The 72,089-nt window shown below is 42.0% G+C and overlaps 2 protein-coding genes across 2 annotated transcripts; both read left to right on the forward strand.

The window, feature by feature from the left end:
* Positions 1 to 4,298: 4,298 nt before the first annotated feature.
* Positions 4,299 to 26,072, forward strand: LOC311110388 (uncharacterized protein). The gene is made up of 6 exons (XM_084188934.1): positions 4,299 to 4,819; positions 5,211 to 5,347; positions 5,541 to 5,702; positions 14,965 to 15,129; positions 23,983 to 24,094; positions 24,238 to 26,072. The coding sequence occupies exons 1-6, from the start codon at positions 4,540 to 4,542 to the stop codon at positions 25,149 to 25,151; spliced, it is 1,770 nt and encodes a 589-aa protein (XP_084045060.1). The 5' UTR covers positions 4,299 to 4,539; the 3' UTR covers positions 25,152 to 26,072.
* A 20,494-nt stretch (positions 26,073 to 46,566) lies between these two features.
* Positions 46,567 to 56,117, forward strand: LOC311110392 (uncharacterized protein). The gene is made up of 3 exons (XM_084188938.1): positions 46,567 to 47,026; positions 54,076 to 54,206; positions 54,396 to 56,117. The coding sequence occupies exons 1-3, from the start codon at positions 46,780 to 46,782 to the stop codon at positions 55,662 to 55,664; spliced, it is 1,647 nt and encodes a 548-aa protein (XP_084045064.1). The 5' UTR covers positions 46,567 to 46,779; the 3' UTR covers positions 55,665 to 56,117.
* Positions 56,118 to 72,089: the final 15,972 nt, after the last annotated feature.

Below are 72,089 nucleotides of genomic sequence, written 5' to 3' on the forward strand. Positions count from 1 at the left end.
TATTCACGATTAATTCAGGATTATCCGTAATCATGGTAGCATCCACATTAATGTAGAAGTGTTTAGAAACATATTATATTCTTATTTACAATAAAAGTGACTCCAAAATGACACAATACATTATTTACCATTCATTGACTTCCAAATCATCTCTTTTATGAGTATATGAGATTAACCACTAAATTGATGTTCATGAACAGTAACCCCTAATTCTTCATTTTGTATGGAATTGTTTCACTGACTCTCTGTCTCTGCATTATCCAATTTGGAGTGTCAAAGCAAAGGGGTGTGAATATTTATGTAAATAAGATACAGTATTTCTGTTTTTCATTTTCAATACATTTGCAAACATTTCTAAAAACATGTTTTCACTTTGTCATTATGGGGTATTGTGTGTAGATGGTTGAGAAACAAAATCAATTTAATCCATTTCGAAAGCTTTTCGGCATGTTTTGTTATTTCTGTATATAAAAACAAATTATGACAAAGTTGGCTCTTTTACAATGGGGGTCAATGGGAAATAATTATTGTTTTCCCCAATGTGGAATGGTCGACTGGAATTCCTTCTTATGACATGAATACCGACACGGAGTATACAGTTGACATGTAACCAGGTCAAAAATTCCCGACCTACGGTTCGCAATGCTCCCATGTACGGAATTAGAGCATGCGAGAAGAGCCCTGTGGCTTGAGGGTAGGCCTGCAATAGTTGTAGCTTGTGTCCAGTCGCATAGTCAAAGAAAGTCATAGCTATGGTCCCACTGTTGTTGTAGAAGACGGAAGCGGGGAACTATGTCGGACGGAATGGAAATGCTAGCTAGCTACAACGAGAGGACTAGAAGGATAAGGATAAAGCGCTGCTCTGCATTTTTAACAACACTATCAACAAGGCAGGTCTTACAGGCTCTAGTTCTGTCTCACCTGGACTACTGTTCAGTCGTGTGGTCAGGTGCCACGAAGAGGGACCTCGGAAAATTACTATTGGCTCAGAACAGGGCAGCCCTTAAATGTACACGGGGAGCTCTCATGGCTCAAAGTGGAGGAGAGATTGACTACATCACAACTTGTTTTTGTAAGAAGTGTTGACATGCTGAATGCACCGAGGTGTCTGTTTTAAACTACTAGCACACAGCTCGGACACCCATGCATACCCCACAAGACATGCCACCAAAGGTCTCTTCACAATCCCCAAGTCAAGAACAGACTATGGGAGGCGCACGGTACTACATAGAGCCATGGCTACATGGTACTCAATTCCACATCAGGTAACTGATGCAAGCAGTAGAATCAGATTTTAAAAAACAGATAAAAATACATCTTATGGAACAGCAGGGACTGTGAAGAGACACACACACACAGGCACAGACTAACACATGATACACATGATAAGACACACTACACACAAGTACACATCGATTTTGTATTTTACATATGTGATAATTGAGTAGTGGCTTGAGGGAACACAATGTGTTGTGAAAAGTGTTATGAAATGTAATCTCATGTAATATTTTAAATTGTATATAACTGCCTTAATGTTGCTGGACCCGAAGAGTAGCTGCTGCCTTGGCAGATCCTTAATAAATACAAATACTCAATTTGAGCCCTGGTTTTAACCAAACACACTAAGCCCTTCCCAGACACGGAGGTATTATTAAGGAGTATTGGAGGATTTGGCTATACTGACAAATCTATGGATAGCATAATTGCGTCGTTCAAACAGGTAGGCCTACCTCTTTTTTTTATAGGAAGAAATGGGTCCTCTTGTAGTTAGTGAAGTCGAATTAAAATGAAGACAATTGTTGAAATGAATTACTTTCAGCACCATTTGTTGTCCACCTCTTCTTCATTATGCTGCAGCCGTTCCAAAGCTGTTTGCCCGCGTGCCTTTTTAGTTGACTTTCTCCTGCACTCTCTCTTTGTTAATAAGTTAATGATTTAAAAGTGTCTGTCTTATGACATTGTAATACAGTTGGTCTCCATTCTATAGGCTACAGAAAAACCACATAGGCTACTACTCTTTCAACCGTAAGCTACATAATTTATGTTAAATGATTTGATGGAGCGCCGAAGCGCTGCGTCTCTCCAACATCACCTTGGAGAGGCGTGCTGGGCATGGACAAGGTAAATAATATTTTGCACCCCTGCCTTTGACAAAGTGGGCAATGCTTATCATGGGGCGGCATCAGCGCTCACCTAAATAGGCCTCATGCCACTGGTTGAGAGAAGTTATCATTGTTTTGGGGCAGAATAATATGAGGTGTTATGTGTTGTTGGAGGTGCGTCTTAGTCAGTTTAGCACGGAAAATGGCGCCCTTAAACTGCCGCTCTAGATGGTAGCCTAATGGGCGGGCCAGCGTAAGGCCTAATCATATCATTATATTTAGAATCCCTATTAATTCAATAGCATCTCTGTGGGCCTAGTCATAAATATTTGTCATTTGACTTTTAAAATGTATTACCTTTTATTGTGGCATAAACACAACCAGTAATGACTCATGGTGTTTTCATCTGATTGTCATTCAATCACTTCAAAGGTCTCCTTTACTAGGCTACCAGCGCACATTCATCCACTTAAAACATATTTCCAGCCTTCAAACAGTGGAAAATGGAAAGAGATATCTGTTACACAAAACACCAAAACGTGGAATGACATTTGGCGATTGTCATTAGGCCAATATTTATGCCTCCACCGCTGTCCGTACGCATCTCGGTGTCTGTGTAGGCCACTAATCTCTGCCTTGGTAAAATTTCACATCGCATTTTGGAGCATTTCAAGTCCATTTTCTAATTTTTCATGCCTCTGATATAAGGTAATGATACATAATGGTGTAATAGCCTACAGTCTTCTTGACATTTTGTTTTCATTATTGTTATAGGCTCATGTTTTATCGGTAAGGCGTACCCCCACTATTTATTTTGGTGGGAGGCTGTACTCCTTTAATGTTAATGTTCTGATTGGTAACTAGCTAGCACGCACGTGGCTAACGTTAGCACCGTCATGGAAAGGGGCATGCGGGAAGAACAATATTACGTTTTTCTAAATAGTGAGAATGCTTAGGAGCAGGCAATGTAATTGTAGCCGGCTCGGTCTGCTCGTTGCCGACTACTGCGTTGTGTTCCGGTGCACTGAAGACAACACACTGGCGTACTTGAAGGCACTTTATTGTGTACAACTCTCTCAATCTGTTCAACATCAAAGAGAGAAAATGTTCAAAACTCTACCCTCGACCAGAATCCACCTCTCCCAGCCGAGTACAATGCAGACTCAGTATAATCACATTCAAAAATACAAGGAATAAAATACAACATCATTGGAAAATAAACATTGCATCTGGTGTATATCTTATGTATGTGTCATATTCATGTTATCTCTGCCAAAAACTCTGAGCTTTTAGCCTTTACATAATACTGTGCAACATGACATAAACCATCTTTCAAATAGGTAATACATACAGTAATATGCACGAAGCAACATGTAATCCTTCACATTTGAGCTTTTCAGTGCCATTAAACACTAATCAATACATGAAAACATTTTAAATGAACACATATTTTTAACCTGATATAGGGAATACATACCTGTTCAACATCAAAGAGAGAAAATGTTCAAAACTCTACCCTCGACCAGAATCCGCCTAACATAAAAAGAACAACGTGAGCTTCATACAAGAGGATAGAATGATGATTGCTAACTTACAGCTAAACAGAACACGAGGTTAGCTAAGTTAGCAATTTCTCAACTCTCAAAAATGGCTAAATTCACGACACAGCTTGATTAAATGTACGTACACTCATCATATAATATACATACAAGTTACTATGTGCACTGAAACGTTTTAGTTTTAACAGGTATATCAAGTTTATGTCACGCCGAAGTGAATACATACCTCTCCCAGCCGAGTACAATGCAGACTGAGAAAAGCATGACCTCCCTCCGCATATAACCAAACCAACTCTAGAGGGCGCACTTACACAACTAACTCTCCCAATATCTGTAGACTACACGAAATGCTGAACAATACAATATTTTGGTGAAATCAACTCACAAAATAAAATAAAAAATAGAAAATGAACGGTTGCAAAAATCTGTAATTCTTTGACCTGTTACATTATCTTTAGACATGTTGTAATTTTCTTGAATGTAGTTTTGTAATTGACTAAAACAAGCAGACAACTACAAAATTGCGTTTGAAAAAGGTCAAGTTTTTGCTGTGAGACAATTAGGTGACCACAGGTTGTTTTCACCACAGGCGGGCTGTGCCCACATCGTTCTATTTAATACCGACTGGCACTATACCAGAGAAGAAGAAGAAGTCAACGGAAGTGAACAGTAACCAAGAACCATTTCCACGTTAGCGTTTTTATTGTTGTTATTTATACGTTTATTAACACCATGGAACTCATAATATGACTAATTTAACTGCACAGCATCACATACTTACCCCATGTAGTGTTTAATTTGCGTTGAAGACAGGACCTGGTTGATAAATGTTATCTTGGTAACGCTAACTAACTGCTAGTAAGTAACGTTAGCTAACAATGGCTAACTGTATGGTTTTTCACACTCAAATAGCCTCCATTATGGAGGTGCTAGCGAACGCAGCTGTGGTAGAGATCTGTAAACTCGTAGACGACGACTATGCAGTGTTTCGTTTGGAAATGACTCAAAGCCAGAAAGAAAACAGGGCATTGCAAAGGAAACTACAGCTACTGGAACTGAAGGTGGCACGGGAGCGCGCAGAGAGGACAATGCGAGAGCGCATCGTTGGCAGTCCCAGTAGTGTCAAGATCCTTGACCGACACAGAAGAATGGCAAGAGGTACATTTTGCAGAATGCCGAGGCTGCACGGCCTGTCGCAGTTCATATATAGCTCAGTGACTGTCGCCCCATTCCGCTCTGTGTGCAGATGTGTTACCCAGAATTGGGTCTTGGTCAGTTGTTGGATAGTGTGCAATAATTCCCCTGATTAGTAAGCTATCTTGCGCAAAGACAGTCATATTCTAACCAGATTCTTGATTTACTGCATTTCCTATTTACTCAATGAAAACAATGTTATGCATGGAATATAATACATAGATGAATAAATATTATGTCAAGAAGTTATGAGAAGTGTTACCTTACATCCTTGCCAATTCTAGACAGTGTCAATAGTGTACAATATAGCATTGACGGTACCTAAACCACCTCTTTTCCCCAATCATTCTCTCAGGTGAAAGACATCTCACTGGAGGCCACAGGAGCTTTGTGAAGCCAGCAGGACACAATACATGGAGCGATGACCAACCAATCACTGTTGATGAGGGGAGTGGAACCTCAACCCAGCACGTTATCGAATTAGAAGATAGTGTAATAGTGTTACATTCAATTACAGTGCATCAAATGTGACCAGCTTATTTCAGAAAGGCTCCCCTCAGCTGTTCACTTGCTTACATGTACATCCTAATTTATCTGCCATAGGGGAGCTTGTGAGACTTCCCTATGACATTGTTATCCAATTCAACTCTTGTACCGTTAATAACCTCCGCTCTTCTTGTGTCAGTCTACAGAGGCTGCAGGTCCTGGGGTCAAGCACGAGAGGTCTGAAGGAAAGGAGGACCCACGGAACAGCAGAGACATCCAGAATGGAGCGGCTGGAGCGCCCCCTGTAGCCACGGAGGACCCCACCACCGTGCAGCTCAGGACCCGACGCAGCATCACGGAGGTCAGTGGAACGCCGAACGCCGTCCTCAAGTCAGAGACAGACACAGAGACTTTAACTGTAACACAAATGCAATTACACACAGGATCTGACCACAGATCAGACCCAGAGAGACTGGGCCTGGGGAGACTGGACTGTCCTCCTGCTTCTGGCTCAGATTATTTACCGGTATTTCACCAGAGCCAGAGAATGGTTCATACCTGTGGTGATGGTGACGCGTTAGACACTGGAGGTGATGATCCATCTTGTTCTTATGCTACAGAGATGGACCCTGGGAACATGCCCTTGGCTTTAGAGACACAGACTGATCTGTCTAGAGGGGACTGGAACCAGTACAGTAGTAGTGTATACTCTGAAGGGTGCCTAGATGAGAAAGGGGAGGGTCTGGTCGTAGATAAAGTGACTGTGAAAGTGGAGGGCAACGTTCCTCCCACATGGAATGCAGATAGTCACCTAGGAGATGGACTCTCACAGGGCAGAGATTTCTTAGATTACAGGGAAAGCTTAGAGACAAATCCAAATGTCGCGGCCCACTCCCCTTTACACATGTTCAGGAATCGCGACCCAGTGTCCAGGTCGATGGGGCCTTCCGATTCACACGGCCGCGTCCTTTTCGATCAGGGATTGAACTCAAATGACACGGCTAGAGCCCAGGCTCGGGGTGGGGGAGCAACATCAGGCAAAAGTAAAGAGAAACGGTTCCTCTGCATTTTCTGTAACAAAGGCTTCAGCTGCCCCCAGAAGGTGGAGATCCACCAGAGGGTCCACACAGGGGTGAAACCCTTCAGCTGTACCCAGTGTCCCATGGCCTTCGCTCAGGCTGGTGACCTGAAGAGGCACCAGAGGGTCCACACAGGGGAGAAACCCTTCAGCTGTTCCCAGTGTCCCATGGCCTTCGCCCAGGCTGGTCACCTGAAGAGACACCAGAGGGTCCACAAGGGGAGAAATAATACAGCTGACCCCATTGTCAGAAGAGATTTTACCGGCAGCACCAGATGAAGATGCACCTAAAGGTCCACATGGGAGAGAGGCCATTTGCCAGTACGTACTGCAGGAAGAGGTGCTCAGAGAGGAGCTACCGCAGGATACACCAGCAGAAAAACCGTTCCACTCTATAACATAGAAAGTAACCATTTCACTCGATAGCTTCTGACTGTTAGATCAAACCATGCATTAAATACATCATCCAGAAGGTGAGGTCAGTACAGGTGCATCAAAGCTGGGACAGAGAGACTGAAACACAGATTCTATCTCAAGGCCATCAGACCAGCTTCCACCCGGTGCAACCCTGCACCTTAGAGGCTGCTGCCCTATATACATAGACATGGAATCACTGGCCACTTTAAAAATGGAACGCTAGTCACTTTAAAAATGTTTACATATTGCTTTACTCATCTCATATGTATATTAGGATATTCTATTGTACTATATTTTAGTCAATGCAACTCCGACATTGCTCGATCTAAAACTTATATATTTCTTAATTCCATTCTTATACTTTTAGATTTGTGTGTATTGTTGTGAAATTGTTAGATACTACTGCACTGTTGGAGCTAGGAACACAAGCATTTCGCTACACCTGCAATATCGTGCTAAATATGTGTATGTGACCAATACAATTTGATTTGAAAGATGAATTGTCATTGTTGTTAGCACGAAAAAGATCCACAGACGCATTTGGAATTACGAGAGTTACAAATTTCAGTGTTGAATATTCCTGGGTAGAATATTGCATCCAGACATTGTGTGAATTATATGGCATATATAGGGCTGGGTGATATATCAAATTAATGTTTTAGCGAGATGTTTCAAATGCCTGTATCGCAAGAATTGAGTTTTTATTTGTATATATTTTTTGCGTTCTACGGTGCCTTCAGAAAGTATTCATACCCCTCGACCTCTTCCACATTTTGTTACAGCCTGAATTCAAAATTGATTAAATAATTGTTTTTTCTCGCCCATCTACACACAATACCCCATAATGAAAAAGTGAAAACATGTTTTTATAAATTGTTGCAAATGTATTGAAAATGAAATACAGAAATATCTAATTTACATAAGTATTCACACCCCTAAGTCAATACATGTTAGAGTCACCATTGGCAGCGATTACAGCGGTGAGTCTTTCTGGGTAAGTCTCTAAGAGCTTTCCACACCTGGATTGTACAATATTTGCACATTATTCTTAAAAAATTATTCAAGCTCTGCCAAGTTGGTTGTTGATAATTGCTAGACAGCCATTTTCAAGGTTTGCAATAGATTTTCAAGTAGATTTAAGTCAACTGTAACTCGGCCCCTCAGGAACATTCAACGTCGTCTTGGTAAGCAACTCCAGTATATAAACTCAGCAAAAAAAGAAACGTCCTCTCACTGTCAACTGCGTTTATTTTCAGCAAACTTAACATGTGTAAATATTTGTATGAACATAACAAGATTCAACAACTGACACACAAACTGAACAAGTTCCACAGACATGTGACTGTTATGAGGTTTTCATAGTGTTGTGGGAACCAGGTTAGAGTTAGTAGATAAGTGGCTTGGTGCCACTGAGTCTGCATTCCATTATGTCATGGGAGATTACTGATCTTTATGGTAGAATGATTGATGGATATGATATACTGACTTGGGGGGGAAAAAGGAATAACATCAGAGAAGAAAGTGCCCACTGATGGTTAACAGATGTGGTTGGAGAAATGTGTAACAGAGGGTATCAGATATGTTCTTTGTTCAGTAGTTGGGAACAGCAAGAGGCAAAGCACTCTCTTTTGTTATAACGTACCAGGGTACCTATTAAATTAAATATCTTCTTGCATCATGAATTACTTGATACCCGAGAAACTCATCATAACATGTGACTAACAGAAATTGAATAATGTGTCTCTTAACAAAGGGGGGGTCGCAGATGATTCATGTTTTCTTTTAGATCCACAACTAGAATCCCTCCACAGCCTCATAGAGGATCTAGATACATTTTCTAACCTCTCTGGATTAAAACCAAATTATGACAAATGTACTATATTACGTATTGGATCACTAAAAAATACAATTTTTACATTACCATGTAGTTTACCAATAAAATGGTCTGATGGTGATGTGGATATACTCGGAATACATATCCCAAAGGAAATAAATGATCTCACTTCAATAAATTTTAATAGAAAGTTAGCAAAAATAGATAAGATCTTACTACCATGGAAAGGAAAATACCTGTCAATTTGTGGAAAAATCACCCTGATTAACTCTTTAGTATTATCCCAGTTTACCTATTTGCTTATGGTCTTGCCTACGCCTAGCAAACAGTTTTTTAAATTATATGAGAAAAAAATATTCAATTTTATTTGGAACGGCAAGCCAGACAAAATTAAAAGAGCATATTTATATAATGAATATGAATTCGGAGGACAGAAATTATTAAATATTAAAGCATTAGACCTATCACTAAAATCTTCAGTCATCCAAAAGTTATACTTAAATCCGAACTGGTTCTCAAGCAAATTAGTAAGATTGTCTCACCCACTGTTCAAGAAAAGCCTTTTTCCCTTTATTCAGATTACAACCTCTCACTTTCAGTTATTTGAAAAGGAAATAATCTCCCAAATGTCACTATTTCTAAAACAAGCCATAGAAAGTTGGTTGCAATTTCAATTTAATCCTCCAGAAACGACAGAACAAATAATGCAACAAATATTGTGGTTAAATTCAAATATACTAATTGACAAAAAACCTTTATTTTTTGACAGAATGTTTAAAAAAGGTATAATCTTCGTAAATGATATCATCGGTAGGACTGGTGGAGTTATGTCGCACATGCAGCTAACAAAAACATATGGAAATGTCTGCTCTACCCAAAATTACAACCAAATAATTGCAGCCTTACCGCAAAAGTGGAAGAGGAAAGTTGAAGGGGGAGAAAGTAAGGAACTTGTCTGTCGGCCTTGCATTAAAGAACATAATTGGTTAAGGAAAACTGTGATAAATAAAAAAGTATATCAGTTTCACTTAAGGACCAAAGGATTGACAGCCGTCCCATATAGATTGCAAAATAGTTGGTCAGAGATCTTTGACGTACCGATCCCATGGCATAGTGTTTATGAACTGACACGCAAAACGACACCGGATTCAAAAATTAGAATCTTTCAATTTAAATTATTATATAAAATTCTTGCTACCAATAGAATGTTATTTATATGGGGGATACAATCTTCCCAGCTCTGCAGATTTTGCTGTGAAGAGATAGAATCATTAGATCATTTGTTTTGGTTCTGTCCATTTGTAGCTTGTTTTTGGACACAGGTCCAGGAATGGCTAAAGGATTGCAATATTTACCTGGAGCTAACCTTGCAGATAGCATTACTGGGTGATCTGAAAAGTCATAGTCAATCAATCAATAATATAATAATACTTTTAGCAAAAATGTTTATTTTTAATTCACAATCTGTAGAAGCAATGAGAATAGAAAGGTTCAGAACTTTTGTAAAACATCACAGTACGGTTGAAATATATATGGCAAATAGAAATCCTATATGGATGGTGTTAAGAGATAGATGGGAGGTATTGAATAGAGTTGAAGGATGGGACTAATAACAAATAACAACAAATAATAACAAAGATAGCTAATAATGTAAGCATACTGTGTCCATAATAAGTATATAGGTTGTATGTTGGGAGCTTTTGGGAAAGAGCACAGTTAGAAAGATATGGCATTTAGAAGCAAACCGGATGGACATCATGAAAATGATCGGAGAGGTTGAGAGTAGAAGAGGTTCAGGAGCAAAAAAATAAATAAATATATATATATATATATATATATATATATATATATATATATATATATATATATATATATATATATATATATAGAATTATTGTAAAATTAACTCTGTCCATAAGGTGTAGATAGTAAGTATAGACCGGAAGTAGAGGCCTGGGCGTTGTTGTTCACTAATTTACTCCAAGTAGGGAAAGGATGGTGGGGTTGAAAAGTAATAAAGGGGAATATATATATAAAAAATAAAAAAAACATGGGGGATTGGAAGTGATGCAGACAATTACATTGATAGAAGATACAATCTATCTGCAATATTAAGCTGATCCATCCCCCCCCCCCCCAAAAAACAAAAAAACAAAGGGGGGGGGGTCAAAATCAAAAGTAACAGTCAGTTTCTGGTGTGGCCACCAGCTTCATTAAGTACTGTAGTGCATCTCCTCCTCATGGACTGCACCAGATTTGCCAGTTCTTGCTGTGAGAAGTTCCCGGACATTTCTGGGGGGAATGGCCCTAGCCCTCACCCTCCAATCCAACAGGTCCCAGACCTGCTCAATGGGATTGAGATTTGGGCTCTTTGCTGGCCATGGAAGAACACTGACATTCCTGTCTTGCAGGAAATCACGCACAGAACGAGCAGTATGGCTGGTGGCATTGTCATGCTGGAGGGTCATGTCAGGATGAGCCTGCAGGAAGGGTACCAAATGAGGGAGGAGGATGTCTTCCCTGTAACGCACAGCATTGAGATTTCCTGCAATGACAACAGTCTCAGTCCGATGATGCTGTGACACACCACCCCAGACCATGACGGACCCTCCACCTCCAAATCGATCCCGCTCCAGAGTACAGGTCTCGGCGTAACGCTCATTCCTTCGACGATAAACGCGAATCCGACCATCACCCCTGGTGAGACAAACTGCGACTCGTCAGTGAAGAGCACTTTTTGTCAGTCCTGTATGGTCCAGCGACGGTGGGTTTGTGCCCATAAGCGACGTTGTTGCCGGTGATGTCTGGTGAGGACCTGCCTTACAACAGGCCTACAAGCCCTCAGTCCAGCCTCTCTCAGCCTATTGCAGACAGTCTGAGCACTGATGGAGGGATTGTGCGTTCCTGGTGTAACTCGGGCAGTTGTTGTTGCCATCCTGTACCTGTCCCACAGGTGTGATGTTCGGATGTACCGATCCTGTGCAGGTGTTGTTACACGTGGTCTGCGACTGCGAGGACGATCAGCTGTCTCCCTGTAGCGCTGTCTTAGGCGTCTCACAGTACGGACATTGCAATTTATTGCCCTGGCCACATCTGCAGTCCTCATGCCTCCTTGCAGCATGCCTAAGGCACGTTCACGCATATGAGCAGGGACCCTGGGCATCTTTCTTTTGGTGTTTTTCAGAGACAGTAGAAAGGCCTCTTTAGTGTCCTAGGTTTTCATAACTGTGACCTTAATTGTGTACCGTCTGTAAGCTGTTAGTGTCTTATCGACCGTTCCACAGGTGCATGTTCATTAATTGTTTATGGTTCATTGAACAAGCATGGGAAACAGTGTTTAAACCCTTTACAATGAAGATCTGTGAAGTTATTTGGATCTTTACAAATTATCTTTGAAAGACAGGGTCCTGAAAAAGGGACGTTTCTTTTTTTGCTGAGTTTATTTGGCCTTGTTTTAGGTTATTGTCCTGCTGAAAGGTGAATTTGTCTCCCAGTGTCTGTTGGAAAACAAACTGAACCAGGTTTTCCTCTAGGCATTTGCCTGTGCTTAGCTATATTCAGTTTCTTCTTATCCTAAAAAACTCCCTAGTCCTTTGCCGATTCACAAGCTGACCCATAACATGATGCAGCCATCACCATGCTTGAAAATATGAAGACTGGTACTCAGTGATGTGTTGTTGGATTTGCCCCAAACACAACACTTTGTATTCAGGACTTTTATTTCTTTGCCACATTTTTTTGTGGTTTTACTTTAGTGCCTTATTGCAGGAGGCATGTTTTGGAATATTTTTATTCTGTACAGGCTTCCTTCTTTTCACTCTGTAATTTAGGTTAATATTGTGGAGTAACTACGATGTTGTTGATCCATCCTCAGTTTTCTCCTATCACAGCCATTAAACTCTGTAACTGTTTTAAAGTCACCATTGGCCTCATGGTGAAATCCTTGAGCGGTTTCCTTCCTCTCCGGCAACTGAGTTAAGAAGGATGCCTCCATCTTTGTAGTGACTGGGTGCATTGATACACCATCCAAATTGTAATTAATAACTTCACCATGCTCAAAGGGATATTCAATGTCTGCTTTTTTAAAAAGCTATCTACCAATAGGTGCCCTTATTTGCGAGGCATTGGAAAACCTCCCTGGTCTTTGTGGTTGTATCTGTGTTTGAAATTCACTGCTCGACTGTGGGACTTTATAGATGATTGTATGTGTGGGGTACAGAGATGAGGTAGTCATAAAAATGTTGTTAAACACTATTATTGCACAGAGTGAGTCCATGCAACTTATTATGTCACTTGTTAAGCAAATTTTAACTCCTGAACTTAATTAGGCTTGCCATAACAAATGGGTTACATTTACATTTTAGTCATTTAGCAGACGCTCTTATCCAGAGCGACTTACAGTTAGTGAGTGCATACATTTTCATACTGGCCCCCCGTGGGAAACGAACCCACAACCCTGGCGTTGCAAGCGCCATGCTCTACCAACTGAGTTACAGGGTTGAATACTTATTGACTCCAGACATTTCAGCTTTTCATTTTTAATTAATTTGTAAACATTTCTAAAAACAGAATTTCACTTTAACATTATGGGGTATTGTGTGTAGGCCAGTGACACACAATCTTACAATTCAGGCTGTAACACAACAAAACGTGGAAAAAGTAAAGGGGTGTGAATACTTTCTGAAGGCACTGTCTTGTTGGTCTCGTCTCCTTCGCTCCTTCTGTGCTGTGTGCTCTGTGCACCTTCCCACTCGCACACAGACACCAAGCCCCTCCCCCTGCAACAACATTGATGAAAGATAACTTTTCTAACGATACCCTTTTTTTCAGATCCTACTAAAACGAGAGTATAAATTAACATGATTGTGGAAAATGTATGCTCAGTTCTGTCGCGCACTCGGCATTATGGTACCACGTACCACTAGCAGTATTTAGCCACAGAGTGTTATGTGCTAGCTGTCTAGTCTGTGTTTTCTAAATGTGCAATGAGCATTGAAAAATATTATTATTTATCTAAGGAATTGGCAACTCGTTCTCATTCTGAGATAAGCATCTTCTTATCCAGGTAGGCCACTTGATTTCAACATCTAAACAAAGTGAACAGGCTGTTGTTCAAACAGTTGGAGAAGGACAGGAGGGTGCATTCCTAACAGTTCAACTGTTCTACCTTGTTAGCAAGCAAATAGATCCAAGTTAACCAATAAGCTTTGATTTGAAGTTGGCTAGACTTTAAATATAAAGATTAGCTGGCTACTCACTAGCACGTGGGCTTGTGCTTGAGAGATTGTTTATGAGACCTGTGTTAATTTTATATAATGCCTGCTACAAGAAGTTGGTCATTGTTAGTGGATGTGCATGGTTCTGGTAAAATGTTTAACAAAAATTGCATTTTCATAGACTTGAAAGCCAGATCAGTGATTATTGCAAAAAAGCAGGTTAAACTATTTTGATAAAATAATTAATTTATAAGTGGGTCTTATGGTTGTGGAAGGCTTATATTTAGCCTAGGTATAATTTTACAAGCCCTGAATTCATTAGATTATTTATGACCGTTTGAAATGCATTGTATTTACCTTTAATTGGGCAAAAAATCTTATTTAGAGAACTTTAGAAAATCGAGATGTAGATCATGAATCGCCCATAAGTTTGAAAAAATCTAGATGATTTTTAGGCCATATCGCCCAGCCCTAGGCATATATAAGCCTAAAAAGTATGTTACATATTGTGTTGTACTGTGTAGGCTATATGATGTTGACAAATGCCTATTTCATTACTTCCATTAACCGACTTAATTTCTTTCCCAATACATTTTTTATGAGAAAATGAAAGTAGTTTATCATGCAGATTTGTAGTTGAGACGTGCATGTTTGGTTTTCATATGGTGTGTGTTGAATAAACACAAAATGGGACTTTTCATGCAGACTTTCATTGAGACTCTCTTTAGTATACACATCTGATCTCACCCTATTCTGCATACACACAACAGCGCTTTATAACCAAATATAGCTACACATACCCACACACTAACAAACACCTACTGTACATGCCAAAATAGTTTTGTCAGGTTTCTCTGATGGTGACTTTGAATTTATTATAGCTGACTTATTTTTACCCACAACATGTTTATGTCCACTATGATTGGTTTAACAACAATGAAGTCATTCTGTAACTACAGTATAGGACTCATGTAGTGGGGATGGGTAAACACTCCATGTTGAAAGTGTGTTTATTATCTGTGTGTACGTACCTGAGGGAGTGTATGTCTGTGTAATCTGTATCACCTGTCTCTTCCAGGAGGAGGAGGGTCCAGAGGTGCTGCTGGTGAAGGAGGAGGGGTGTGAGGAGGGTCTGGGGAACCCTGAGGGGACCATGGTTATGGAGGACAACCAGACTACACCTCCTCCTGAACCCACAGTTGAACCAGCTGAGCAGGACAGGACCACACACAGTCTCACTGAGGTGAGCCCACTGTAAACTACTGTCTGAATAGTATTAGTTCAGGGCCTGTATCCACAAAGCCTCTCAGAGTAGGAGTGCTGATCTAGGATCAGTTTAGCCTTGTAGATCATAATGAATAAGATTATATAGACAGATCTTAGATCAGCACTCCTACTCTGAGACTCCTTCTGGATACCGGCCCTGATGTTGACATTAATTTTTATTTTACCTTTGTTTAAACAGGGAGTCATCATTGAGACCAGGGTCTCTTTCACAAGGGAGCCCTGCTTATACAATTCATAAGACACAATTAAATCAAATCAGATACAATGTAAAACAAACAAAAATGCAGCACTTTACAAATATTCAAGAAAAACAGTTACGAAGGGCCCCAATCAATATTTTAAAATTGTCCGAGAGGCACCAGAACATCCAATTGTAATGTATTTTGTAGTTGGTTCCATCAATGAGGTGCATTAAAACTAAAAGTGGATTTACCTAGTTCGGTGGAGACCTGAGGAACCTCAAGAGTTAACCAACCCTGTGAACGGGTTTGGTATGTCATGTTTTTATACTTTAACAATGAAGTTAGGTAAGTTGGAAGTTTGTGTAGTAGAGCTTTGTAAACAAAAAGGAGTAATTTTAATGAGGACCTGCCAATTTGATACAGGATGGAGTGGCGAATATTAAAACTGTCAGCTGTGATAAAGCGAAGGGCACTATGGTAAGTCGCTTTGGATAAAAGCGTCTGCTAAATGGCATATTATTATTATCTAAAGGTTTAAGAGTAGTGACTGCTGCATTCTGGTAAATGGAGTCACTCGCCATAGTCAAGAATTAGCAGGAAAGTTGACTGTACAATCTGCGTTCTGCTATGTAGGGAAAGGAAAGATATATTTAAAAATATATATATCCCACAATCAATCTTATTTTTTTAACTAGCTCATCCATACTTTTTTTTAAACATGAAATCTTTGTCAATCCAAATGGCCAGATATTTATATGTGGGAACCCGATCGATGGGAGAACCAACCATCCAGTGAATAGAAATGTAGTCCATCTGAAACATTTTTGCAAGAATTAGAGAACAACATATATTTAGTCTTGCCCACAATTAAGTACACGTTTTAAATCAACCGAGGCTGTCTAAGGTAACATGGTCAGATAGCAGCTCTAACAGCCTGGTCAACAGTTTTGGCAATGGCACACCTGTGAGTGCTTGCAGAGTAACGTCATCAGAGAGCGACGCATGCTGCATACGGAACGAGAGCGCTTTTTTATTTTTTACGTTTCTGAAAACGTTTATTTTTTACTAGCCTACCTGTTTAATTTGGAACCTGCGATGCGATTAGCTCAGTTGCTGGGTACCTCTATCTGTCCCGGGACACTGCCAAACCGTAAAGTCTGAAGCGCTGCAGCTTGGCGAAACAGCTAGCCTAGCTGCTAGCTATTAAGCTAGCCAGGTTTCCTTGACAATTTGAACACAGCCCGCAACGCGGTTAGCCCTTGTGGCTGGGACGGCGGATAGTCCTGAGTTTGTGGCTGTTTCAATTCCTGCTGTTTGTTGCCGTTTCCATCGGCCCTGCGAGCTGTGCTGTCTGGAATTGCGTGGAGTACCAGCATTAGCCTACGTTGTTACCATCATGCCGCCCAAAGTTAAAGGAGGTTGGAGTAATGGAGAGGACAGTGTTACGCTGTCACAGGTGCGTGATCTTTTAAATCAACAAAAATATTTCTACAAGCAATTGTTACAGCAACAGGAAAATGGCTTCAAGAGCTTTGTCCAAATACTAGTGGACTCGACTAACAAAATAATGGACGATCTGACGTGGGAGAGGTGAATGTCATGGAAGAGACTTGCAGCAAGATGACAACAAACTAAGTCCACGCGAGATGACATCAGCAGTGTTTGTGAATTATTATTACAGATGACTGAGAAAACAGACTATCTAGGAGGGACAGTCCAGGAGGAATAACATTGTTGTGGATGGCATACCAGTCTACACATGAGACCTGGACGGAGTCTGACGAGAAAGTGAGAAAATGATCACTGAAAAGCTGCAGATGGATCAAAAGAAGATTGAGGTGGAGCGTGCCCACAGGTCTGGAAAACCTGTAACCAGCCCAGGTGACAGACCCAGGCCGATAGTGGTCAAGTTCCTAAGGTTCAAGGACAAGATGGCTGTTCTGGAGAGAGCCAAGAACTTGAGAGGAACCATTATCTTCCTAAACGAGGACTTCTCTGAAGCTGTTGCCAGAGGCAGAACGAATATATCCCAGCTATGAAAGCTGCCAGATAGTGTGAGGACATTGCTTACATCTGCTACAACAAACTCATTGTCCACCCGCCGTCACAAAAGCCTGGGAGTAGTGAGAGAGCCAAGCTTCCGGGTCAGTAGCTTCAGCCCAACATCACACACATACACCAACTGTCACTCAAAAGTACCTGATTGACTGACTCTTAGCTAAACAATTTATTATTTTTCTCTTCATATTATGTTCATCTCAGATAAGTTACCCAGAAAAGGGCTAAGAATAGCCCATATTAATTACAGTGCCTTCAGAAAGTATTAATACCTATTGACCTATTCCACATTTTGTTGTTACAGCCTGAATTCAAAATTGATTACAAATAAATAAATCTCACCCACCTACACACAATATCTCATAATGACAAAGAGAAAACATGTTTTTAGACATTTTTGCCCAAAAAATAAATGAACATGAAATACAGAAATAAGTATTCACACCCCTGAGTCGATACTTTGTAGAAGCACCTTTGGCAGAGATTATTCCTTTCAAAGGTAAGTCTCTAAGAGTATTTCTTTAGTGCCTTGTATTCTGTACAGGCTTCCTTCTTTTCACTCTGTCAATTAGGTTAGCCTTGTGTAGGAACTACAATGTTGTTGATCCATCCTCAGTTTTCTCCTATCACAGCCATTAAACTCTGTAACTGTTTTAAAGTCACCATTGGCCTCAGGGTGAAATCCCTGAGTGGTTTCCTTCCTCTCCGGCAACTGAGTTAGGAAGAACGCCTGTATCTTTGTAGTGACTGGGTGTATTGATACTGTTATAACCAAGAGCACAGACCAGTCTGAGTAGACTTTGCAAGTTCACTGTCAGGCAGCCGCTGAGTGTCAGAGAGGGAAAACGAAGCACTGCTTCGCGACATGCATTCTTTCAGCTTTACGGCAAAGAAAACGGCTCGTCTCTAGCCTAAACGGTTAAAAAGATTTGACCGGAGATTACTTTTTTCTTTCTAGCGGGATTCACGCACATTTTATATAATTTCACAAACCATGTCGCAGGCCGTTTTAAACTAATCCCGGGTCGCTAATTATTGTTTTGATAAATAACAGCGTTGTTCAGTCATGTTACCTACTGTAGCTAGCTAATAACCTGGCAAATTTGATTGGCACAGGAAGAAAGGAAAGGGTCTGCTACTCATGAGATGTGCTTCAAAAGGTAGGATTCATATAGGCCTAATGTAAGCCTAAACTATATCAAAAATCTATTTCTTTCTGGTATTCCTTAAATTCTGTTTGGTGCCTAAAGTTGTAAAAGTTGGGAGCAGTGTGTGTTTGTGGGAGAGAGCGAGTGGTGTGTGAGTGAGGGAGACAGACAGAGAGTGTGTGTGTGGAAGGGAGAGAGGGTGTGTGTGTGTGTGCGTGTATTAACTAAAGAGTAAAGGTTTCATGCAGTGTGTTTCCCCCTTACTGACACAATGACATTCCTTCCTCCCATTCCTCCAGCCAAATCACACGTAGGCCTTTGCAAATATAAGCATATCAGCCATTCTATGCAGTATTATATTATACACTGAACAGTGTGAAGTTAAATTCAATGTGTTCTATTGAGTAGAAGTGTGAATTTCAGTATCGTGTTACTACTCGGTATTGTGATACTTGGCCTGGTATCGTATAGTTTGTAAAATGTTGTTATCGTGACAACACTAGTTCAAAGAAATGCAAAAGAGGTGGCAAACAAGTCAGGCTGCTCAGCTGATTGGTTGACATGCATATAAATAGATCTACATTTGTAGATGTATTTATATTTTTACTAAACTTAACAAAAATAAGATTCAATTATATTACCAAACCAAGATAAATGACATAAAACGTAATGGAAAAATACTTGTGAAGTACCTTAAATGATATCATGGGCAGAAAACCCAATTCATCTCCATTGTTCATTGAAATTGATGGGTCATTTATAAACAAAACCTTTCGGTATTGCCAATAATGTCAATGACTAATTTCATTAGTAAAGTGGAAAAACTTGGACAACACTGAACCATAAAATGTATGTATAAAATATCTTATAATGAAAGAGGATGATTGCTGTTTTGAATTTGGTCAAGTTAATAATAATAATAATAATATGCCATTTAGCAGACGCTTTTATCCAAAGCGACTTACAGTCATGCGTGCATACATTTTTGTGTATGGGTGGTCCCGGGGATCGAACCCACTACCTTGGCGTTACAAGCGCCGTGCTCTACCAGCTGAGCTACAGAGGACCACAAGTTAGTGTGGGAGAGTTGGAAAAACTGATATCCATAATGATAAGCCACCAGGTATAGACAACCTTGATGGGATCTATTGAGAATGGTAGAAGACTTTATTGCCACATGTATTAGCTATAACTTTAACCAGGCGTGGAAGGAAGCTAAAGTAATTCCACTGCCTAAAAATAGTTAAGCACCCTTGCTGGCTCTAACAGCCCCCAAATCAGTTTGCTGCCTGTTCTTAGTAACTGATGGAGAGAATTGTTTGACCAAATGCAATGCTGTTTTTCAGAGAACAAGTTAACTACTGACTTTCAGCATGCATACAGAGAAGGGCACTCAACTTGTACTGCACTGATGATTGGTTAAAATAAATTGATAATAAGATGATAGTTGGAGCTGTATTGTTAGATTTCAGTGCAGCCTTTGTTATTGATCATAAATTGTTATTGAAGAAACTAATTTGCAATGGCTTTACATCACCTGCCATTTCATGGTTGGAGAGTTCCTTATCCAATAGAACCCAGATTGTTTTTCAATGGAAGCTTCTCTAACATCAGATATGTACAGTGCTGTGTCCATCAGGGCAGTTGCCTTGGGCTGTTACTCTTCATAAAAAAAAAAGATTTGCCACTGGTCTTACATGAAGCTAGAATGACTATGTATGCAGATTCCACACTCTACATGTCAGCACCCAAAGCCAGTGCGCTCACTGAAATTCTAAATTAGTTAGTATCAGAATGGGTGATTCATAAACTGGTCTTAAAAACATCTAAAACTAAAAGCATTGTATTTGGTTCAAAACATTCTCCAAGACCTAAACCTCAACTGGAGTTGTGCATAAAGGGTGTGACCATTTGAGCATGTTGAGGAAGCTAAACTCCTAGGTACAGTGAGGGGAAAAAAGTATTTGATCCCCTGCTGATTTTGTACATTTGCCCACTGACAAAGAAATGATCAGTCTATAATTTTAATGGTAGGTTTATTTGAACAGTGAGAGACTGAATAACAACAACAAAATCCAGAAAAACGCATGTCAAAAATGTTATGAATTGATTAGCATTTTAATGAGGGAAATAAGTATTTGACCCCCTCTCAATCAGAAAGATTTCTGGCTCCCAGGTGACTTTTATACAGGTAACGAGCTGAGTTTAGGAGCACACTCTTAAAGGGAGTGCTCCTAATCTCAGTTTGTTACCTGTATAAAAGACACCTGTCCACAGAAGCAATGAATCAATCAGATTCCAAACTCTCCACCATGGCCAAGACCAAAGAGCTCTCCAAGGATGTCAGGGACAAGATTGTAGACCTACACAAGGCTGGAATGGGCTACAAGACCATCGCCAAGCAGCTTGGTGAGAAGGTGACAACAGTTGGTGCGATTATTCGCAAATGGAAGAAACACAAAATAACTGTCAATCTCCCTCGGCCTGGGGCTCCGTGCAAGATCTCACCTCGTGGAGTTGCAATGATCATGAGAACGGTGAGGAATCAACCCAGAACTACACGGGAGGATCTTGTCAATGATCTCAAGGCAGCTGGGACCATAGTCACCAAGAAAACAATTGGTAACACACTACGCCGTGAAGGACTGAAATCCTGCAGCGCCCGCAAGGTCCCCCTGCTCAAGAAAGCACATATACATGCACGTCTGAAGTTTGTCAATGAACATCTGAATGATTCAGAGGAGAACTGGGTGAAAGTGTTGTGGTCAGATGAGACCAAAATCGAGCTCTTTGGTATCAACTCAACTCGCCGTGTTTGGAGGAGGAGGAATGCTGCCTAATACCCCAAGAATACCATCCCCACCGTCAAACATGGAGGTGGAAACATTATGCTTTGGGCATGTTTTTCTGCTAAGGGGAAAGGACAACTTCACAGCATCAAAGGAACGATGGACGGGGCCATGTACCATCAAATCTTGTGTGAGAACCTCCTTCCCTCAGCCAGGGCATTGAAAATGGGTCATGGATGGGTATTCCGGCATGACAATGACCCAAAACACACGGCCAAGGCAACAAAGGAGGGGCTCAAGAAGAAGCACATTAAGGTCCTGGAGTGGCCTAGCCAGTCTCCAGACCTTAATCCCATAGAAAATCTGTGGAGGGAGCTGAAGGTTCGAGTTGCCAAACGTCAGTCTCGAAACCTTAATGACTTGGAGAAGATCTGCAAAGAGGAGTGGGACAAAATCCCTCCTGAGATGTGTGCAAACCTGGTGGCCAACTACAAGAAACGTCTGACCTCTGATTGCCAACAAGGGTTTTGCCACCAAGTACTAAGTCATGTTTTGCAGAGGAGTCAAATACTGATTTCCCTCATTAAAATGCAAATCAATTTATAACATTTTTGACATGCGTTTTTCTGGATTTTTGTTGTTATTCTGTCTCTCACTGTTCAAATAAACCTACCATTAAAATTATAGACTGATCATTTCTTTGTCAGTGGGCAAACGTACAACATCAGCAGGGGATCAATACTTTTTTCCCCTCACTGTATAATATTGGATGTTCAAAAGAGTGGTGGTGAGGAGGAGTCTACCGTGTCCAGAAGCGAATTCACCATTAATTTTCTGTATTAAGGGTTCACTCAAAAATCATTTTAAGGTTTGTTTTACTATTGACAGTTACTGCTGATTTCGGGATTGTATATATATTTGCTCTCTGTCATCTGATTTATTCGTTACAGTCTCTGAATTGTTTAATGTAACTTTTTGCCGCCAGCTCCTAATATCAGGGCATAAAAACTACTGTCTCATTAATTAACCTAGTGCGCCTGTGAGAACAGCTGGTGCACATGCGCACTAGGCCCAGCTCCTTTTCCCAGGCCAAATCGTTCTTATTATACCTCAGTGGGCTGAACTAGCTGGCTAGCTGAACTAGCTGGCTAGCTGAACTATGCTAGTTTTTGTCCTCATTGCCAAACTTCATAAATACTGCACCCTCAACTTCAAAACTCCTTTGCTAGTTAAACAATCATGTAAATAAGAAATTAGCTGGGAAGAAACTTAAATTATGTATTGTTTTTTTAAATAGTCATTTCTGGTTCGAGATATCTGTTGTAAGACTATGGTGGTGGAGGATATTACATTTACATCATTTACATCATTGCTACTTAACGTGGATCCAAGTTCAGTTTTGAGATCCACCGGCGTCATTAGCCTAGGGTTAGCTGGACGTTTCTGACTGGTCTTGGAACTGTGACAATGGGTAGCCTCTCCCAGCTTGGCTCGATGGGATATGAAGTGATATTGCCAACACAGCCAGATTAACCTTTTTTCGACTGACTATCGTATTTGTTGATTAAATCTGACTTTAAAATATAAAAAGAGTAATCCAGGTATGTCACAAGGTAATTGACACGAGGAAACTCAAGAAAATAGCAACTCTACAGATCGCAATGAATACAATGAATGGCTAAATTACTTCCGGACATTAAGGGTCCACGGAGCTTCTCCTCACCATGGTCAAGTCATCGTGGTCAAGTCATAATGACAGAGTTGTTGTGAAGATGGGGAGGGGTATGTCTGTTATATTCAGCGTTTTTGACACAAATCAACTAACTGTCCTGCAAAAACTGTAAAATCAACTGTTAAGGCTCTTGTCTTGGCCCATCTTGATGACTGTCCGGTAATAAGGTCAAGTGCAGCAAATAAAGACCTAGCAAAGCTGCAGCTGGCTCAAAACAGAGTAGCACGCCTTGCCCTTAACTGCACATACATAACTAGCATCAACAACATGCATGCCAGTCTTTCCTGGTTGAGGGTTGATGAGAGATTAACTGCTTAACTGCTTTTATTCTAGTTTTCATCAGAAATATTACTGTGATGAAAATTCCAGATTGTCTGCATAATCAAATAACATTCAGCTCAGACACCCATACATACCCCACAATACATGCCACCAGGGATCTCTTCACAGTCCCCAAGTCCAAAACGAATTCACGGCAATGCACAGTATTATACTGAGCCATGATCGCATGGATCTCCCATCTCCAATTACTCAAGCATCTCATTGAACGGCGGGGACTGTGAGGCGACACACATACAGACACACGAACACACGCTTCATTTTTTGTATATCGTATTTAAAATTTGTGTGAACTGTCCTTGTCTATCACTGTATCATTGTTTTGTTACATGTCATCCTTTGTGTTTTTTGTGGACCCCAGGAAGAGTAGCTGCTGCTTCTGCAAAAGCTGATGGGGATGCAAATAACAAATATATATATATATATATATATATATATATATATATATATATATATATATGTATATATGTATATATGTATGTGTGTGTTTGCATACATGCCTTTCAATGATACAAGTCCAACCCAAATAGTGCCAACTAAACCCAACCTTTACTATTGTAGTCAGTAGACATGGAGGATGGGAACCCTGATCTGCTGCTAGTCAAAGAGGAGACAATAGAAGACGGACCAGAGAGCATTGATCTGCTGGGTGGACTAAAGATGGGGGAGCAAGGTAAGGGAGTAATACACAGAACATAATAGATATACTTCAATGGGAATAGTGATGCACCTGGCTATTATTTTGTCCATACAACTCCATATGTAGAGTTTTCTTTGCCATATTTTTAAAGTCTATTTTGTAACCACTTCCTGCAGGTGGTTGGCTGGAGGCTAATAGAGGAGACTGGGTGGCCATCTTGGATTCCCAGACCCAGACAGGTGCAGCCAATGTCCCAGGTGACGACATCACTGAGCAGGCCAGGATCAGAGGTGACAAAGTGGAGGTCAGTGGATGGGACGGTGTCCTCAACTCTGGGGTAGGGAACAACACCGTTAACCACAACCAGAAACGGACAGTCGAACACAAAACATCCAATCTTAGTCTCCATGACAACAGACTGGATGAGACCAGGCCGAGGCGTAGATTTGGTCTGCAGGAACGGGGAGGTGTCCATATGCGGCGGGAGAGAACAGAAACAGACTCTGCTAGCGATGCTCTGTCTTGCTCCTATAGTTGTGATTCAGAGAGACTGATGGCGCCTCAGGTTAACCCCCTAACAGGTTCTGCCTTCAGCCTGCCTTCTACGGGATCTATCAACTGGAACATGGACCCACAGACACTCCCTGACATTCGTCCTCCTCACACTCTCCTAATAAACCAGATCTCAGACAATGCCAGTGCCTCAAAACTAAATAGCTACACAAGCCCATCGACAAATGACAGTAGTGGAGACAGAATCAGTAAAGGTGGCGGCAACAAAGAGAAGCGCTTCCCGTGTTCGTTCTGTGGGAAAGCCTTCAGTTTCCCCCAACAGGTGGCAATCCACCAGAGGTTGCACATGGGAGAGAAACCGTTCAGCTGCAACCTGTGCCGGGCTAGTTTCTCCCACTCGTCCAACTTGAAGAGACACCAGAGGGTCCACACAGGGGAGAAACCATTCGGCTGCCACTTGTGCCGGGCCAGTTTTTCACACTCGTCCAACCTGAAGAGGCACCAGAGGGTCCACACAGGGGAGAAACCCTACAGCTGCCCCAGTGTGAGAATAAGTTCTCCCACCAGCATCAGCTGAAGATGCACCTGAAGGTCCACACGGGAGAAAGGTCGTTTGCCTGTACACACTGCGGGAAGAGGTTCTCAGAGAGGAGCTACCTTAGGATACACCAACAGAAAATGCACTCAGCCCATGTATAGTGTCATGTAATGTAATAGGAGTTAGTTTGTTTGTAGTTAATTCTGTTGATTTTGGATGTAGTAGGGAACTGGATGAGGTGAACTGAGGAAAGAATATGTATGATGAGGCAGAGTAGATGATATGGCGATGGTTGGTGTGATGGTGTCTGTAAAATTGCTTCACTGATGAAGGGTGACAAACTTTGTCTCTTTAGGTTGATACTGGTGTTTCATAGTGAGATAATGATAGTGCCTTAATTCATGTCTACTTTTAACAATTGCCACTGAATATTTTACTAAAACACATTTACTTGAGGAACAGCGCAGATGCAAAGTTTGGTAAAAGAATAACAGTTTTTTGTTTTCCAAAATCTTTGTTAAATATCTACTCAGAATTAAGATTCAAATATGTCTGCAGAAAGAATGGGGTCTCAGCGATGATATGACACCTTGAGTTTGCAAAAAACTATTTTGGAAATTGAACTACAGTAAGTGAAATGGATCAACACCCAGTAACAGAATGATGGTAACATAATGACATAGGTCCTTGATCTGTACTATATAGAAATGCATAATAATGAGTGTCATTCTCTTCATGGTGATGTATCCTGAATAGGTACACAAAGGTAGACAAATGTAATCCTCCTTTGCATGTTTGGGTATTATACTACACACTGGCTATTATTCTAATGAGCTCCGCCCCCAAACAAGACCAAATTTGGTTGGTCAAGACCAGACCAAATCTGTACCAATCATAGAGGTCTATGTTTCACAAGTTTGGACATCACAGCACAGTAGAGCAAATCACAGTATAGTTCAGTACAGTAGAGCACAGTAAAGAAAAGTACAGTAAAGTCCAGTAGAGTATATTACATTATACTGTACTCTACTCGTGTGCTGTACTGTACTGAACTATACTTTTTTTTACTCTACTATTCTTTACTGTACTGTACTCTACTGTGCTTTACTGTAACTGTTTTGAGACTACTATGATTTCCTATTGTGGCCAATTCAATTGTAGTCATTCTGTTACTGATTTTTCTGTCACTGTTAGCGAGGGGGTCGCGTCTGGCAAACTTAACCGATACAATGAACAACCAGCCGTATTGGGTAGCAACACTAGATTTGTGTCGGGACTATAGCCCGTCGAAGGATGAAATACTATGAATAAATTCATCAAAATAACATTTAATGAAAATATGTCAATCATTATTTGAATGTGTTGGTAACCCGTTGTATAGAAGTGATAATGCCCTCGAAGCCGGAGTTTGGAGAATATATTGTCAGGGTGTTGTCGTCGTGCCAATATATCCTCCAAACACCGGCTTCGAGGGCATTAGCCCTTTTATACAATGGGTTACCAACATATTCAAATAATGATTGACATATTTTCATTACTTTATTTTGATGATTTTCATCCTTTCACAGGATATAGTCCCGACACAAATCTAGCGTTGCTACCCAATCCGGCTGGTCGTTCATTCTATAGGTTAGGTTGCCAGAGACGCGGCCCAGTTGAAATATTTTTGTTCTATATCTACAGTGGGGAGAACAAGTATTTGATACACTGCCGATTTTGCAGGCTTTCCTACTTATATAGCAAGTAAAGGTCTGTAATTTTTTATCATAGGTACACTTCAACTGTGAGAGACGGAATCTAAAAAAAAAATCCAGAAATACACATTGTATGATTTTTAAGTAATTAATTTGCATTTTATTGCATGACATAAGTATTTGATCACCTACCAACCAGTAAGAATTCCGGCTCTCACAGACCTGTTAGTTTTTCTTTAAGAAGCCCTCCTGTTTTCCACTCATTACCTGTATTAACTGCACCTGTTTGAACTCGTTACCTGTATAAAAGACACATGTCCACACACTCAATCAAACAGACTCCAACCTCTCCACAATGGCCAAGACCAGAGAGCTGTGTAAGGACATCAGGGATAAAATTGTAGACCTGCACAAGGCTGGGATGGGCTACAGGACAATAGGCAAGCAGCTTGGTGAGAAGGCAACAACTGTTGGCGCAATTATTAGAAAATTGAAGAAGTTCAAGATGATGGTCAATCACCCTCGTTCTGGGGCTCCATGCAAGATCTCACCTTGTGGGGCATCAATGATCATGAGGAAGGTGAGGGATCAGCCCAGAACTATACGGCAGGACCTGGTCAATGACCTGAAGAGAGCTGGGACCACAGTCTCAAGGAAAACCATTAGTAACACACTACGCCGTCATGGATTAAAATACTGCAGTGCACACAAGGTCCCCCTGCTCAAGCCAGCGCATGTCCAGGCCCGTCTGAAGTTTGCCAATGACCATCTGGATGATCCAGAGGAGGAATGGGAGAAGGTCATGTGGTCTGATGAGACAAAAATATAGCTTTTTTGGTCTAAACTCCACTCACCGTGTTTGGAGGAAGAAGGAGGATGAGTACAACCCCAAGAACACCATCCCAACCGTGAAGCATGGAGGTGTAAACATCATTCTTTGGGGATGCTTTTCTGCTAAGGGGACAGGACGACTGCACTGTATTGAGGGGAGGATGGATGGGGCCATGTATCGCGAGATCTTGGCCAACAACCTCCTTCCCTCAGTAAGAGCATTGAAGATGGGTCGTGGCTTGGTCTTCCAGCATGACAACGACCCGAAACACACAGCCAGGGCAACTAAGGAGTGGCTCCGTAAGAAGCATCTCAAGGTCCTGGAGTGGCCTAGCCAGTCTCCAGACCTGAACCCAATAGAAAATCTTTGGAGGGAGCTGAAAGTCCGTATTGCCCAGCGACAGCCCCGAAACCTGAAGGATCTGGAGAAGGTCTGTATGGAGGAGTGGGCCAAAATCCCTGCTGCAGTGTGTGCAAACCTGGTCAAGACCTACAGGAAACGTATGATCTCTGTAATTGCAAACAAAGGTTTCTGTACCAAATATTAAGTTCTGCTTTTCTGATGTATCAAATACTTATGTCATGCAATAAAATGCAAATTAATTACTTAAAAATCATACAATGTGATTTTCTGGATTTTTGTTTTAGATTCCGTCTCTCACAGTTGAAGTGTACCTATGATAATAATTACAGACCTTTACATGCTTTGTAAGTAGGAAAACCTGCAAAATCGGCTGTGTATCAAATCCCCACTGTATGTACATGACCCAGTCGTTTGTTGTAAATGTACTTTTTTTCATACTGTCTGGATACTCGCTTGCGAGCTAGCCAACTACGGCTAACACAGTCACGTCAAACAGTGCAGCCAGAATAACAGCAAAGTAGCTGCATTTGCGTTTGTTTCAGCTGTTTTCTAGTGACATTTATTTGGATACATCCATAACAATAAGCTAATGATGCACGATTTCGCCTAGCATAGAAAATGTGCTCTCTAGTCAGGACACTTTTCAGAGGAGCTAGCCAACACAGCTAACACCATCACTTCAAACTGAAGCTGGAAAGACAGCAAACTAGCTACATGAAACAAGCTGCATAAAATAGATGGTGATTCATGATTTCGACTGGCTGTAAAAGCGGTCTGTCTCGTCCTGACGCGTTCATTTCAATGGGACAGTGGAGATCGAATTTCAATTATGAAACAATGTCGTAAAGGTCAGAGAGACAGACAGCAAGGTCATGATAATCATTCCAAGTTGCTATGCTAAACAAATCATTGGCATGTAGCTAGCTAGCAGAGGTTCAGTGATGACGAGACAAGAACTTAAATAAATAGTAATTGTATAAATAATTTATAAATGGGCAACAAGAACACCATCAAATAATGATTTGATTAATAATGTAGCTATAAATAGGCAATACCCAGCTGATAGTCAAGTCAATAATATAACGTTAGCTAGTTATGGATGTATGCATAGCTAGGCTAACGTTACTTCTCCTTTGCTAGCTAGCTAGCCAACTACACACAATCACATCAAGCAGCTGAAATGACAGCAAACTATGTGAACTCACATTAGCCACTACTGTACCAAACCAAATGCTAGGCTAGTAGAATGGGGAAATATTGTGTATACACTTTTTTCCAGGGGAGATTAAGTGTATAAATTGACTGGCTGGGCTTTGATAAATTGAATGGAACTGTTAACAGGCATTACCCATGGAATGCAGGGATTGTGGTGCTATGACTCCCAGCATCCAGGATCCAAACAACCTGTTTTATAATCGCATACATTCATGAACAAAATTATCAGTAAAAACATTACCTAATTGGTAGGTCTACCTTTACTTGTTACTTCTGTTCTGTAAACTTTCATAATCCTCCCTCAAGAGGGAGAGAAATGAGAAAATATCTTAAAGATATGTGGGTTTTTGCTAACAGAATGACAAGACACTAGGCAATATCTCTTAAATTTACAGAAGGCTATGCAAGCTAAACCTAAGATTTGGCTTCATCCACCCGGCAAAACTCATCTTGACCTTCCAGAACACAACACACACGTTTTCCACTGCCAAGGAAGCTCAAGACTTCTTCGAGAAGCACATCAAATCCAACACACAAGGGGACAAGCCAGCAGATGGAACCCCATGACTGGGTCATTATTCAGGTATGCTGTCCATGCACAATCACGCAGCCTAGCCTATGGCTATGACGCTGCCCTCAGCATAAGACAATGATGAGGACAGCCCTCATGTTTGGGTACAAGGAGCAGTATTACTATTAATGCTGAGCATTGAACTTGTTATAATTATATTGCCTATGGTCCAGGACATTTACCCATTGATGACACCATGGACAATGGAAAATATATGGAGGTGTCATACCAGGGCCGGTCCTGGACGTTCTGCCGCCCTAGGTGACCGCCCCTACAAGAATAGTCCCAGTAAGCAAAAGGATGTCTAAAATATATATTTTTCCAGACGTTGAAGTTAGGTTCAATTTAGGTTCTGAATTAAAGTTGAAAAGATGTCATTTATAGCTATGTTTGGCCCAAATCAAGGCTGGTCCAGACTGGACAAAATCTGAACCAAACATAGACGTTCATGATTTGTCTGGACCGGACCGAAAACCAACGTCCGTGGACGTGGAATCAAGGCATCCAAAAAGACGTCCAAAGAGCGTCAGCGTCGGTCCGTGCTTACGGAGTTATAGCCTACAGCAGGGATGGGCAACTCCAGTCCTCGGTGGCCGGAGTCGTGTCACACTTTTTCCCCATCCCTAGTCAACACGGCTGATGAAACTAATTGCATTCTAAATTGAAGATCATGATTAGTTGATTATTGGAGTCAGATGTGTTAGCTGGGGCTGGGGCAAAACTGATACCAATCAGGCCCCAGAAGACTGGAGTTGCCCATCCCTGGCCTCCAGTGCCTGAAATTAAGTTTTAGGGAATGCCCATCTATGTGGTAGGCCTACCGTTTGTAAAACACCAAATAAAAAGTACTGCCGGTGCGGACAGGACCAAAAAAATATGTCCAAAAGATGTCGGCGTTGGTCCGTGCTTACTGGGGTGTAGCCTACCATGTTGGCCTGCAATGGAATTTTATGAACGCCCATCCATGTGGTAGGCCCACTGTTTGTAAAACAGGCCATTGCATTGGCTTTACTAGTCCTGATTCCTGTGACTAATCAATTTGGCTATTTAAACTGAGTATCAGCTACCCAACTTTATCAGTTATCCTGAGCCTATTTGCAATGTGTTTAAACAGCGGGAAATGCAAAAGTACTTTCTTTTTCACTATGATCAGCTTGTAAAAAATGTACGGATACAAACTTGAAACCTCTGATCATGACAATTTAGCAATGCTCCTAAAAACACACCTGATACAAAAGGACGCACTTAGAATAGAGAACCATTTGTACAAACTGGCTGCCTCTTCATCAGCCCCAAACAAAACTAAGGGTGTAATCATATTGATTCATAAACTCAAAATCACCATCCTTGGTAAAGGAGAAGACCAAGAAGGCAGAATCACTTTCCTTAAATGTATCCATAATGGTAAGAAAATTGCATTTATTAATGTGTATGCTCCAAATTTATATGATCCTACGTTTTTTTATTCTCTGTTCAGCATATTTTTAGAATTAAATGAATTCCAACTGGTTATAGGGACAGACATGAATGCAATTCTGGAGATGTGGGACAAATCTAATAAGACCAACTACAATCCATAGGCAACCAAGGCTCTCTAACATATAGTCTCTGATTACAACCTCATTGATGCCTGGCGAGATCATAACCATACGGCAAAAGAATACACTTTATATTCAAACAGGCAGAAAACATTCTCCCGAATCGATTTTGTACTGTTATCTACTCTATTTTCTTTAATCGAGAAAATAGAAATTCGACATATGAGCCTCTGATCATCATGCTTTCTACTGCCAGATACACATTTCAGAATCTCCTAAAAGAGCTACAAGATGGCGCTTTAACATCTAATTAGCATAATGCAAAAAATCCCCATATAAATCTGTTTAAGCTAGAGATATTTTTTGCATGGGCTGCGTCTCAATCCACAACATCCGCCGATATCGGCTGCGATGAAAGGTGGCAGAGCTACAGCTGTGTTTGTCAGACCAATGTCTGTAGCATCCGAACGGTTTGGCCTTAGAACTATTATGACCCTTCTATGGACAGGTAGAAGAACACGTACGTGTCGGTTGTTTTGCTCTAGGAAGCCCACAAGACTCGCCTGAAGGTAGCTCGATACCAGTTTAAAAAATGAATGAAAGTATATATGGAAGTAGTTTAGTGCCTAAAAAAAGGGGTTAAATATGTCAATTAAAATAGTTTCCTGATCTTATATCTCTCAGATATAGAACAGACACTTCAAAACATGAACGTTGTTAATGACGTTAGAGCGTTCTCAAACACTTTTTTCAGATTAGGTAGCAACTACTCTCAAGTCAAGACATAACTAAATCTATTGATAAGACAGAGAGCAGAAATTGCCATCCATCGAGTTAGACTCAACCATTACTTCCATGGTAATCGACCCAGTCGTCTACTGGCTAACAAGCTTCGCAGTAATGATCAATTAGCGGATATTGCATCTATTGAATCTGAATCAGGTGAATTACTATCAGAACCCAAATTAAACAACCAAAGATTATCCAGTTTCTATAAAGAATTGTACACCTTTGGTTGTAAATCCACACCAAGCCAGACTGAGTCCTTTTTAAAAGATATAAGAACTCCTCTTCTCTCAACTGAGGAAGCCGGTGTGCTGGGAGCCCACATCTCTCTCCATGAACTCTAAAGGGCATTGGATAACATGAAGAAAGGCAAATCACCTGGATGGGACAGTATTCCGCCTGGGGTCTATTAATTTTGGAACCAATTAGGTCCACTGTTACTTGAAATGATTAACACAGCCGTTCCCAAAGAGTAATTTGGAAGGGATGTAAATATCACTAATTTTGCTTTTATTAAAAAAAGGTAAGGACGTCACCCAGTGTTCTTACTATCGCCCCCTATCTTTGATAAACACAAACTATTTAAGAAAATTCTGTCATACCGTCTCAACTTATTTACCCAAATTCGTACATCCGGACCAAAGCAGGTTTGTGAAAGAACTATTATACTCAGATAACCGCCGTCGTCTATTACGTATCTTACATGCTTTATCAGAAACCAAAGCTCCTTGGGCAGTTCTATTTTGAGACACAGAAAAAGCTTTTGATGGTCAGTTTTGGAACATATGGGACTTGGGTCCAATTTCATTAATTAATGACTAAAATACTATATGCCAATCCCTCAGCCATAGTAATAACAGGCAATACCTGCTCTGTTCCATTCAGAATAACTAGAAGTAGCAGGCAAGGTGATCCCATCTCACCTCTGCTATTTTTGTCTATGGAGCCCCTGGCCCAGGCAATTTGACAATCGAAAGAAATTACACCAATGTCTCTCAATTCTACGTATCACGTCATCTCATTATATGGCAATGATATCTTACTTAATCTAGACAATGTATCTCAATTCCTCCCAAATGCTTTGAAGATCACAGACAAATTCAGCTCCATCTCAAGTTAAGTGCATTCATACAGTATTCAGACCCCTTCACTTATTCCACATTTTGTTACAGGCTTGTTCTAAAATGGATTAAATTATATTTCCCCCTCAATCTACACACAATACCCCATAATGACAAAGCAAAAACAGGTTTTTAGAAATGTTTGCTAATTTATAAAACATAGTATTCAGACCCTTTGCTATGAGACTTGAAATTGAGCGCAGGTGCATCCTGTTTCCATTGATCATCCTTGATATTTTTCTACAACTTGATTGGAGTCCACCTGTGGTAAAAGCAATTGATTGGACATGATTTGGAAAGGCACACACCTGTCTATATAAGGTCCCACAGTTGACAGTGCATGTCAGAGCAAAAACCAAGCCATGAGGTCAAAGGAATTGTCCGTAGAGCTCCGAGATAGGATTGTGTCGAGGCACAGATCTGGGGATGGGTACCAAAACATTTCTGCAGCATTGAAGGTCCCAAAGAACACAGTGGCCTCCATCATTCTTAAATGGAAGAAGTTTGGAACCACCAAGACTCTTCCTAGAGCTGGCCGCCCGGCCGGCCAAACTGAGCAATCGGGGCAGAAGTGCCTTGGTCAGGGAGGTGACCAAGAACCCGATGGTCACTCTGACAGAGCTCCAGAGTTCCTCTGTGGAGATGGCCCACTTGGAGTTTGCCAAAAGGCACCTAAAGGACTCTCAGACCATGAGAAACAAGATCTTCTGGTCTGATGAAACCAAGATTGAACTCTTTGGCCTGATTACTAAGCATCCCATCTGGAGGAAACATGGCACCATCCCTACTGTGAAGCGTGGTGGCAGCATCATGCTATGGGGTTGTTTTTCAACAGCAGGGACTAGGAGACTAGTCAGGATCGAGGGAAAGATGAACAGAGCAAAGTACAGAGAGATCCTTGATGAAAACCTGCTCCAGAGCACCCAGGACCTCAGACTGGGGCGAAGGTTCACCTTCCAACAGGACAATGACCCTAAGCACACAGCCAAGACAATGCAGGAGTGGCTTCGGGACAAGTCTTTGAATGTCCTTGAGTGACCCAGCCAGAGCCCGGACTTCAACCCAATGGAACATCTCTGAAGAGACCTGAAAATAGCTGTGCAGCGACGCTCCCCTTCCAACCTGACAGAGCTTGAGAGGATCTGCAGAGAAGAATGGGAGAAACTCCCAAAATAAAGTTGTGCCAAGCTTGTAGCGTCATACCCAAGAAGACTCGAAGCTGTAATTGCTGCCAAAGGTGCTTCAACAAAGTACTGAGTAAAGGGTCTGAATACTTACGTAAATGTGATATTTCCGTTTTATTTTTCATTTTTTATAAATGTGTAAAAATGGTTTCTGCTTTGTCATTATGGGATATTGTGTGTAGATTGATGAGGGGGAAAAAACAATTGAATCAATTTTAGAATAAGACTAACATAACAATGTGGAAAAGGTGAAGGGGTCTGAATACTTTCCGAATGCACTAAGCATACCAAACATATCATACTAAATTTGAGTGTCCCGGATTTACATTTACTATGTCACGTCTAGTCTATGAGACCAGGTTTTTCAAATAGATACTCTTGCAGAGTTTCTCATAACTCTCCGTCGTTTGCTTGGAGCAGATGTGCTTGTGCCCTCCCTCTTGGAATGCTTCCCAAAGCTTTTCGAATTCAGCATCATATAGCAGTTTTTCAAGCACCCATATGTACTGCGGACAAGTTTGACACCGGTGTGCAGATCAGTAGTTTCAGACTGCAGTAACTTGTTAAGAGGGTGGAGGAGCCCCAGGATTTTGTGAGTCGTTTTTTAAAAACATTTTAGTCATTTAGCAGACGCTCTTATCCAGAGCGACTTACAGTTAGTGAATACATATTTTTTTATACTGGCCCCCCGTGGGAATCGAACCCACAACCCTGGCGTTGCAAACGCCATGCTCTATCAACTGAGCTACATCCCTGCCGGCCATTCCCTCCCCTACCCTGGACGACGCTGGGCCAATTGTGCGCCGCCCATGAGTCTCCCGGTCGCGGCCGGCTGCGACAGAGCCTGGATTCGAACCAGGATCTCTAGTGGCACAGTTAGCACTGCGATGCAGTGCCTTAGACCACTGCGCCACTCAGGAGAGTCGTGTTAGCAATAAACTTAAAAGCTCGGCTCTGTCACTGCTTTCAATATGCCTGTGGCCTCAAGTCTCACATAGCAGCGCCATATGCGCGATTTAGATTTTATTTCACCGAACATCTCTGTGATGTCACATGATTTCAAAATGTTAGTCATTTAGCAGACGCTCTTATCCAGAGCGACTTACAGTTAGTGAGTGCATACATGTTTCATACTGCCCCCCCGTGGGAATCGAACCCACAACCCTGGCGTTGCAAACGCCATGCTCTACCAACTGAGCTATAGGAAACACACCGTGGCAAGGTGGCCATTCTGTCTCTGATCAATAAGTATTTTAAGTTTTTCCCCAGTGTACTGTGTCACTGTGGGTTTCCTAAAGAACTTGTACAGGGAGCTACACACATTGAAAAAGTAATCTATTGCCTCCTCATACGACATAGCGTGCACCACAACCAACTGCAGACCTTGAACCAGGCGCTACAAAAGGCCGCTTTCTCCCACTGAAAATGCGGCTTGGGTAAGTGTCAAGAAAACCTGCGCTGCCTCCTCATCACCGAGGTCGTCGGAAGCAGTGGTGTGTATTCATGGATGCCAAGGGAAGCCAGGCTTCCCCCAAAAATGTACCAAGAAAAAAACAAAATAATTTATCAGGTAGCCTAGGACAACAAAAACTAAAAGTGTATACTCTATGACAGAGTCATAGACCGTTTCCGCAACATGAGAGGAGGATGGCATTGGCCTTTCTCTACAAGTAGGGTGAGTCATGTTTTTCTACTTGCAAGCACACGAACACACACACTAAATCAATACCATGGACAGCCACAACATACTGTATTTTGGTTATGTTGCGACTAAATAGTTTTTGGTGTATTTTAGTTGTCACTGTATTTGATGATGGTGAAATGTTAGTTTAAATGGTGTTGGAATAGTGTTTTCTTTGCGACTTGCTGCAGCCTAACTCTCCATGGTTCTAAATCAATAGTTGTTAGTAGTCCGAAAATGGCGGAAATATTAACTTGCTTGACCATGCTGTAGGTCATGTAACTGTTAGTTACATGCAATATGCTTTGTGGACTTCACCGGACAGATGTTGCTCTATGGTTTTGTGATGAAACGCAGGTGTGGTTGAATTTATTCTGCCACTGTGTCTTCTTATGGTCTCAGCCTTAGGCCTATATATCACGGCGTCAAGGCTATTTTTTTCCTGGCTTGGCTTCCCCAATGATTTTACCCACGCACCACTAGTGGCTGGAGTAACAGAGTTGCAGGTGCTTGTTGTGATGTTACCCTCATGCTGTTGGTGCTAGGCCATGGCTATTTTCAATCTTGTTGGGTCAGCAGGCGGCGTTGGGGATGGGCGGGTAATTGCATTTGCTGCTAGGCTCCTCAACCTCGGTGGTCGGGCTAGCAGGCTGCTCAGTTAGCTCCGCATCAATCGCGACATGGTGGTCTCAGAGGAAGGCCCTAAAAATGGTCAGACTTCAGCCACCCAAGTCAGACTGTAATCTCCGGCACCGCATGGCAAGCGGTACCAATCCACCAAGTCTGGAACCAACAGGACCCGTAACAGCTTTTACCTCCAAGCCATAAGACTGCTAAGTAGTTAGTCCAGGTAGCCATTTGGTTACTATTTAACTATGTGCATTGACCCTTTTTGCACTAACTTTTTTGACTCATCACATAAGCCGCTGCTACTGTTTACTATGTCACTTTATTCATACTTATATGTACATATCTTCCTCAATTACCTGGTACCCCTTGTTGGGATTTGTTTTCTCATAATTGGATCTGTATGTGATGAATAGCTTAGAAGGAATGCATTAATGATAAGCATAGAAGGTTTGTACTATACTGATATAAATTGTTTCACATAGCAGGCTGTGATTCATGTGTGGAACGTTAGGGGGTAAGATGAGATAAGCACTTGTCTCAAAATACTAGACTACACTGCTTCTTTGTGATCTGTGAACCGTCCAAGGACATGGGTACTACAAAAAAGTGCTAACTCCACAGGTTGTTATGATAAACTTATGCCTGGCAACAGTGTGCAACAAGTGGAGCGCCAAGAGGCTGGGACTAGCCTGTGCGCCAACGGATTGGCTGAGTAAGTCTAAACCACGCTCAGTCTCTACTCTGATTGGCCAGCAGAGAGGTGGGAACTTTCTCTCTCTGTCAGAGTATTTGAGGAAGAACCTGTAACAATGGATCAGTTCTCTGTCTGCCCTGCGTGGTATTTCAGTGAGCCCGTATACGAACCTTCATACTTATCATACATACATTTTGCATATAATAAATTTAGCTTGGATTGAAGATCTCTTGATTCTTATTCCAATACCAGATTTGAATTACGCAATTTCTAACAATTGGTGACCTCCGACTGTGATCTGGTAGCGGAACTTCGCTGGAATTCACCCAGCCTATTGGACATCACTGTCGTCGAACTGTGTGTTTCACAAAGTGCCCGGGCTTCTGAAACAGGTAAGCAGACACCTATTGTTATGTAACTAAAGTTCTGCACATTGGCTTCATCCAAATTAATTTTGTGAAGCACCTGTTTGATGTAAGTGAACCCTATTGTACTATAAATAACGATTACAGTATACTACTTCGATTTCATAATATACTATGCAAATGTTTGATAATTGTGATGGTTAAACCCATGGGAGTGCGAGCTATGACTGAGGCTCATAGGAGGTACTTTAAAATAGATTAGACAGTGCGACGCTATGACTGAGGCTCATAGGAGGTACTTTAAAATAGATTAGACAGTGTGAGCTATGACTAGAGGCTCATAGGGGGTACTTTAAAATAGTTAGACAGTGCGAGCTATGACTGAAAACTCATAGGAGGTACTTTAAAAGTTAGACAGTGCGAGTGTTGTTGTATGCATGAGAGTGTGAATGATAAACCTGTATACCTTGATAGAAAACTAATTGGGAATTAAAACGTCTGTGGCTGTCCAAACTGTATAATTTGGGGATAACTGTTGGGTTTGTGGTTGCTTAAACCATATAACCCGTTAATAACAATTAGGAACATAAAGCTAAAGTGATGAATTGTGTGACTGAACTGAAACGTTTGAGCTGATATTATTGAACTGTGGCGTTTGATGTTTGACATAGCATAACACTGGTTTTGAATAGTTGTGTTGAAGCAATTCGGTTTATTATTTGATTCAGTGTTTGATGTTTGACATAGCATAATACTGGTTTTAGGTGCTTGGGTTGAGGCTTTTTGGTTGATTATTTGATGTAACGTTTGATGTTTGACCCTGCAAAATACTGGTTAAACAATTAGACTGAAATAATTCGGTTTATCGTTGAAATATAAACATGCACCAACTTTAACTAATTAGGTGGGAATGATTTGATTTAAATAAATAGACTAAAGTACCTTAAATAACGACAGAATATTGGAAACACGAAACACAGCTCCTCAAAAGAGCCTACTCCCAGAGGGGAGGGGGAAGAGAGAGTTGTGAGGGGAGGGGCTGGAGACAGCGAAAGTGTGGCTTTTGGAGCCATGATAGACTGGGAGTTGGCTGGGAACACCACGGGGCGATTGTTTGAGCGGTACCTATAAATTTATAACGATATATATGTATGGGCTTGCTCACCCGAACGTAGACGTACATCATGGGTGAGAAAGTAGAGAACATTTACATTTGCATTTTTGGTAATTTGGCAGACGCTCTTGTCCAGAGCGACTTATGGGAGCAATTGGGGTTGAGTGACTTGCTCGAGGGCACATCGGCAGATTTTTCGCCTGGTCGGCTAGGGGATTGGAACCGGCGACCTCTCGGTTGTTGGCGCGGCGCTATTGGTCACTAAGCTGCCTGCCGCCCCATATGAGTTTAAGGTTGTGGCGTTGTTTGATCATGTGATAAGGTTTAATGGGTAATCGGACCATAACTAATGTGGTTATGGAAGTAATGTATCAATAGTGGAGAACCAATAGGGGGCTCCATTGAACTATTATGGTTTATTTGGCATTTCGGTGGCATGAGGCGAAGTCAACGGCTGGTGTGGGTGGTGACCGGATGCTACTGAGTATTTAGTTTGGTAATGTTGAATGGACTATTTGTAGCGTGTTTTGGGGTTAAATAGAAAAACTAACTTATTCAAAAGGGAATGGGTGAAGTGAGAGAGAGTTTTTTGCTGAGGTGAAAGCTACTGCGATTTTCATTTGGTGACGTCACTTGCTCTATGAACTGGGAGTAGTTACTTTGAGAGCATCGCAGATGGTGTGGAGTGCCTGGCGATGTATGTAGAGGGTTCCTGGTTCGAAAACAGGTAGGGACAGTGAGTAAAGCTTTCGCAGTGGGGCTATATACCTAGATTACTATGTGGATTGAGAAATGTGAAAGGTTGAATTAGATAGCTTAAATAGAAGTATTCTAGAAAGGTCTATGAAAATATGTTATAAGGTCATCATGCGCTTTCCCCGAAGGAGCAAGGGGATGGGTGAGAGAGAGTTCAAATGTTAGGAACATCATTAAATGTATGCTTATCAACGATAGCAAGTATTTGTTTTATTAATTAGGGCCTAATCAGAGATCATTTATTTTGGTTACGGGGATGCAAGTGGCATTGGCTGTTGTGCTGGGGGAATAGCGCCAGCCTGTGGTGGGTTCTGGATTGGTGAAACAGGGGGGACAGGAACAATAGAAGGGGAGAAAGATTTTCCTAGGGGGTTGAACAAATAATTGATAATGGATCATTTGAGATGAGATCACATGTAGCAGAGTTAGGGTAATCAATTAAATAATCATTGTATACTCGAGGAATTTTGAGTGGTTTTATGGATTAGTTATGAGGAATTAGATTGATACAAACAATTATTGATGGGTTAAGACTGGGGATAAAAGTGAGCTACCAAATTAAGTGAGGCCTGGCTATTTGTGGTTGTTATTTTTCAAATTGGGTTTTTCAAACAAAAAACAACACACCTAGTATGATGTTTATAAAGCCTTGTTGTTTCAATTTTGGGGGGGTTTCAGCAGGTCAAGGGTGATAGGTCTTAGAGGAGCACACACAGTGAATTTTATGGAGTTTTTTAGGTTTTGGCTGAGTTTGGGGTATATATGATTTCTTACGAGAATGATTGTCATGAGGACTTAATGAACACTTGGGATAACTAACATTTATGAAAAAGTGTGAAGAAGATTAGAATTTGGTAATAATATACAGTGGGGAAAAAAAGTATTTAGTCAGCCACCAATTGTGCACGTTCTCCCACTTAAAAAGATGAGAGAGGCCTGTAATTTTCATCATATGTACACGTCAACTATGACAGACAAAATGTGGGAAAAAAATCCAGAAAATCACATTGTAGGATTTTTAATGAATTTATTTGCAAATTATGGTGGAAAATAAGTATTTGGTCAATAACTAAAGTTTCTCAATACTTTGTTATATACCCTTTGTTGGCAATGACACAGGTCAAACGTTTTCTGTAAGTCTTCACAAGGTTTTTGCTGGTATTTTGGCCCATTCCTCCATGCAGATCTCCTCTAGAGCAGTGATGTTTTGGGGCTGTCACTGGGCAACACGGACTTTCAACTCCCTCCAAAGATTTTCTATGGGGTTGAGATCTGGAGACTGGCTAGGCCACTCCAGGACCTTGAAATGCTTCATACGAAGCCACTCCTTCGTTGCCCGGGCGGTGTGTTTGGGATCATTGTCATGCTGAAAGACCCAGCCACGTTTCATCTTCAATGCCCTTGCTGATGGAAGGAGGTTTTCACTCAAAATCTCACGATACATGGCCCCATTCATTCTTTCCTTTACACGGATCAGTCGTCCTGGTCCCTTTGCAGAAAAACAGCCCCAAAGCATGATGTTTCCACCCCCATGCTTCACAGTAGGTATGGTGTTCTTTGGATGCAACTCAGCATTCTTTGTCCTCCAAACACGACGAGTTGAGTTTTTACCAAAAAGTTCTATTTTGGTTTCATCTGACCATATGACATTCTCCCAATCCTCTTCTGGATCATCCAAATGCACTCTAGCAAACTTCAGACGGGCCTGGACATGTACTGGCTTAAGCAGGGGGACACGTCTGGCACTGCAGGATTTGAGTCCCTGGCGGCGTAGTGTGTTACTGATGGTAGGCTTTGTTACTTTGGTCCCAGCTCACTGCAGGTCATTCACTAGGTCCCCCCATGTGGTTCTGGGATTTTTGCTCACCGTTCTTGTAATCATTTTGACCCCACGGGGTGAGATCTTGCGTGGAGCCCCAGATCGAGGGAAGTTATCAGTGGTCTTGTATGTCTTCCATTTCCTAATAATTGCTCCCACAGTTGATTTCTTCAAACCAAGCTGCTTACCTATTGCAGATTCAGTCTTCCCAGCCTGGTGCAGGTCTACAATTTTGTTTCTGGTGTCCTTTGACAGCTCTTTGGTCTTGGCCATAGTGGAGTTTGGAGTGTGACTGTTTGAGGTTGTGGACAGGTGTCTTTTATACTGATAACAAGTTCAAACAGGTGCCATTAATACAGGTAACGAGTGGAGGACAGAGGAGTCTCTTAAAGAAGAAGTTACAGGTCTGTGAGAGTCAGAAATCTTGCTTGTTTGTATGTGACCAAATACTTATTTTCCACCATAATTTGCAAATAAATTCATAAAAAATCCTACAATGTGATTTTCTGGATTTTCTTTTCTCAATTTGTCTGTCATAGTTGACGTGTACCTATGATGAAAATTACAGGCCTCTCTCATCTTTTTAAGTGGGAGAACTTGCACAATTGGTGGCTGACTAAATACTTTTTTCCCCCACTGTATATGATTTGAACCACTAAATAATAGAAGAGAGAGTGGAGGGATGGCAATTGGATAATGAATTACCAATATTACCTAAGTGATTGTTTAGGTAGGTGGTAATATTGACACATGGGCAAATCATGTGTCAAATGGGGGATGGATGGTATGGTAGGAGATGGTAGGATTAAATAATAAATATATACGAAGGAGAGGACAAAATACTTAAAAAAAATAAAATAAAATAGAAATTGAGAGCTGAACATGTATGTGTGAAGATAGTTTATTAACCACACCCGTATGTCAGAGGTTTTGTGCCCCACAGGTGAACTAAAGGAGAAGGTGACCCACTCTATCTAACCAGGAGACTGGGTGTGGATCCAGTCCCTAAAAGAAGAAAAACTGGAAGCAGGCCTGTTGGGAAGGGCCCTACCAAGTCCTATTAGATCCACCTGGGTGCATGTCACACACTGCAAAAAGGTAAACCCAGTTACACCTGATGAACAAACACAGAGTTAGGAGAAAGAACCGATCACCACTAGGGCTCGGGGGTTGGCTCCTTAACGAAGATTCCCTTACCCTGTCTGATCATCCCTGTGTGAGTTCAATAGAAGGTAAAGCAATGGGTTGGCCTCTGGCGTCTGACATGTTCTCAGGGCGAGGGTGGGGATTCACAGGTCTCCTGACGGTAGGTAGCTGTCTGATTGTGGGGGCCATATTCCTAACACACTCAAACCCTCCTGATCAGCCAGAAGTAGTAGTTAACCTAACACAAGTTGATAAAATAATACCTGAGCACAGTCTACAAAGGCATAGGAGACAGCTAGACGTAGGGAAAGGGGAAGTACTAGGGACTTTAGGGAAGGACATCACCATATGTATGTCACGATGTACATCCTGGGACTATGTAGTTACTCATACCGAGCGGGGGGGGGGGGGGGGGGGGGGGGGGGGGGGAATATGTCAATCTCCATACACAGTTTAGGGACAGGTGTAGTATTGTGAAAGTAGGGAATTACCAGAAAATGGCAGTGCGACCCATATAAGGGTAGGTGCTGTCTGAAAGTCTGAAATACGCTAAAACAGGTTACAGACCTGAACAAGTGAGATATCCTCTTCAACTGGGGCACCCTATAGAGTAAACCTCTCTGAGGGAGGTAGTGAGACCGGGGCTGTGGTAAAGATGGTGCAAACTATAGACCTGAAGAAAGTAGGACAGGTGGAGACAGGGTGTAGAAATCTTGACCTGTGGTTGGAATGGATTTAGTATACTGCAAGAACTGTCTAGAGAGGACTGTTATGCCTGTGGGACAGCCAAACCAAGGTTAACAACTACTCCGTTCCCCTTGACAGGCTTTAACTCTCTGTCAGGTTTATCCTCCATGCAAGCCACCTGGGAATGTGGTGAAAGAGTCTTGTAGTAACTTGCACTATCTGTAACCCCTGATAACAAAGTCATCCGACCTAGGATGCCTCCGTTTGAAGTCTCAGGGGATTCTAATTGTTTTTCTAGGACTAATAAGATAGGATACAGGGTAGGGCATCTTAGCTCCTGCTCCCACACAGAGAATATCACAACTAAAGAGACCATGACTAATCTCTCCTCTTTGTTGCAGCCAGAGGATTTTAGGAGCCAAAACCAGGCCCGTGCTGACATCTGATGGTTGTGTGGTGATAACTGATTGTGAACTCACCTACATACGTAAACAATCAAACGTGTCAGAGACTGGTGAGTTGTCACGTAGAAAGTGGGACCTCCTCCCGGGATCCTTTTGATGAAAGGATATATATATTGATGGGATAGGAGTACCTCGAGGGGTTCCAGAACAATTCAAAGCTAGGAATCAGATTGCAGCTGGGTTTGAATCAAGTCTTTTTTAGTGGTCAACAATTAATAAAAACGTAGATTGGATAAATTATATTTACTATAACCAGCAAAGATTTATAAACCACACTCGTAAAATAAAATAATAATAATGCAATAAAGGGATTAGCTGAGCAGACAGCGGCAACTAGCTTAATGACATGGCAGAATAGAATAGCTTTAGATATGCTTTTGGCTGAGCGGGACGGGGTTTGTGTTCTGTTTGGATCTATGTGCTGTACTTTCATCTCCAACAACACAGCACCGGACGGGTCCGTGACCAAAGCGCTTGAGGGACTCACCACGCTGGCAAACAAACTGGCTGAGAACTCTGGTATTGATAGCTCCCTAAACGGTTGGTTTGATAACATATTTGGTAAATGGAAAACTATTGTTGTGACTATTCTGGGTAAAGTTATAGCTTCTATGGGTATACTTGTTCTTTGTGGATGTTGTCTTATTTCCTGTGTCTGAGGGTTGGTGAGAAAAGGAGATGGATAAGGTGGTTTCCCAACAGATGGTGAGATACGTCCCAATCCCGGACTCCAACCTAAGGAATGAAGGATATGACCTACCAGGCTTGGTGGAGTGACACCCTAGAGGGTGTGTAAAGGGGGCATAAATTTACTTCCCTGTTTGTGTTTTATGTTTTAATATGCTTTATTAATCAAGTTAACCATTGTGAATGTTTGTCTTTCCTTATGTGAAGGTTTGAAGTTCCTGGGGGACTGGTAGCCAACTCAGTACAAGTTAGGTGTAGATGGAAGGACTGAAGGTCTTTTTATTATCATTATTGTCTATTAATAAAAGTGTGATTCTTTTTGTTTGTATTGTATTTTAATGAGTGACACCCTAGAGGGTGTCAAAAGGGGGAATCCAAATTTCCCTGAAATTTCTTATTTTGGGTTTTCTTATTTTGGGTTTTCTTATTTTGGGTTCACACCCAGTGGGTGTGAAAAGGGGGATTGTTGGGATTTGTTTTCTCATAATTGGATATGTATGTGATGAATAGCTTAGAAGGAATGCATTAATGATAAGCATAGAAGGTTTGTACTATACTGATATAAATTGTTTCACATAGCAGGCTGTGATTCATGTGTGGAACGTTAGGGGGTAAGATGAGATAAGAACTTGTCTCAAAATACTAGACTACACTGCTTCTTTGTGATCTGTGAACCGTCCAAGGACATGGGTACTACAGGTTGTTATGATAAACTTATGCCTGGCAACAGTGTGCAACAAGTGGAGCGCCAAGAGGCTGGGACTAGCCTATGCGCCAACGGATTGGCTGAGTAAGTCTAAACCACGCTCAGTCTCTACTCTGATTGGCCAGCAGAGAGGTGGGAACTCTCTCTCTCTGTCAGAGTATATGTGGAAGAACCTGTAACAATGGATCAGTTCTCTGTCTGCCCTGCGTGGTATTTCAGTGAGCCCGTATACGAACCTTCATACTTATCATACATACATTTTGCATATAATCAATTTAGCTTGGATTGAAGATCTCTTGATTCTTATTCCAATACCAGATTTGAATTACGCAATTTCTAACACCCTGCACATCGACTACGTACTGGTACCCGTGTATATAGCAAAGTTATCGTTACTAATTTACTACTTTTAATATTACGTGTTCGTTCAGAGCGCTCACTGGACACTGGCGGAGGAGTACGGTTGATCCGAGTGTTCTGACCTCAAAGGCTGTCAAGCTAACTGGCTAAAGTTGGCTACCTTGCTAGCTACTAACAGACACAAATGAGAGAACACCTCACTGACCATTTTACTCGCCCCCGCAGAGGTGGTTAGGCTGTTTTCATGTTATCTGGAGCGTTAGTGACTGTAACTGTGCTGCTGCCAACAATTGAATTACCTTTTTTTGCCAACTTTTATTGACACTGGTCATATTCAACGGGTGTTGGGAGTTCATAAATTCATCAGTTATTCTGCACTCTGGCACACTCAAACCAGAGTGCTTTGAAATCTGAATAGATAGCCAGAGTGAATTTACGAACGCACCCTATGGCTCTATTTTCTTTCCCTCTACATTGTTGGGAAGGGCCCATACGTAAGCGTTACACTGTTAATTCACACCTGTTGTTTACGAAGCATGTGACTAATACAATTTGATTAAGGTGGTATAAAGTTGTTTTATTCTTTCTTACTAACACACTTCTTTCTAAAGAAGTCTGTTTTCAGCTTTAAAGATATTGGTCGTGTCCGAATACCCATATGCTAGCTTACAAAATATTATGCGAAAATTAACGTCTTATAGTATATTAAATTTCGAATGCATCATCCATCTAATGCGCCATTGCGTTGACTCCCACCATTCGTTCATTTTGTTACAGGGCGTCAATCTCTCATTATCACCTCTTGTCAAACACGTAAGTCGTAAAAGACGAGTGAATTCTCCTAAATCAAACGCGAAATGAGTATGCAGTTTAATGAAGCATATAATACGCTAGTATTGGTATTCGGACACAACTACTGATCATAGTTTTGATGTGTAATGTAATAAGTAGTACCGTATTTCAAAGAACAGTGCGCGTTCCTTTTTCATTTAACCACGCCCTTTGAGCTATGACACCAACCAATAAGATCATTTATCTTCTGTGTAAAAGGAAGTAAACAGTGACCAAGAACAATTTCTTGTTAGCGTTTTTGTTTTTATTTAGACGTTTAACAACACCCTGGAACTCAAACTCATTTAACTGCACAGAATCACATACTTACCTCAGGTAGTCTTTAATTTATGTTGGAGACAGGACTTGGTCGATATGTTATCTAGTTAACGCTAGCTGGCTACTTGTTAACGTTAGCTAACAATGGCTAACTCTGTAGTTTTTCACACTCAAATAGCCTCCATTGTGGAGGGGCTAGCGAATGCAGCCGTGGCAGAGATCTGTAAACTCGTAGACGACGACTATGCAGTGTTTCGTTTGACAATAACTCAAAGCCAGAAAGAAAACAGGGCATTGAGGAGGAAACTACAGCTACTGGAACTGAAGGTGGCACGCGAGCGTCGTCCCAGTAGTGTCAAGATCCTTGACCGATACAGAGGAATGGCAAGAGGTACATTTAGCAGAAGGCAGAGGCTGCGGGGCCCATGTGTTCAGATGTGTTACCAAAATAGTGTGTTGGTCCTAGAGAATGATAGTGGACTCAAAAGCTTGTTAGTATGGGCAGCGCCATTGAGTACATAAACCGTTTTGAAGCAGTCAACTGGGTGGGACTTCCTATGGGTTAAGGAAGGATCACATTATGCCATTCAGGGATCTTTGATCAACCAATGAATTATACTCGTGAGTAAAAATATCATAACTGCAGGTGGTAGTAAATCGCCAACTTTGTCTTTATACCTGTTCAAACAACACAATACAGGTGGCAGTATGCACACTTTGTTTGTTTCACCAACTCATAAAGTAGTAGAAAAAGAAAATTGACTACAAAATGGTGGCATCAAATTGTATTTGTCACATGCGCTGAATACAACAGGTGTAGATATACTGTGACATGCATGCTTACGAGCGCTTCCCAACGATGCAGAGTAAAAAAATAAGCAAAATACAAATTGTAACACGAGGAATAGGAATAAAATTCAGTCGTGGGCAAAGGTTTTGAGAATGACACGAATATACAATTTCACAAAGTCTGCTGCCTCAGTTTTTTTATGGCAATTTGCATATACTCCAGAATGTTATGAAGAGTGATCAGATTAATTGCAAAGTCCCTCTTTGCCATGAAAATGAACTTAATCCCCAAAAAACATTTCCACTGCATTTCAGCCCTGCCACAAAAGGACCAGCTTACATAATGTCAGTGATTCTCTCGTTTACACAGGTGAGAGTGTTGACGAGGACAAGGTTGGAGATCACGCTGTCATGCTGATTGAGTTAGAATAACAGACTGGAAGCTTTAAAAGGAGGGTGGTGCTTGAAATAATTGTTCTTCCTCTGTTAACCATGGTTACCTGCAAGGAAACGCTTGCAGTCATCATTGCTCTGCACAAAAAGGGCTTCACAGGCAAGGATATTGCTGCTAGTAAGATTGCACCTAAATCAATCATTTATCGGATCATCAAGAACTTCAAGGAGAGGGGTTCAATTGTTGTGAAGAAGGCTTCAGGGCGCCCAAGAAAGTCCAGCAAGCGCCAGGACCGTCTCCTAAAGTTGATTCAGCTGCGGGATCTGGGCACCACCAGTGCAGAGCTTGCTCAGGAATGGCAGCAGGCAGGTGTGAGTGCATCTGCACGCACAGTGAGGCGAAGACTTTTGGAGGATGGCCTGGTGTCAAGAAGGGCAGCGAGGAAGCCACTTCTCTCCAGGAAAAACATCAGGGACAGACTGATATTCTGCAAAAGGTACAGGGATTGGACTGCTGAGGACTGGGGTGAAGTCATTTTCTCTGATGAATCCCCTTTCCGATTGTTTGGGGCTTCCGGAAAAAAGCTTGTCCAGAGAAGACAAGGTGAGCGCTACCATCAGTCCTGTGTCATGCCAACAGTAAAGCATCCTGAGACCATTCATGTGTGGGGTTGCTTCTCAGCCAAGGGAGTGGGCTCACTCACAATTTTGCCTAAGAACACAGCCATGAATAAAGAATGGTACCAACACATCCTCCGAGAGCAACTTCTCCCAACCATCCAAGAACAGTTTGGTGATGAACAATGCCTTTTCCAGCATGATGGAGCACCTTGCCATAAGGCAAAAGTGATAACTAAGTGGCTCAGGGAACAAAACATCGAAATTTTGGGTCCATGGCCAGGAAACTCCCAGACCTTAATCCCATTGAGAGCTTGTGGTCGATCCTCAAGAGGCGGGTGGACAAACAAAAACCCACACATTCTGACAAACTCCAAGCATTGATTATGCAAGAATGGGCTCAGTCAGGATGTGGGCCAGAAGTTAATTGACAGCATGCCAGGGTGGATTGCAGAGGGCATGAAAAAGAAGGGTCAACACTGCAAATATTGACTCTTTGCATAAACTTAATGCAATTGTCAATAAAAGCCTTTGACACTTATGGAATGCTTGTAATTATACTTCAGTATACCATAGTAACATCTGACAAAAATATCTAAAAACACTGAAGCAGCAAACTTTGTGAAGACCAATACTTGTCTCATTCTCACAACTTTTGACCATGACTGTACACAAGATTGAAGCTATATACAGGGAGTATTAGTACCATATCGCCAAATATATTTATAACTAACCCAAGATAGTTCATTTGTGTCGTTTACAGTGGGAGCAAATGAAGCATAGTGGGCCAAACAAGCAAGGAGGTGGGCAAAGCCAAGCACGAGCTAGCGAGATCCTATTGGCGCGTTGTAGTATGTATTTCAATATTTCCGTTAGGGAACGCCTCCTCTGAAGTGCGCGTGTGCACAAACTCAATTTGATGTTGCACTCCTAATAAACAATGCATTTTTTTTTTACTTTGGTAAAGCGTGAAGTCTATAAAACTTAGTGCACTGTGTTTGTAACAGATTGTAGTTTTGGGAACAGAAAAATGTATTGAGATCAGACGTTTAATCGATGAGAGAATTTGCAGAATGTCGGCACAGTTTCACCTAGTTCCATCCTCTCCCACTACCCACAACTGGACTTCCTCTCACTACTATATTTGGTGGTGAGAAAACGTTCTAAACGGATGCTTCAGCTTTATAGCCCCTGTGACCTGTATGGGTTACCCCTTCTGTCTGTGATATCACTGTGCATGGGTACGACGTATTTGAGGTAGATATGTACATAAAGGCAGGGTAATGTGAATAGGTATCAGGATAGATAATAAGAGAAAAATAAAGAACAGCTTAGCAGCAGTATATGATGAGTGTGAAAGTGTGTGTGTATAAGTGTATGTGTGTGTTGTGAATGTGTGCCAGGTCTCTGATCTCCTCCCTGTAGCTGTCTCATCGCCGTCGGTTAGCAGGCCTACCACCGTTGTGTCGTCAGCAAACTTGATGATGGTGTTGAAGTTGTGCGTGGCTGTGCAGTTGTGGGTGAACAGGGTTTACAGGAAGGGACTAAGCACGCACCCCTGAGTGGCCCCCATGTTGAGGGTCAGCGTGGCGGAGGTGTTGTTGCCTACCCTCACAACCTAGGGCCGGCACGTCAGGCAGTCCAGGATCCAGTTGCAGAGGGAGGTGTTCAGTCACAGGGTCCCGAGCTTGGTGATGAGTTGGAGGGGACTATGGTTTTGAATGCTGAGCTGTAGTCTATGAACAGCATTCTCACATAGTTATTTCCCCTCTAGTCAAGATGGGAGAGAGCAGTGTGAAATGCAATTGAGATTGCATCATCTGTGGATCTGTTGGGGCGGTATGCGAATTGGAGTGGGTCCAGGGTGTCTGGAATGATATGTTGATGCGTCATGACCAGCCTTTCAAAGCTCATTATTACAGATGTGAGTACTATGGGATGATAGTCATTTAGGCAGGTTACCTTGGAGTTCTTGGGAACAGGGACAATGGTGGTCAGTTTGAAACATGTTGGGATCAAATCAAATGTTATTTGTCACATACACATATTTTTCAGATTCTATTGCGGGTGTAGCGAAATGCCTATGTTCCTAGCTCCAACAGTGCAGTAATATCTAACAATACACAACAATACACACTAATCTAAAAGTAAAATAATGGAATTAAGAAATATAGAAATATTAGGACGAGGAATGTCGGAGTCCGGAGTATAAATGTATATATGTGTATTGTATATGGAACAAAAATTTAAACGCAACATTCAACGATTTTACTGAGTTACAGTTCATATAAGGAAATCGGTAAACTGAAATAAATTAATTAGGCCCTAATCTATGGATTTCACATGACTGGGCAGGGGCGCAGCCATGGGTGAGCCTGGGAGGGCATAGGCCCACCCACTGGGGATCCAGGCCCAGCCAATCAGAATAGTTTTTCCCCACAAAAGGACTTTATTGCAGACAGAAATACTCCTCAGTTTGATCAGCTGGTTGGTTTCAGACGATCCCGCAGGTAAAGAGGCCGGATGTGGAATCCTCGGCTGGCGTGGTTACACATGGTCTGTGGTTGTGAGGCCAAATTCTCTAAAACGACGTGGGAGGCGGCTTATGGTAGAGAAATGAACATTAAATTCTCTGGCAACAGTTCTGGTGGACATTACTGCTGTCAGCATGCCAATTGCACGCTCCCTCAAAACTTGACACATCTGTGGCATTGTGTTGTGACAAAACTGCACATTTTAGAGGGGCCTTTTATTGTCCGCAGCACAAGGTGCACCTGTGAAATGATCATGCTGTTTAATCAGCTTGTTGATATGCCACACCTGTCAGGTGGATGGATTATCTTGGCAAAAGAGAAATGCTCACTAACAGGGATGTAAACAAATGTATACACAACATTTGAGAGAAATCGTTTTTTTGTGCGTATGGAACATTTCTGGGATATTTTATTTCATCTCATGAAACATGGGACCAACACTTTACATGTTGCATTCATATTTCTGTTCAGTATATACAGTACCGGTCAAAAGGTTGGACACACCTACTCATTCAAGGGTTTTTCTTTCTTTTTACTATCAAAACATCAAAACAATGAAATAACACATATGGAATCATGTCCAATTTGTAAGTCGCTCTGGATAAGAGCGTCTGCTAAATGACGAAAATGTAAAATGTAGTAACCAAAAAAGGGTTAAACAAATCAAAATATACGTTGGGCTGACCGCACCACCCTCTGGAGAGCCCTTCGGTTGCGGATGGTGCAGTTGCTGTACCATGCGGTGATACAGCCTGACAGGATGACCGGATGCTCTCAATGGTGCATCTGTAAAAGTTTGTGATGATCTTTAGGGGCCAAGCCGAATCTCTTCAGCCTCCTGAGGTTGAAGAGGAACTGTTGCACCTTCTTCACCACACTGTCTATGTGGGTGGACCATTTCAGATTGTCAGTGATGTGTACGCCGAGGAACTTGAAGCTTTTCACCTTCTCCACTGCGGCCCCATCGATGTGGATGGGGCCGTGCGCCCTCTGCTGTCTCCTGAAGTCCACGATCAGCTCCTTCGTTTTGTTGAGGGAGAGGTTATTTTCCTGGCACCACTCCGCCAGGGCCCTCACCTCCTCCTTGTAGGCTGTCTCGTCGTTGTTGGTAATCAGGCCTACTAATGTTGTGTCGTCTGCAAACTTGATGATTGAGTTGGAGGCGTGAGTGGCCACGCAGTCATGGGTAAACAGGGAGTACAGGAGGGGGCTGAGCTTGCACCCTTGAGGGGCCCCTGTGTTGAGGATCAGTAGTGGAGGTGTTGTTGCCTACCTTCACCACCTGTGGGTGGCCCGTCGAACACCAGGACCCAGTTGCACAGGGCGGGGTTCAGACCCAGGGCCCTGAGCTTAATGATGAGCTTGGAGGGTACTATGGTGTTGAAGGCTGAGCTGTAGTCAATGAACAGCATTCTTACATGGGTATTCCTCTTGTCCAGATGGGATAGGGCAGTATGCAGTGCGATGGTGATGGCATAGTCTGTGGATCTATTGGGGCGGTATGCAAATTGAAGTGTGTCTAGGGTGTCAGGTAAGGTAGAGGTGATATGATCCTTAACTAGCCTCTCAAAGCACTTCATGATGACAGAAGTGAGTGTTACGGGGAGATGGTCATTTAGTTAAGTTACTTTCGCTTTCTTGGGTACAGGAACAATTGTGGACATATTGAAGCAAGTGGGGACAGCATACTGGGATAGGGAGAGATTGAATATGTCTGTAAACACTCCAGCCAGCTGGTCTGCGCATGCTCTGAGAACGCGGCCAGGGATGCCGTCAGCCTTGCGAGGGTTAACATGCTTAAATGTCTTACTCACGTCAGCCACGGAGAACGAGAGCTCACCATCCACTGGAGATAAGTTAAATCGCCTTGGAAAGTACGAACAAAGGATCCAATTCAGGAAAGTCATATTCCTGGTCGAAATGCTGGTGAATTACCGCCTCTCTGATATCCAAAAATTATTACTGTCTGTATGTAATAATGCAAATAACGTTCTGGGCTAATAAGTTGAGAAATAAAATAAAATAAACTATACTGCAAAGTTGCTTAGGAGCCTGAAACAAGGCGGCCATGTCTATCGGCGCCATTGTTCCATACAGACTGGGACAAGGAGAGATTTAAAATGTCAGTGAAGACACTTGCCAGCTGGTCTGTGTAGGCTCTGAGAACGTACCCTGGTATTCCGTCTTTGTGCGTGTTTAACATTGAGTGTTTAACCTGTTTAAAAGTTTACTCGCATCACCCACAGAGAGCGAGATCACACAGTCATCCGGAACAACATTGGCTTTCATGCATAACTCAGTGTTATTTTCCTTGAAGCGAGCATAAAAGGCATTTAGCTCACTTGGGAGTTCTGGGCATTTCACGGCTGGGTTTCCTTTGTAATTTATTATCGTCTGCAAGCCCTGCCACATCCGAAGAGCGTCAGAGACTGTGTAATAGGACTCCACCTTCCTCCTATATTGTCCTTTTCCATGTTTGATGTCTCGTCAAAGGTCGTAGCGGGCTTTCTTGTAGGCGTCCATGTCTGTGTCCCGTTCCTTGTAAGCGGTAGCTCTAGTCTTTAGCCCAGCGCGGATATTGCTGGTAATCCATGGGTTTTGGTTTGGATACGTTCGTGTGGTCACTTTGGGGACGACGTCGTCTATGCACTTATTGGTAATCTCCTCAATGCTATTGGATGAATCCGGGAACGTATCTCAGTCTGTACTACAATGGAGCTGCCCATGCTCTCACTGACCCATAATGGGACAGATACAATGTGATGTCTATCGAAGTCTATGGTCTTGGTCAGTGTTTGGATAGCATGCAATACTTCCCCTGATTACTTAGCTATCTTGCACACTTTGTTTTATTTTACCAGGCAGGTCAATTAAGAACAAATTATTATTAAAAGACACAGTATCATATTCTAACCATATTTTATATTGTCATACTTTTAAAAGAATGTGATGCATGGAACATAATTAATAAATAGTATCAAGAAGTTAGAAGAAGTGCTACCTTACATCCTTGCCAATTGTAGACAGTGTAATTAGTGTACAATATAGTGTTGAGAATTGAAAGTAGCAAACCCAGCAACCCCTTTTACCCCAATCACTCTCTTAGGTGAAGGACATCTCACTGGAGGCCACAGGAGCTTTGTGAAGCCAGCAGGACACAATACATGGAGAGATGACCAACCTATAGCTATAGATGAGGGGAGTGGAACCTCAACCCAGCATGTTATCGTGATAGAGGTTAGTGTCATAGTGTAACAAAGTAAATTACAGTACATCAAATGTGGCCCGTTTATTTCAGAAAGGCTCCCCTCAGCTATTCATGTACCTCCTTATTTATCTGCCATAGAGGAGCTTGTGAAACTTCCCTACGACATTGTTATCCAATTCAACTCATATACCAGTAATAACCTAATCTCTTCGTGTCAGTCTGCAGATGCAGAAGCTGCAGGTCCTGGGGTCAAGCAGGAGAAGTCTGAAGGAGAGGAGGACCCACGGCACAGTAGCGATATTCAGACTGGAGCAGCAGCTGAAGTGGCGCCCCCTGTAGCCACGGAGGACCTACACACCGCCGCCGCTCCCAGGCCTAGGACACGACGCAGCATCACGGAGGTCAGTGGAACGCCGAACGCCGTCCTCAAGTCAGAGACAGATAAAGAGACTTTAACTGTAACACAAAGGCTTTTACACACAGGATCTGACCACAGGTCAGACACAGAGAGACTGGGGCTGGGGAGACTGGGCTGTCCTCCTGCTCCCAGTTCAGAGCATTTACTTCATGGTAATCCAAGCCTGAGGACGGTTCATTCCCATCGGGACTCAGGTGACGCGTTAGAGACTGGCAATGATCCGTCTTGTTCTTACGCTACAGAGATGGACCCTGGCAACATGCTCTTGGGTTTAGAGACACAGACTGATCTGTCTAAAGGGGACTGGAACCAGTACAGTAGTAGTGTATACTCTGAAGGGTGCCTAGATAAGAAAGGGGAGGGTCTGGTTGTAGATGAGGTGAAAGTGGAGGGCGATGCTTCTCTGACATGGAATGTAGATGAGACTCACTTAGGAGAAGGACACTCACAAGGCAGAGATTTCTTAGATTACAGGGGAAGCTTAAAGACAAATCTAAATGTCGCCGCCCGCTCCGCTTTACACGCATTCAGGGATCGCGACCCAATGTCCACATCGATGGCACCTTCGGATTCACACTGCCGCATCCTTTTCGATCAGGTATTGAACTCAAAGGACCAAAGTGCCAAGGCTCAGGGAGGGGGAGCCACATCAGGCAATAGTAAAGAAAAGCGGTTCCTCTGCATGTTCTGTAACAAAGGCTTCAGCTGCCTCCAGAATGTGGAGATCCACCAGAGGGTCCACACAGGGGTGAAACCCTTCAGCTGTACCCAGTGTCACATGCGCTTCACACAGGCTGGTGACCTGAAGAGGCACCAGAGGGTCCACACAGGGGAGAAGCCCTACAGCTGCCCCCAGTGTGAGAAGAGGTTCTCCCAGGCTGGTGACCTGAAGAGGCACCAGAGGGTCCACACAGGGGAGAAACCCTTCAGCTGTACGCAGTGTGACATGCGCTTCGCTTTGGCTGGCAACCTGAAGATGCACCTGAAGGTCCACATGAGAGATTCTCAGAGAGGAGCCTCAGAATACACCAGCAGAAAAACATTCCACTCGATAGCTTCTGATGTTTAGATCAAACCCTGCATTAAATACAAAGATTAATTTTCATTGTTGTCAGCAGGGTAGAATATTGAATCCAGACATTGTGTGAAATAAAAGGCATATATGCCTAAAAAGTCTGTTACATATTGTGTTTGTACTGTGTAGCTATATAATGTTCACAAATGCCTATTTCATTACTTCCATTCATGTACAATTTACCTCAAAGGAGTTATCAGCAGTCAGTGCTAGTAGGGAAATATATACAGTCGTATGAAAAAGTTTGGGCACCCCTGACAATTTCCATGATTTCCATTTATAAATAATTGGGTGTTTGGATCAGCAATTTCATTTTGATCTATCAAATAACTGATGGACACAGTAATATTTCAGTAGTGAAATGAGGTTTATTGGATTAACAGAAAATGTGCAATATGCATAAAAAACAAAATTAGACAGGTGCATAAATTTGGGCACCCCAACAGAAAAATCACGTCAATATTTAGTAAAGCCTCCTTTTGCTAAAATAACAGCCTCTAGACGCTTCCTATAGCCTCTAATAAGTGTCTGGATTCTGGATGAAGGTATTTTGGACCATTCCTCCTTACAAAACATCTCCACTTCAGTTAGGTTTGATGGTTGCCGAGCATGGACAGCCCGCTTCAAATCATCCCACAGATTCTCAATGATATTCAGGTCTGGGGACTGGGATGGCCATTCCAGAACATTGTACTTGTTCCTCTGCATAAATGCCCGGATAGATTTTGAGCAGTGTTTTGGGTCGTTGTCTTATTGAAATATCCAACCCCGGCATAACTTAAACTTTGTGACTGATTCTTCAACATTATTCCCAAGAATCTGCTGATATTGAGTGGAATCCATGCGACCCTCAACTTTAACAAGATTCCCAGTACCGGCACTGGCCACATAGCCCCACAGCATGATTGAACCCCCACCAAATTTTACTGTGGGTAGCAAGTGTTTTTCTTAGAACGCTGTGTTCTTTTGCCGCCATGCATAACGCCCCTTGTTATGACCAAATAATTCAATCTTTGTTTCATCAGTCCACAGCACCTAATTCCAAAATGAAGCTGGCTTGTCCAAATGTGCGTTTGCATACCTCAAGCGACTCTGTTTGTGGCGTGTGTGCAGAAAAGGCTTCTTCCGCATCACTCTCCCGTACAGCTTCTCCTTGTGCAAAGTGCGCTGAATTGTTGAACGATGCACAGTGACACCATCTGCAGCAAGATGATGTTGTAGGTCTTTGGAGGTGGTCTGTGGGCTATTTCTGACCGTTCTCACCATCCTTTGCCTTTGCCTCTCCGATATTTTACTTGGCCTGCCACTTCTGGCCTTAACAAGAACTGTGCCTGTGGTCTTCCATTTCCTCACTATGTTCCTCACAGTGGACACTGACAGCTTACATCTCTGCGATAGCTTTTTGTAGCCTTCCCCTAAACCATAATGTTGAACAATCTTTGTTTTCAGGTCATTTGAGAGTTGTTTTGAGGCCCCCATGTTGCCACTCTTCAGAGGAGAGTCAAAGAGAACAACAACTTGCAATTGGCCACCTTAAATACATTTTCTCATGATTGGATGCACTTGTCTATGAAGTTCAAGGCTTAATGAGCTCACCAAACCAATTGTGTGTTTCAATTAATCAGTGCTAAGTAGTTACAGGTATTGAAATCAACAGAATGACAAGGGTGCCCAAATTTTTGCATAGCCTATTTTTCACATCTGATTTAATTTCATACAACTTAATATTGCTACACTAAAAATCTTTGTCTGGACAATACCCCAGTACTCAGCTTTTATTAGAAAATGAATGGCATGCCACTGTGATCATTTTCTGTGACGACAGAGTAAATTATTATGCAGCCTCAGAGGGGTGCCCAAACTTTTTCATACGACTGTATATTTTTTATTAACTTTTCTTTGAAGAGGGTTCCGGATGTTTTCGGGAAGATGTGCAGGAACTCCGCTGTCCTAGCTTCAGGGGGAAGCTGGTTCCACCATTGGAGTGCTAGGACAGAAGTGCTTTGACTGGGCTTAGCAGAAGCTGCCCCGCTTCCTGCGTGAGGAAGGGTCATACTTTACAGATGTTGTAGAGCGAGTCACTGCTTTGATGTTCTTTGCACTCAGTGGAGTTGTCAATCAACCGTGATGATGAGGTCTTGGAGCTGGCAGGCCTTCCCCGGGAGACAGAGCAGCTCCGTCTTGTTGAGCTTGAGGTGGTGGGCCGACCTCCAAGCTGAGATGTCTGCCAGGTACGCAGAGAGACATGTGTATGTGTGGTTTTCATATAGTGTATTTAAAACTTGTTTATGTTGAATAAACACAAAATGGGACTTTTCTAAGACTTTCATTGACTCTCTTTAGTATATATCACATCTGATCTCACCCTATTCTGCATAAACACAACCGCACTTTATAACCAATTAGGGCTGGGAATTGCCAGGGATCATGGTACAATATTAACACGATACATAGGTGCCAATACGATATGTATTGCGATTCTCACGATTCTATATGTATTGCGATTCAATACTGTGATTTTATTGCGATACCGTGGTCCAAACATATTGCTCACCATATGTCTGTTGCAGAGGGACAAGAGAGAGCCATGGTAAAATGGGTTTTGATCAGCCATGGAAATAAGTGCTGAAAACAAATTGTCTCCCTATTTAAAAAGAAGATGGAGAACAAACTATGAAGGAAAACACCTACAGTACACATTAAAATAGTTTAGTCAGGTTTGTCTGATGATGACTTTTTGACTTATCATAGCTGACTCATATTTACCCTCAACATATTTATGTCCACCATGATGGGTTTAACAACAATGAAGTCATTCTATAACTACAGTATAGGACTCAAACGTAGTGGGGATGGGTAAACACTCCATGTTGAAAGTGTGTTTATTATCTGTGTGTACGTACCTGAGGGAGTGTATGTCTGTGTAATCTGTATCACCTGTCTCTTCCAGGAGGAGGAGGGTCCAGAGGTGCTGCTGGTGAAGGAGGAGGGGTGTGAGGAGGGTCTGGGGAACCCTGAGGGGACCATGGTCATAGAGGACAACCAGACTACACCTCCTGAACCCACAGAGGAACCAGCTGAGCAGCACAGGACCACACACAGTCTCACTGAGGTGAGCCCACAGTGAACTACTGTCTGTATGGTATTAGGTCAGGGCCCGTATCCACAAAGCCTCTCAGAGTAGGAGTGCTGATCTAGGATCACTTTAGCCTTTTCGATTATAATGAATAAAGCTATGTAGACAGATCCTAGATCAGCACTCTCACGCTGAGACGTACAAGCATTTACACCCGCAATAACGTCTGCTAAATATGTGTATGCGACCAATAAAATGTTATTTGTGGATACGGACTTGATTAATTGTCAAGTAATCCAATTAAATAACATGTTTGCATAGTACTCAGCAATCCCTCATTGCCCAATCACAAGATGCTCCAAAGCAGGGTGCTCATATCAGATTTCTTGATCCAACATCCTCTCACTCTGTATCTCTTACAGTCAGTAGACATGGAGGATGGGAAGCCTGATCTGCTGCTAGTCAAAGAGGAGACAATAGAAGACGGACCAGAGAGCATTGACCTGCTGAGTGGACTAAAGATGGGGGAGCAAGGTAAGGGAGAAATACATACAGTGAGGGAAAAAAGTATTTGATCCCCTGCTGATTTTGTACGTTTGCCCACTGACAAAGAAATGATCAGTCTATAATTTTAATGGTAGGTTTATTTGAACAGTGAGAGACAGAATAACGCATGTCAAAAATGTTATAAATTGATTTGCATTTTAATGAGGGAAATACGTATTTGACCCCCTCTCAATCAGAAAGATTTCTGGCTCCCAGGTGTCTTTTATACAGGTAACGAGCTGAGACTAGGAGCACACTCTTAAAGGGAGTGCTCCTAATCTCAGTTTGTTACCTGTATAAAAGACACTTGTCCACAGAAGCAATCAATCAATCAGATTCCAAACTCTCCACCATGGCCAAGACCAAAGAGCTCTCCAAGGATGTCAGGGACAAGATTGTAGACCTACACAAGGCTGGAATGGGCTACAAGACCATCACCAAGCAGCTTGGTGAGAAGGTGACAACAGTTGGTGCGATTATTCGCAAATGGAAGAAACACAAAATAACTGTCAATCTCCCTCGGCCTGGGGCTCCATGCAAGATCTCACCTTGTGGAGTTGCAATGATCATGAGAACGGTGAGGAATCAGCCCAGAACCACACGGGAGGATCTTCAAATCAAATCAAAATCAAATCAAATTTTATTGGTCACATGCGCCGAATACAACAGGTGCAGACATTACAGTGAAATGCTTACTTACAGCCCTTAACCAACAGTGCATGAAAATAAAACAACAACAAAAAAAGTGTTGAGAAAAAAAAGAGCAGAAGTAAAATAAAATAACAGTAGGGAGGCTATATATACAGGGGGGTACCGGTGCAGAGTCAATGTGCGGGGGCACCGGCTAGTTGAATTAATATGTACATGTGGGTAGAGTTAAAGTGACTATGCATAAATAATTAACAGAGTAGCAGCAGCGTAAAAAGGATGGGGTGGGGGGGCAGTGCAAATAGTCCGGGTAGCCATGATTAGCTGTTCAGGAGTCTTATGGCTTGGGGGTAGAAGCTGTTGAGAAGTCCATAGTCCAAGTCATCTTGTCAATGATCTCAAGGCAGCCATAGTAACACAAGGGACCATATTAACACACTACGTCGTGAAGGACTGAAATCCTGCAGCGCCCGCAAGGTCCCCCTGCTCAAGAAAGCACATATACAGGGCTGTCTGAAGTTTGCCAATGAACATCTGAATGATTCAGAGGAGAACTGGGTGAAAGTGTTGTGGTCAGATGAGACCAAAATCGAGCTCTTTGGCATCAACTCAACTCGCCGTGTTTGGAGGAGGAGGAATGCTGCCTATGACCCCAAGAACACCATCCCCACCGTCAAACATGGAGGTGGAAACATTATGCTTTGGGGGTGTTTTTCTGCTAAGGGGACAGGACAACTTCACCGCATCAAAGGGACGATGGACGGGGCCATGTACCGTCAAATCTTGGGTGAAAACCTCCTTCCCTCAGCCAGGGCATTGAAAATGGGTCGTGGATGTGTATTCCAGCATGACAATGACCCAAAACACACGGCCAAGGCAACAAAGGAGTGGCTCAAGAAGAAGCACATTAAGGTCCTGGAGTGGCCTAGCCAGTCTCCAGACCTTAATCCCATAGAAAATCTGTGGAGGGAGCTGAAGGTTCGAGTTGCCAAACGCCAGTCTCGAAACCTTAATGACTTGGAGAAGATCTGCAAAGAGGAGTGGGACAAAATCCCTCTTGAGATGTGTGCAAACCTGGTGGCCAACTACAAGAAACGTCTGACCTCTGATTGCCACCAAGGGTTTTGCCACCAAGTACTAAGTCATGTTTTGCAAAGGGGTCAAATACTTATTTCCCTTATTCAAATGAAAATCAATGTATAACATTTTTGACATGCGTTTTTCTGGATTTTTTGGATTGCTTCTGTGGACAGGTGTCTTTAATACAGGTAACAAACTGAGATTAGGAGTACTCCCTTTAAGAGTGTGCTCCTAAACTCAGCTCGTTACCTGTATAAAAGACACCTGGGAGCCAGAAATCTTTCTGATTGAGAGGGGGTCGAATACTTATTTCCCTCATTAAAATGCTAATCAATTTACAACATTTTTGACATGTGTTTTTCTGGATTTTGTTGTTGTTATTCTGTCTCTCACTGTTCAAATAAACCTACCATTAAAATTATAGACTGATCATTTCTTTGTCAGTGGGCAAACATACAATATCAGCAGGGGATCAAATACTTTTTCCCCTCACTGTATAATATTGGATGTTCAAAAGAGTGGTGAGGAGGAGGAGTCTACCGTGTCCAGAAGAGATTTTTCACCATTCATTTTCTATATTAAGGGTTCACTCAAAAATCATTTTGTTTTACTATTGACAGTTACTGCTGATTTCGGGATTGTATATACAGTGGGGAGAACAAGTATTTGATACACTGCCGATTTTGCAGGTTTTCCTACTTACAAAGCATGTAGAGGTCTGTAATTTTTATCATAGGTACACTTCAACTGTGAGAGACGGAATCTAAAACAAAAATCCAGAAAATCACATTGTATGATCTTTAAGTAATTAATTTGCATTTTATTGCATGACTTAAGTATTTGATCACCTACCAACCAGTAAGAATTCCGGCTCTCACAGACTTGTTAGTTTTTCTTTAAGAAGTCCTCCTGTTCTCCACTCATTACCTGTATTAACTGCACCTGTTTGAACACGTTACCTGTATAAAAGACACCTGTCCACACACTCAATCAAACAGACTCCAACCTCTCCACAATGGCCAAGACCAGAGAGCTGTGTAAGGACATCAGGGATAAAATTGTAGACCTGCACAAGGCTGGGATGGGCTACAGGACAATAGGCAAGCAGCCTGGTGAGAAGGCAACAACTGTTGGCGCAATTATTAGAAAATGGAAGAAGTTCAAGATGACGGTCAATCACCCTCGTTCTGGGGCTCCATGCAAGATCTCACCTCGTGGGGCATCAATGATCATGAGGAAGGTGAGGGATCAGCCCAGAACTACACGGCAGGACCTGGTCAATGACCTGAAGAGAGCTGGGACCACAGTCTCAAAGAAAACCATTAGTAACACACTACGCCGTCATGGATTAAAATCCTGCAGTGCACGCAAGGTCCCCCTGCTCAAGCCAGCGCATGTCCAGGCTCGTCTGAAGTTTGCCAATGACCACCTGGATGATCCAGAGGAGGAATGGGAGAAGGTCATGTGGTCTGATGAGACAAAAATATAGATTTTTGGTCTAAACTCCACTCGCTGTGTTTGGAGGAAGAAGGATGAGTACAACCCCAAGAACACCATCCCAACCGTGAATCATGGAGGTGGAAACATCATTCTTTGGGGATACTTTTCTGCAAAGGGGACAGGACGACTGCACCGTATTGAGGGGAGGATGGATGGGGCCATGTATCGCGAGATCTTGGCCAACAACCACCTTCCCTCAGTAAGAGCATTGAAGATGGGTCTTCCAGCATAACAACGACCCGAAACACACAGCCAGGGCAACTAAGGAGTGGCTCCGAAGGAAGCATCTCAAGGTCCTGGAGTGGCCTAGCCAGTCTCCAGACCTGAACCCAATAGAAAATCTTTGGAGGGAGCTGAAAGTCTGTATTGCCCAGCGACAGCCCCGAAACCTGAAGGATCTGGAGAAGGTCTGTATGGAGGAGTGGGCCAAAATCCCTGCTGCAGTGTGTGCAAACCTGGTCAAGACCTACAGGAAACTTATGATCTCTGTAATTGCAAACAAAGGTTTCTGTACCAAATATTAAGTTCTGCTTTTCTGATGTATCAAATACTTATGTCATGCAATAAAATGCAAATTAATTACTTAAAAATCATACAATGTGATTTTCTGGATTTTTGTTTTAGATTCCGTCTCTCACAGTTGAAGTGTACTTATGATAAAAAATTACAGACCACTACATGCTTTGTAAGTAGGAAAACCTGCAAAATCGGCAGTGTATCAAATACTTGTTCTCCCCACTGTATATTTGCTCTCTGTCATCTGATTTATTCGTTACAGTCTCTGAATTGTTTAATGAAACTTTTCGCCGCCAGCTCCTATTATCAGGGCATAAAAACTACAATCTGTCTCATGAATTAACCTAGTGCGCAAGTGCGAACAGCTGGTGCACATGCGCACTTGGCCCAGCTCCTTTTCCCTGGCTAAACCGTTCTTATTATACCTCAGTGGGCTAAACTAGCTGGCTAGCTGAACTAGCTGGCTAGCTGAACTAGCTGGCTAGCTGAACTAGCTGAACTAGCTGGCTAGCTGAACTATGCTAGTTGTTGTCCTCACTGCTAAACTTCATAAATACTGCACCCTCAACTTCAAAACTCCTTTGCTAGTTAAACAATCATGTAACTAAGAAATTAGCTGGGAAGAAACTTAAATTATCTATTGTTTTTTTAAATAGTCATTTCTGGTTTGAGATATCTGTTGTAAGACGATGGTGGTGGAGGATATCATTGCTACTTAACGTGGATCCAAGTTCAGTTTTGAGATCCACCGGCGTCATTAGCGTAGGGTTAGCTGGACGTTTCTGACTGGTCTTGGAACTGTGACAATGGGAAGCCTCTCCCAGCTTGGCTCGATGGGATATGAAGTGATATTGCCAACACAGCCAGATTAACCTTTTTTCGACTGACTATCGTATTTGTTGATTAAATCTGACTTTAAAATATACAAAGAGTGTCACAAGGTAATTGACACGAGGAAACTCAAGAAAATAGCAACTCTACAGATCGCAATGAATACAATGAATGGCTAAGTTACTTCTGGACATTAAGGGTCCACGGAGCTTCTCCTCACCATGGTCAAGTCATCGTGGTCAAGTCATAATGACAGAGTTGTTGTGAAGATGGGGAGGGGTATGTCTGTTATAAAAGATATTCAGCGTTTTTGACACAAATCAACTAACTGTCCTGCAAAAACTGTAAAATCAACTGTTAAGGCTCTTGTCTTGGCCCATCTTGATGACTGTCTGGTAATAAGGTCAAGTGCAGCAAAGAAAGACCTAGCAAAGCTGCAGCTGGCTCAAAAAATAGTAGCACGCCTTGCCCTTAACTGCACATACATAACTAGCATCAACAACATGCATGCCAGTCTTTCCTGGTTGAGGGTTGATGAGAGATTAACTGCTTTTATTCTAGTTTTCATCAGAAATATTACTGTGATGAAAATTCCAGATTGTCTGCATAATCAAATAACATTCAGCTCAGACACCCATACATACCCCACAAGACATACCACCAGGGGTCTCTTCACAGTCCCCAAGTCCAAAACGAATTCACGGCAATGCACAGTATTATACTGAGCCATGATCGCATGGATCTCCCATCTCCAATTACTCAAGCATCTCATTGAACGGCGGGGACTGTGAGGCGACACATACAGACACACGAACACACGCTTCATTTTTTGTATATCGTATTTTAAATTTGTGTGAACTGTCCTTGTCTATCACTGTATCATTGTTTTGTTACATGTCATCCTTTGTGTTTTTTGTGGACCCCAGGAAGAGTAGCTGCTGCTTCTGCAAAAGCTGATGGGGATGCAAATAACAAATATATATATATATATATATATATATATATATATATATATATATATATATGTATATATGTATATATATATATATGTGTTTGCATACATGCCTTTCAATGATACAAGTTCAACCCAAATAGTGCCATCTAAACCCAACCTTTACTATTGTAGTCAGTAGACATGGAGGATGGGAAGCCTGATCTGCTGCTAGTCAAAGAGGAGACAATAGAAGACGGACCAGAGAGCATTGATCTGCTGGGTGGACTAAAGATGGGGGAGCAAGGTAAGGGAGAAATACACAGAACATAATAGATATACTTCAATGGGAATAGTGATGCACCTGGCTATTATTTTGTCCATACAACTCCATATGTAGAGTTTTCTTTGCCATATTTTTAAAGTCTATTTTGTAACCACTTCCTGCAGGTGGTTGGCTGGAGGCTAATAGAGGAGACTGGGTGGCCATCTTGGATTCCCAGACCCAGACCAGTGCAGCCAATGTCCCAGGTGACGACATCACTGAGCAGGCCAGGATCAGAGGTGACATAGTGGAGGTCAGTGGATGGGACGGTGTCCTCAACTCTGGGGTAGGGAACAACACCGTTAACCACAACCAGAAACGGACAGTCGAACACAAAACAACATCCGATCTTAGTCTCCATGACAACAGACTGGATGAGACCAGGCCGAGGCGTAGATTTGGTCTGCGAGGACAGGGACGTGTCCGTATGGGTGGGAGAGAACAGACACAGACTCGGATAGCGATGCTCCGTCCTGCTCCTATAGTTGTGATTCAGAGAGACTGATGGCGCCTCAGGTTAACCCCCTAACAGGTTCTGCCTTCAGCCTGCCTTCTATGGGATCTATCAACTGGAACATGGACCCACAGACACTCCCTGGCATTCGTCCTCCTCACACTCTCCTAATAAAGCAGATCTCAGACAATGCCAGTGCCTCAACACTAAATAGCTACACAAGCCCATTGACAAATTACAGTAGTGGAGACAGAATCAGTAAAGGTGGCGGCACCAAAGAGAAGCGCTTCCCGTGTTCGTTCTGTGGGAAAGCCTTCAGTTTCCCCCAACAGGTGGCAATCCACCAGAGGTTGCAAATGGGTGAGAAACCGTTCAGCTGCCACCTGTGCCGGGCTAGTTTCTCCCACTCGTCCAACTTGAAGATGCACCTGAAGGTCCACACGGGAGAAAGGTTGTTTGCCTGTACACACTGCGGGAAGAGGTTCTCAGAGAGGAGCTACCTCAGGATACACCAACAGAAAATGCACTCAGCCCATGTATAGTGACATATATATCCTCCAAACACCGGCTTCGAGGGCATTAGCCCTTTTATACAATGGGTTACCAACATATTCAAATAATGATTGACATATTTTCATTAAACTTTATTTTGATGATTTTCATCCTTTCACAGGATATAGTCCCGACACAAATCTAGCGTTGCTACCCAATCCGGCTGGTCGTTCATTCTATAGGTTAGGTTGCCAGAGACGCGGCCCAGTTGAAGTATTTTTGTTCTATATCTATGTACATGACCCAGTCGTTTGTTGTAAATGTAATTTTTTTCATACTGTCTGGAAACTCGCTTGCGAGCTAGCCAACTACGGCTAACACAGTCACGTCAAACAGTGCAGCCAGAATAACAGCAAAGTAGCTGCATTTGCGTTTGTTTCAGCTGTTTTCTAGTGACATTTATTTGGATACATCCATAACAATGAGCTAATGATGCACGATTTCGCCTAGCATAGAAAATGTGCTCTCTAGTCAGGACACTTTTCAGAGGAGCTAGCCAACACAGCTAACACCATCACTTCAAACTGAAGCTGGAAAGACAGCAAACTAGCTACATGAAACTAGCTGCATAAAATAGATGGTGATTCATGATTTCGACTGGCTGTAAAAGCGGTCTGTCTCGTCCTGACGCGTTCATTTCAATGGGACAGTGGAGATCGAATTTCAATAATGAAACTATGGGAGATGTATTATTTTTATAATTGATGGGATGACTAATTTAGAAAGAATGCATTCTTGACTGGGCTAATGTAGGTTGTGTCACCTGGCAAGCTGTGATTGATGTGAAGAGCTGTTTTAGGGGGTAAAATGAGATAAGGATTTGTGTCTCCAAATGCTAGACTATACTGGTTCTTTGTGATCTGTGAACCATCCTTGGACGTAGGAATGGTGTCTAGGGGAGCTGGCTCTTCTCACTATGACAGGTTGTTATGATAAACGTATGCCTGGTAACAGAAGAGGCGGGGAACAGCCAGTGTGCCAACGGATAGGCTGAGTAAGTCTAAACCACGCTCAAGTCTCTACTCTGATTGGCCAGCAGAGAGGTGGGAAACTCTCTCTGTAAGAGTATTTGAAGAACAATCTGAAACAATGGTTTTAGTTCTCTGAAGTGCCCTGCGAGGTATTTCAAAGAGCCCGTATATACGAAACATCATATTTACCATTGAAGGTTTTTGCATTAATTAAAATAACTAGTATATCTTAGAAGTCGTGTTGACCTCTTTTGTTCCTAATGCCAGATTTGAATTGACGCAACTTTGACAATTGGTGACCCCGACGTGATCTGGTAGAAGGGACTTCGCTGGGTATTGTCCGGCCCATTTGGTCACCTCTTTCATTGGGCTGTATGTTTCACAAAAAGTCCGGACTACTAAAAAAAAGGTAAGCAGATACCTATTGTTAAATAACTAAACTTCTGCACACTGGCTTTATTCAAATTAATTTTGTGAAACAACTGTCTGATGTAAGTGAACTAAATTATGAAACTATTATGAGTAGATAAGCACAATATTGTGACAAATAAACCTTTGGTAAATGTGATGTTAAACCATGGTACCAGAGAGTATTGGTTCTACCGGCAAGGTCCGTAACTGGGATACGGCTAGGTTCAGGAGACAATACTGACATCTACCGGCAAGGTCCGTAATTGCAACAATACGGCTAAGATTTGGAGATATAGGGAATAATTGATTTAAGTAATTGCTATCGGCAAGGTTCGTAACTACGACAGTACGACTAGGTTCGAAGAATTACACCGGCAAGGTCCGTAACTACGAGGATACGGCTAGGTTGGGGAAATTTTTGATAAATACTAGCGACTGGCAAGGTCCATAACTTCGAGGATATGGCTAGGTTCAGCGGAGTATTTTTAAAGATAGTAGAGGAGACTGTGTGCCCAAATAGAAGAGGCTGTGTGCCCAAATAGATTGTGTGTGGAGTGTAGGTGTGTCATTTATGACTGTGTGACATATTTGACTGTGTGATAGGATTATGACTGTGTATTGTGAGTGAGTGCGATAACTGTGTACTATTTTAGCTGTGTGATCACTGTATACTACGTTTAACTGTGTACCATTTTTGGCTGTGAATACAAATAATATTTTAAAACAGTAAATAATGAGAATTACAATTAGGAAATAAGGTTTAAATTGTGCAAACGTTAACAAAAGACACCCATAGGAGGTACTATAAAAAGTTAGACAGTGCGAGTGTTGTCGTGTGCATGAGAGTGTGAATGATAAACCTGTATAGCTTGATAGAAAACTAATTGGGAATCAAAAGACGTCTGTGGCTGTCCAAACTGTATAATTTGTGAATAACTGTTGGGTTTGTGGTTGCTTAAACCGTATAACCCGTTAAAAACAATTGAGAATATGAAGGTAAAATAATAAATAACTAGTATGACTAAACTGAAACGTTTGAACTGATATAATTGAATTGTAACGTTTGATGTTTGACATAGCAAAACACTGGTTTTAAATAAGTAAATTGAAGTAATTTGATGTGTGGCGCTTGATTTGACAAAACAACCATTGGTTAAATAATTGAAACACTTTGGTTTATTTGTTTTGATTTACCATTTGATGTGTGGCACAGTAAGAACACTGCTTTCAAACAATTAGACTGAAATAATTCGGTTTATCGTTTAAATATAAACGTGCACCAACTTTAACTAATTAGGTGGGAATTATTTGATTTAAATAAATAGACTAAAGTACCTTAATTAACGGCAGAATATTGAAAACAAGAAACACAGCTCCTCAGAGGACACGGAAGGTAGAGTTGCGAGGGGAGGGGCTGGAGAGAGCGAAAGTGTGGCTTTTGGAGCCAGGAAAGACTGAGAGTTGGCTGGGAACGCCACACGGGGTGATTATTTGAGAGGTGCATGTGGGTTTCTGACGAGAGATGTTCTGAACTTGCTCACCCGAGCGTAGACGTACGTCATGGGTGAGAAAGTAGAGAACATTTACATTTGCATTTTTGGTAATTTGGCGGACGCTCTTGTCCAGATTGATTTATGGGAGCAATTGGGGTTGAGTGACTTGCTCGAGGGCACATCGGCAGATTTTTCGCCTGGTCGGCTCGGGATTGGAACCGGCGACCTCTCGGTTGTTGGCCCGGCGCTATTGGTCACTAAACTGCCTGCCGCCCCATATGAGTTTAAGATTGTGGCGTTGTTGGATCATGTGATGGTGGAATAAACTGACCATAAGTAATGTTGTTTTAGACGTAATGTATAATATAGTACAAAGCAAATAGAGGGTTAAATTGAACTAATTATCATGGTAGAGCTAACGTAGTACAGTGAGGGAACTTCATTTTGTGTTAGAGGGTAAGATGAGAAATCATTGTAATATGCTATTGGTGGAAATCTATTTATCATTTCAAGGCATGGAGTAACAATCTGCATTTATGAGTGTAAATTCCACTGCTGATGTGTTGATTGAATGGGTACGATGGAGTATTTGGTTTGGTAATGTTGAATGGACTATTTGTAGCGTGTTTTGGGGTTAAATAGAAAAACTCACTTATTCAATAGGGAAAGGGTGGAGAGAGAGAGAGTTTTTACGTGTATTAAAAGTTGCATAAGATAGCTTTAGTAGTATTCTAGATAGGTCTATGAAAATATGTTACAAGTACGAATGACATTATTTCCTAAGAAGGAAGATTGTAGGGAAGTTTCCCGCGCCTCCCCCATAATGTAGGAAGGAGCAGGAGAGGGGGAGGAGGTGTAAGAGACAGTACATAGTTCAGATGATAGGAATGTCATTAAGTGTATGCTGATCAACGATAGCAAGTATTTGTTTTATTAATTAGGGCCTAATCAGAGAGAACGGTTAAAGAAATTGAATAGCGAACTGAAATGGGTTAGCGGGAAAATACAAAATTGTTGGTACATTCTAGAATGATAATTTATTTTGGTTACGGGGATGCAAGTATGCATTGGCTGTTGTGCTGGGGAAATAGCGCCAGCCTGTGGTGGGTTCTGGATTGGTGAAACAGTGGGGACAGGAACAATAGAAGGGGAGACAGATATTCCTACGGGGTTGAACAAATAATTGATAATGGATCATTTGAGATGAGATCACATGTAGCAGAGATAGGGTAATCAATTAAATAATCATTGTATACTCGAGGAATTTTGAGTGGTTTAATGGATTAGTTATGAGGAATTAGATTAATACAAACAATTATTGATGGGTTAAGACTGGGGATATCTGTATCATGTTTTGTGTGTACTACCATCTTTAGATTATAACCAGGAGAAAGAGATTAGCTCATCTCAGTTAGGCAGTATTTAGGTCATAAAAGTGAGCTACCAAATTAAGTGAGGCCTGGCTATTTGTGGTTGTTGTTTTTCAAATTGGGTTAAAATGGGTTCACAGAGCCAGAGGCTGTACAGAGAAAGGTGGAGCCCCCATGTTGCCCTAGTGAAAGAACATTCAGAGGAATGGTTATCACTAGGTAAATGGATAAAACAGGGGGAAAACATTACTGACTGGCAGAATACACCAAATGGGGATCAGTATGGCCACTCCACTGGGAGATATAGAAGAAAGTTGAATTGGAGAGCAAAAACCCTGCCCGGGGTCCACTTGGAGACAAGTTTTAACGGATGACAGGAAGAGATTTTCTTAACTCAGGAACAGGAGGCTGAGTTAGCAGCAATTCCGTTCAAATTATGGTCACAAGGACCAGCCGATGTAGGACTAATTAAGGGGGTAGCTCCAGTACAAGTGATTCCTCGATCCGATCATAGACCATACCAAAAGCAATATCCTATGAAACCAGAAGCAATAAAAGGGATAACACCTACATTTGAGCATTTACTTAAGGGAGGGGTGATCATTCCTGGAGATGAGGCACAATGCAACTCTCAAGTATTTCCTGTTAAAAAGGCGGCACCTAGCGCCGACTGGAGGATGGTCATGGACTTGCAGGGGGTTAATAGAAATATAATTCCCAGAGCTCCATGTGTACCAGATCCACATACATTGCTGAACCAATTGAAACCAGAGAACTCCTATTTTACAGTGATAGATTTAGCTAATGCTTTCTTTAGTATCCCAGTTCATCCGGATAGTCAGGGGTGGTTTGGCTTTACTTTTCAGGAAATTGACTTACGCTAGGATGCCTCAAGGCTACTCGGAAAGTCTTACAATCTTTGCCCAGGTTATAACTAGGAATTTGGGAAAGTTTGAACCTAGGGAAGGAAGCAAAATTTTAGTTTATGTAGATGATATTCTATTGGCTAATCCCACTCAGGAGGGATGTAAGAGGGATACAATCCTATTGTTAACCTTCCTGGCAGAACAGGGACACAAAGTGAGCAAAAAGAAACTTCAACTTTGGCAGAGCGAGGTCATTTACCTAGGACACATTATAACTCAGGAGGGGCGAATGTTAAACTCATCCAGGAAAACTGCTATACTTGAAGCGCCAAAACCATTAAACAAAAAACAAATGATGAGCTTTTTGGTAATGATAAACTGCTGTAAAGCTTGGGTACTCCATTATGTACTGCATACGGGTAAATTAAGTGATCTTATCTATGGGAAGGCAATGGCAGCCCATGGTAAAATAATTTGGAACTCTAAGGAGGCATACATACATCAGGGATGTTATCCAAATGGTAGAGAGTAAAGAGGGATATGACATTGGTCGTGATTTAAAGATGATGAGGTTTTTTTGGTGGGCTATTAGATATAACTGGGTTAAACATGAACATAGAGGTTTTTATTCTTTGTTGCTAGGCAGAAGACTTAGGTGACCTAAATATGGACTTGTCATGTCCAACAATCAGTCTTCAGGTCAAGCCCGGGAGAGCCTGGGTAGAACAGAGGTTGAACTAAACATAAGTGTTTTTACAAGACAAGAGATTGATTGATTGGATTACTAATTGATTCTGAAATGAATAAAAGTCGAATTTAGCTGCCATAAAAGACAAAGGAAGTGGGAGG

Source organism: Coregonus lavaretus (genome assembly GCF_964263955.1).
Source record: "Coregonus lavaretus genome assembly, contig: SUPER_35_unloc_5, whole genome shotgun sequence".
Taxonomy (NCBI): Eukaryota; Metazoa; Chordata; class Actinopteri; order Salmoniformes; family Salmonidae; genus Coregonus; species Coregonus lavaretus.

What these genes read in the sequence shown, in the direction of transcription:
- LOC311110388 (XM_084188934.1), top strand. Translation starts at nt 4,540, where the DNA reads ATGGCTAACTGTATGGTTTTTCACACTCAAATAGCCTCCATTATGGAG. An exon ending in ACACAGAAGAATGGCAAGAG is followed by an intron (nt 4,820 to 5,210) that starts GTACATTTTGCA and finishes TCATTCTCTCAG; the next exon opens with GTGAAAGACATCTCACTGGA. An exon ending in CCACACACAGTCTCACTGAG is followed by an intron (nt 15,130 to 23,982) that starts GTGAGCCCACTG and finishes TTACTATTGTAG; the next exon opens with TCAGTAGACATGGAGGATGG.
- LOC311110392 (XM_084188938.1), top strand. Translation starts at nt 46,780, where the DNA reads ATGGCTAACTCTGTAGTTTTTCACACTCAAATAGCCTCCATTGTGGAG. An exon ending in ATACAGAGGAATGGCAAGAG is followed by an intron (nt 47,027 to 54,075) that starts GTACATTTAGCA and finishes TCACTCTCTTAG; the next exon opens with GTGAAGGACATCTCACTGGA. An exon ending in AGCATGTTATCGTGATAGAG is followed by an intron (nt 54,207 to 54,395) that starts GTTAGTGTCATA and finishes TCTTCGTGTCAG; the next exon opens with TCTGCAGATGCAGAAGCTGC.